We start from the raw sequence: 72,089 nt of genomic DNA on the forward strand, positions 1-72,089 counted from the left end.
ACAAGCTCAAGATGATCTTCCACCACAAGACCACAAGGAAAAAGGCAAGGACAAGCTTCAAGACGAAATCGATGCATTTGAAGAAGCTCCTAAGGCCTTGGTCAAGTGGGTTCCCAAGACTACATCAAGTTCCACTTAATCAAGTAAAACTACAACTCCGAGGATTCCCATCAAGATGGTGTGGATCCCGAAGAAGAAGAACTAGAGAGTTCTTGAGGGTGACTCCGCCAACATACTTCACTCTTATCATTTTGGCAAGAACAAGTGCAATCAACTTCCACATCTTGCACTAGTTCAAGGAGTCACAAACCCTCTTGTTGGTAAGACAAGGGACAAGGTAACCTAATGCTCTCATAGACATCATCTTGTGTGTGCATCACTCTATGTCTATGCATATCCTTGTTTGTTCCTTGTGGGACTAACCCGTGTAGGTATTGAAAGTGCAACTCACTCCAAAGGATAGCTCCGAATGATCTACATCAACTTAGAGCATCCACATCTTCAACACCTACATGAAGTCATCATGACAAAACCCAAGGTTAGTTCATCCCTCTTAGGGGGATCTCACATCTAGGGGGAGCTTTACTCTAAGAATTGAGCTAAAGTAACTCTAATGGTGTAAACACAACAACACTTTATGTAAAAGTGGTAACCCCACTTGTGCTTAAACGATGAGTATGACCTATGATCAAATGTTCTCATTTGACTCCTAAGTCAATATACTCATATATAGATGACCTAGTCATCGCCAATTGCTTGATAGATGCTAGAATTGTTTGTGCATGCTTTGCCGCATATTTCATTTGTTATTTTATTGTGTGAGCATGTTGGTTGCATAATTTACTCATTCGAGGACATCCACTTGTTGTTTTGATTGATTGGTTTCTTTTTCTCTTGCCAAGTGGATGGACAAGAATGCCTAAGAACCTTCTCTAGCTATCTATGCTTTTCTTGTCTCAAACTCTATTCATGCTACATCACAAAGTTTGATCAAGTCAGATTCGAACCACTCTGTGTGAGGAGCACTCGGAGTCCCCGATTCGTCATAGACTTAAACTTCCAAAACTTCTTTGTGCGTCTTGGCCTGACCGACTCATCCATTTCGGTCATACCGAGAGCACTAAGTCGATCTAGGTTTTTAATCTCGGTGCAACCGATTTGAACTTTTTGGTCACACCGAGTTGCAGTAACTGCTTGCAGTTATGCATCTCGGTGCCACCGAGTTGTTCCACTCGGTCACACCAACAGGGTCAGGCTATATATACCCACGGGCCAAAATTTGGAAAACTTTCTGAACCTCTTCGCCCGCGCTCAGCCTGCTCTGCCTCCCTGGGTCTCCGGATCGTCCTCCTCGTCGCCAGCCGCCTCCAGTCGCTGGTCTCTACCGCCGTCAATGGGATCGTCTCCGCCATTGCCGCCATAGCAAGTCCATTGCCGAACTAGGGTATGGACTTGATCTTTGTGCTGTTCTCACTCCGATTCCCCAGCGCATTGTTTTGCCATGTATCTTGCCACGATTGAGATCACTCTATCCAATAAAAACACTCCGCATTTTAGTTGTGGATTGAAAATTTAGGTTTAGGTTTCCGCCGAAACCATCTCAGACCGACCGAGTTGTTGAAATCGGTTCCACCGATTTGGCTCAGGCCATTGCACATGTGATTCTCGGTCTGACCGAGAATTGCAAATCGGTGTGACCGAGTTCGAGTCTTTGTGAAACCCTAGCAGTCTCGGTGCCACCGAACTGTGACTCGGTCTGACCGAGTTCACTAGTTTAGTTTCCAATAGCTGCTTCGGTATCACCAAGATTTCAAATCGGTAGATCCGAAATGCTTTCTGTGGAAACCTAAAACTAAGTCTTTGATTCATTCTTTTGCAAAAACCTCTGCACTTTGTGATGCTCATCCACTCTACCTCATCTATAATCTATTCACAGGGTCTGCTGTCAGTGTTTGCATCATGTCAGATCAGAGTGACAGTCGGAACAAATCTAAGGAGCAGGTTCAGATGAGTGAGGGCACTAGTCCCTCTAGTAGCTCATATGATGGAAGTAGGAGCACACCCAACAACTTGCCTAAGGTAGCCACCCGGACCAGAAAGAAGAAAACGTCAGATTTTGAGGATGAGGACTATGTGGCTATTGAGGAAGAGGCCACCTCAAAGAGGAAAGCCCTGAAAAAGGAATATGGTACAGCTGCTGCCACTAAGCCAGGGATGAAGCAAAAGGTTCCTGCCAAGAGAGCTCCCATGTCAAAAGCCAAAACATCCACTCAAGAGACTTTGGGATCTGCACCCAAAGAGCAAGTTGTGGCAGTAAAGAAAAGAAAGGAAAGGGTCAAGAAGACCACTGCCAGAGTGCTTGGGAGATCTTCAATAATGAAAGACTCTGAAGAAGAGGAAGAGGAAGAGGATGCAGCACCAGCACCCAAAGCTCAAAAGCTTATGGGAGATGCTATAAGGGCAGGGGCTGTTCCATCTAAGCCTAAGACTGCTCCTAAGACTGCTGCTCCAGCTCCAAAGCCAAAACCAAAGAGGAGCACTAGGAACATCCCTGCTGAGGAGAAGAACAAGGCCCCAGTGCCTCAAGATGCTGAAGGAGAAGATGATTCTATTGTGTTAAGGAAGTTGAAGCCCAAAATTCCAGATCACAATGATGCACATCGAGTTGCAGAGAACATGAAAATCAGGAAGGATTTTGGTTTAAGGCTATGGAGAGAGTCTGATCCATATGCCACCAGGAGAAGGACTGCTGTGGATTACAGGTTCCATACAAAGGAACAGCATGACTTCTATGAGACTATCTTACTTGACAAGAAGCCCATAGTGTGTGACATGAGATGGGTTGATTGGAAATTCATTGAGGAAAATGGGGATCACTTCCCTGGTGTATATGATAGCTTCAAGGCGTGTGGAGTCGATGAGTTTGGGGCTCAGAAGCTCACAAAGTGGAATGATGAGCTCATTATGCAGTTCTACTCCACGGCTCATTTCTTTCCAGATGGAAGGATTGTCTGGATGTCTGAAGGTACTAGGTACCAATCAACGGTTGCTGAATGGGAAAAATTGATGAATGCTCCTGAGGAGAGTGAAGATGACTTGGATGTCTATGCCAAGAATAAGAAGGATCACAACACCATGGCACATATGTACAAAGATATCGCAGATGCTGCTCTTGAGACACACAAGTTTGTATCAGTACATTACCTTCTGTCAAGCTTGCCAACACTCAACTGGATCCACAAGCACACTCTCTTGCCCAAGTCAAGTGATCATAGAATGATCAGAGGTCACTCCATTAACTTGCTTCACATTTTTGATGTTCCACAGAAGTTCAAGGTCATGAGCCTAATTGTGGAAACCATAAAGAGGACAGCTGCAGATCAGAAGAGGAGTTGTGGGTATGCCTCACAGATCCAGGAGCTGATCAACTCCAAGATGGGCACTGGTACATATCTGCTGGACAAGGAGCACCTGCCCATCTACCCAGACTTTGAGGACAACACTGTGGTGATGGATGAAAATGAACCATCTTCTGTGCACGCACAAGCCAAAAAGGAGAAGGCTAGGGCCGAAAAGGCTGCAAAGATGCCAACCATGGATGAGGCATCTCAGTATCTTGTGAAGAGCAAGCAAGATCAGCTTGGCTATTGATTGCTTCCACTCTAAGGATTGAGAAAGGACTGGCCACCCTGACTCAAAACCAGGAGAGCTTGGAGAGGATCATGGAGCAGAAGTTCTATAACTTAGATGTGAAGATCACTGAAATACAGTCTGTTGTTGAGCAACTTCAGGAGGAAGTGCAGGAGAAGAAGGGCAAGACAACCACTGATGCTTTTGCTAGAGTGCCTAGAGGTCAGAGGTCTGCTGCTATGCCTGTCACAGACACCAGAGAAACTTCATCTACACCAGCTCCAGCACCTACTCCACCAGCTCCATCTACATCGACTGACGCCTTCGTCCTTGGAGTTCTGTCTACACCACCACCTGAAGACCAAGCCTGAGTGACGATTTAGCACTATGCATTTTTATGAACTTTTTGGTAACTTGTTGCTAAAGGGGGAGAAAATGTATAGATCATAAGCTTCGAGAGAGAGAGAGAGAGAGAGTGTTGCTTTTGTTCTCTCTTGCATTTCTCCTTGGTGGTTGAACTTTTTTTATCTGCTCATTTGAGATACTTTATGCTTGTGTGTGATACTTAGATGATCATGTGTTTGATCATATACTACCATTATGCTTGTTGGATGACATTATCCTTTTATATTCCATATGATCACTCACTTTGCTTGGTGATGAGTGCATGTATTTTAATTATTATCATTTTGAGCGCTCCACCAAGATGTATGTGACATGGAAGAGAAACCCATGATCCTAACTCTTTGTGCATTTGTAGTCCAAAGCAAATCTTAAACTATGCACAAATTTAGGGGGAGCTCTTGCTTTTCACATACTTCTCAAAGTGACAATGTTTTTCACTCTTATTATCATTTGTCGAAGCTTTGATCTATATGTTGTCATCAATTACCAAAAAGGGGGAGATTGAAAGTACAACTATCCCTAGGTGTTTTTGGTAATTCCTAACAACATATAGTTCATTGAGCTAATGCTATTTCAAGACTAATATTTCAGGAAAGCTCAATGATTGGCATGGCATGGATGAGAAAAGTGGACCCCTCAAAACACTAAGAACAAAAGGATTCGCTCAAGCTCAAAAGTTCAAGACTCTACATTTTCTATTTTAGTGATCCAAGGTCACATTGAGTCTATAGGAAAAGCCAATACTATCAAGGAGGGATGAGGTGTTGCTTAATGAGGATCTTGCTCAAAGTGCTTAGTGATATGCTCCAAAGCCCTCAACTACTTTCTCACATCCACATATGACCTAAACCAAAAGTCAAACTGGGCCCTATCGATTCTTTCTATCTGGCGCCACCGAGTTCAGATGTCATAGCCACTGCCATAAACCCTAGGAAAATCGGTCTCACCGATAGGGATCTCGGTCTCACCGAGATGGGGTTGCAATCTCTCTGTTTCCCTTCATAACGTTTCGGTCCCACCGAGATGAGCGATCGGTCCCACCGAGATTGCAATGTAAACTCTCTGTTTCCCTTTTGTAACATTTCGGTCTCACCGAAATGAGCGAATCAGTCCCACCGAGTTTACCGGACCAACTCTCTGGTTAGCTTATTACCAAAATCGGTCCCACTGAGTTTGTGTAATCGGTCTCATCGAGATTACGTTATGCCCTAACCCTAACCATATCGATCCTACCGAGTTGCATGTCGGTCCCACCAAAAACCCTAACGGTCACTAGCTTTGCTGAATCGGTCCGACCGAGTTTAACTATTCGGTCCCACCGAGATTGGCAAGTTGTGTGTAACGGTTAGATTTTGTGTGGAGGCTATATATACCCCTCCACCTCCTCTTCATTCGTGGAGAGAGCCATCAGAATGAAACTATAGTTCCAACCTATATTTTCAGAGAGAGAACCACCTACACTTGTGTTGAGACCAAGATATTCCATTCTTACCATATGAATCTTGATCTCTAGCCTTCCCCAAGTTGCTTTCCACTCAAATCTTCTTTCCACCAAATCCAAATCCTGTGAGAGAGAGTCGAGTGTTGGGGAGACTATCATTTGAAGCACAAGAGCAAGGAGTTCATCATCAACACACCATTTGTTACTTCTTGGAGAGTGGTGTCTCCTAGATTGGATAGGTGTCACTTGGGAGCCTCCAACAAGATTGTGGAGTTGAACCAAGGAGTTTGTAAGGGCAAGGAGATCGCCTACTTCGTGAAGATCTACCGCTAGTGAGGCAAGTCCTTCGTGGGCGATGGCCATGGTGGGATAGACAAGGTTGCTTCTTCGTGGACCCTTCGTGGGTGGAGCCCTTCGTGGACTCGCGCAACCGTTACCCTTCGTGGGTTGAAGTCTCCATCAACGTGGATGTACGGTAGCACCACCTATCGGAACCACGATGATAAGAACATTTCTTATATACAATTTGGGCACACAAATTCACCATTTATTGAAATATATCCATCCATTCTTTCTACAATTTGTTGAATATTCGAATGATAATCATAAAAGAGAATGTTGGCTAGTGAATTGTTTATTTTGCAGAAAAGTGCGCAAAGGCACTATAACCGTCAAGACTTCTACTATGTGGCTAACGAGAAGAGAGAAGTGTATGAAAGAAATACGTCAAGGCCTGAGCTCGATGGAAAAAAGTAATGTAGGGGAGCAAACTAAAAGAAGAAGATGATCTTCTTGGGAAGAAATGAAGAGAAGAGGAGGGCCAATGTGCAAATATGGCAGATCAGAGAGAGGAATGAAATCCCTAGCCGCACCTCATTGCAAATCAATCCTGGCTACACATCTCTCTCCCTCACCCCTCCTTCTCCACCTCCGACCGCCGCCACGGCCAGGCTGGCTGTGGGGACCCTGACTCATAAGTCGAGATCACCGAATGCACGTTTAAAGTGATCCCAGAGATCAATGCTCACTGAACACACAGAAGCTGAATAACAAGAGTCTTACATCCATACATACCGTTTTACACAAGTAGGACCTTTATGGTCAAGTCTTGAGTGTATCATCGCAGCGGAACTCTTCAATAACAACTTGGACCCATGCCATCTGCCTTAACCCTACAGGCATTCTGACTGGGAAGCGTCCTAGCTTGCATGTTCGTCACCAAGGTACTCTTCATTATATCTTGTTCTTTCATGCCTGGCCAATAAAATAACCAGTGGCAAGCCAATGAGTACTTTGAATGTACTCGCAAGCAACCCATGTTTTGGCTCAAGATACAACAATGCATGACATAGGTAAATTTTTGCAGAAAGCTAATTTTGTTGTGTTATGACATGTTCAATAACTGGTATATCATGCATCAGGAGAATTCAAGTAACCATGAGGACACATTACAGATACCAACATAAATAGAGTGGGCATCAACCCAACTCAATCATGTCAAGTCCTTTGACTTGACCCAAGTAGTTCTTCCCACTTATCCACACACATACACTGGTTTGTAAACATGTGGACGTAGCCCAAGAGCGGTTACCCAACTGTCCTTGACCGTGGACACGGCTATTCGAATAGTTTTACACTCTGCAGAGGTTGCATACTTTACCCACAAGATCCGGGGAACTTCCGTGTCATCCACGACCCGCGGTACCTCAAGTACCCGGGGTAAGCACCCGATCACTATCTTTCCCTAGACGACACTAACATGGAGTCCACTCGATTGGTAGTAACCCCCGTGCCCAGCATTTTACAACTTAAAAATTGTGGAGCCTTGCTCCCATATTCATCACATACCACTGGCACGGGGTACCAATGGTGTGTCCGGTGCCCCATAAAAATGTTCTTGGCCGCCCTACCTAGCACGACCCCGTCCCGAGAGAGCGCACCAACAACTCTCCCGTCACTAGTAATGCGGGCTCCAAGCTAGTATCGACCTAGGTAATCAATAATGCCCTTTCCCATACAAGGGTAGAGTGGTTGCGCATGTAAGGTTGGAATAACGGTCGCAACTTAAACCAATCCGTTTTGAAAAACAACACACACACTTGCCTCGATACACCATTTCGTCATCAAGTGGTTACCCAAATCATCATCTCCCCCGGGCATAAGTGGCACCCGATGGGGGTTTTCGAAAAGTCTTTTGAAAATACTTTGTCTCCATCACCATGCACATTCCCGTCCCTTTTTGCGTAGCAACTACTTTAGCATCCTATTTACTCCCAACGGCATAACCCTCATAAGGAGGTAGGGTCATGCACAATGCAAGTATCAACGAGGAAGTAACAGAGGCATCCCATCAAAGTGGTTACCTCCTCATCATGATTCCGTTGCAACAACAATATGGTGCTATATGACATGCATAAAAAGGGTTTCATAGACATGGTCAAAGGGCTGCTTGCCTGTTTTAACAAAGTCTTTGAGGTCTTTAAATATCTCTGGTCCAACTCCTAGCATTTCGTCTACTTCGTCAACTATCGTCGAAAGCAACCACAATAAGCAACACAACAAGGTAGAAAATAAAAGTGCTCTAAAAATGTGACTTGGACTTTTCTAGGATACCTCTGGTCATATGAGGAATGACCAAAGTGATTTCAATGGAATTGGATAAGTGAATATTTCTAAACGTTTTGATATGATGGAATCAAGGGGTTTATGGATTTGCAAGAAGTGTACAGAAACATATTTTTGAAAAATGAGAGGCACCCATTTAACAAATCATGATTTTAGAAGCATCTGGGAGTTGGTTTCACTGGATTTGGAGTTCAAATGAATTCCCTATGAATTTGCAAAGTTTACAAATATGAAGAAATGGCTCATTATTTTATGTGGGATAGAAAGTATTAATAAAAATGTTCATAAGCTAAGTTATGAACTTAGAAGCATCTAGGTATTTGAATCATGGCATTTGGATCAAATTTGAGCCCTCTGTGATTTTCTAAAGTTTATGATAGAAATGGAAAAAATGAGATTTGATAATTATTTGTGAAATAGATACTTGTGGAAAAATGTGCAAATAGCACCATGAGATAGGGCATGATTTTAGAAACTACTAGAAATTTGAATCATCAAATTTGGAGGTAATATGAATATTTGGGATATTTTACAAGTTTCTGGAAAAAGAAAAAGACAAAGGAAGTGGGGGTTATACCTATACCACGCACTGGGCGCAGCATAGAACCGCAGCGCACTGGGCTGGCCCAGCTGCACAGCCACACGGCTAAGGAGGGCCACGCCGATGGCGTATTTGGGGAGTACGCTTCCATGCCGGGAAGGCGGTTCCCGCGGATCCCGCCTCCACTTAACCCGAGTGGGTCCGGCTGGACACGTCGGCAGAGGCTGACCGGTGGGGTCGCCGGTCCACCGGCCGGCCTTCTTCTTCCTCGCACGGCCTCCCGTGCCGCAGGAACAGAGGGGGCGAGGCCGAGCTCGTCCCCGGCGACCAGGGGCGCTGCTGCGGGTGGCCGGCGCACCGGCGAGCTCGGGGGACTGCGCCGCGCTCGCTCCCCCTGTCAGCACGTCCAACGGAGGACGAAGGCGAGTGGGGCCACGGCCATGGCGGACGGTGCTCGGGCAAGACTCGGGCAGGGCAGTGCAAGCACGGGGAGGAGGGCCTGGTGCGCGGGGGGAGGATCCTTGGTGCCCTGGGTGTCCTCTCGAGCGTTCAGTGGGAGCGGGGAAGCAATGGGGGCCTGGGTTGGTCCGGGGGCACGTCGGTGGCGACCCGGCCTTGGAGGGGGCAGGAGAGCACGTAGGGGAGAGAGGGGGTGTCCGAGAGGTGCACGGGAGAGAGGAGGTTCGAACCCAGGCGAGAGAGAGAGAGGGTCGGGGTGGCTTAAAATGGGTGAGGCCGCGGTGCACCATGGGCAGCGTCCATGGACGTGCACGGGTGAGCTCGTGGAGGGATAAGGAGGGCGAGGGAGGAAGGGCCCGACAGTGTTGCGTGTCGTGGACGCCGAGGCGGCCTCGGGGGACACGATTCCGGCGCCCAAGGTCGACGGGAGGCCTTGGAATGGGCGTGCTACAGTGCCGGAGAGCACTGTAGCATGCTCCAGAGCACGAGCTCTGCACGCCATGGCATTGTTTATGTGCCAGGGGCGTGTCCACTAGTGTATGGGGCTTTGTGGGGTGAGTAAACAAAGGGGAGGTGGCCTTGGATGCCCTGGTGAACCACTAGGAGAGGAGTGGGGTTGAGAGAGAGAGATGGAAATGGGCTGCCCAGAGGGGTAAATGGGGTGGTTTCACCCCTCAATCATTGACCTGAGATGCAGCCATAGTTACTGGAAGTAGAAGAGGGCCAGGAGCAGCTGTGGTACAAAGTTGAGCCCATGGAGATTAGTGGAAGAGGTCAAAATGGAATTTTGGTAAAGTGGCAGAAGGTGTTTGATGCTTGTTTGGGTAAGCAAATGAACTCCATTTGGAATGAGACTCCACAGGGTGAAATGACACATATAATTAGGGCCTTCCACCAATTTGGGGCTTATTTGGGCAAAGTTGCCAATGCAACTTTTGTAAACCCTAGAAATTAGCAGAAATGGACTTGTATAGATCTAGTTGAGCAAATCACTTCTCCTTGATGCACCACTTGGTGTAGTTGCCTCATTTGGTCATGTGAACATGCTCACAAAAGTTGGGGTCAAGGAGAGAAAGTTGGTAGTACAAACTTGTTCAGATTTGATTCTGGTTAGAGAGGGTTTTGGGGCACTTTGAGTAAGATAACATTCTCTCCAACTTGTGCCATTTGGTCTAGGGTATATTATTACACCATTTGAGCATGTGCACCAAGTTTGAGAGCATTTGGACATGTTTGACAGTGCAAAAATGTTCAAACTTGAAAAAGGACAAAAGTGGTTTTGAGAGGGTTTCATGCGGTTATACTATTCTCCATGACATGGTACTTGGCAAGATCATCAAAAATGTGATATGTGACATGTTAGAATTTTCTTGGATTTTTATGAAAATATTTTCAGTAGAAATATTTCAAATCCTTGAAATGAGCAGAAATGGTTTTGGGAGGTTTTGTCCAATATTTTGATCATGACCATATGTTGAAACTCATATATATGGAAAATATATGTCCATTGAGTCTCCCTAATTTTTCTCAATTATTTTTAAAGCTTAAAAATAATTTTAACCTATTAAAGACCATTTCCGGACTTAAGAAAAATCCTTTAAATAAAATAGGAAAATAACTTCTAAAATTATATTTTTGTGGTTTCTGGGTATCCTATATCTAGTAGGAGTCAAACATATTTTTGGAAAGATTTTTACTGCCCTTAATTAAGTACTTTCAGTGCAAACCTCAATTCAGGGGTTTTTGAAAAACTAATTTTTGAAAATACTATTTGGCCAAATTATTTTTGTAAGAAATTATTTTTATGGCCTATACACATGGCATGATCATTGGTTCAAGAGTTTGGAGCAAGGAGATGAAGTATAGGAGTTGGAGGATTTATTTGATTTTTAGAGCACTTACAAACAAAAGACAAAAATCCAAATCAAGGCAAGGTCCAAAACACTCAAAAGTTTTTGTCAAACCACATTTTATCATGATTGTTAGCTTAAGTGTAGTGGCCTGAAAATCAGGGTGTGACACTGGCGTGGTGGTGCGCCTCCGCGACCTCCACCACTCCACCCAGCACCACCATTACCTCCATCCACCTGCGCCACCCAGCCATCTATTCACTCATCTTCACCAGCGCCACCATCTCCACCACAGCGCCATCACTCCACCGCCGCACCTCGCGGGCCTGACCAGACGGGTGTCTGGGTACCGCGCGACCCTGCTGAGGGAGTCCTGGATTAGAGGGTCTCCGGACAGCCGGACTATATCCTTTGGCCGAACTGTTGGACTATGAAGATACAAGATTGAATACTTCGTCTCCTGTCCGGATGGGACTCTACTTGGCGTGGAAGGCAAGCTAGGCAAGACGGATATGTATATCTCCTCCTTTGTAACCGACCTTGTGTAACCCTAGCCCTTTCCGGTGTCTATATAAACCGGAGGGTTTTAGTCCGTAGGACAACATACAATCATACCATAGGCTAGCTTCTAGGGTTTAGCCTCTCTGATCTCGTGGTAGATCTACTCTTGTAATACCCATATCATCAATATTAATCAAGTAGGACGTAGGGTTTTACCTCCATCAAGAGGGCCCGAACCTGGGTAAAACATCGTGTCCCCTGCCTCCTGTTACCATCTGGCTTAGACGCATAGTTCGGGACCCCCTACCCAAGATCCGCCAGTTTTGACACCAACATTGGTGCTTTCATTGAGAGTTCCTCTGTGTTGTCGCTGTTAGGCTTGATGGCTCCTACGATCATCGACAGCGATGCAGTCCCGGGTGAGACTTTTCTCCCCGGACAGATTTTTGTATTCGGCGGCTTTGCACTATGGGCCAATTCGCTTGGCCATCTGGAGCAGATTGAAAGCTACGCCCCTGGCCATCAGGTCAGGTTTGGAAGCTTAAACTACACAACCGATATCCGCGGAGACTTGATCTTCGACGGATTCGAGCCTCTGCCTTGTGCGTCACGCGGTCACGATGAGTACGATTTAGCTCTACCATCAGACAGTGTTCAGGAGATCGCACCGGCAGCCGCTCTGACCCTCAATTCAGAGCCAGATGCACCGTCCATGGATGAGTGGATGGACCCCACCACGGAGGCCTTAGCCTCAACGGTGATCGAGCCGAACATCGACCTTACCTTGCACGAGATCCGTGTTGTCAGACTGCGGGATCTTTCTCCGGCCACGGACTCCGAAACGCCTGCGCCCGTTCCTAGCAAATCCGATTGGGCGCCGATCATGGAATTTACCTCCGCGGATATTTTTTAGCACTTGCCCTTTCGCGACATACTGAACTCATTAAGGTCTCTCTCCTTGTCAGGAGGATCCTGGCCGAACTATGTCCGGCAGGATTGGGATGCGGACGACGAAGAAATTCGCGGTCCACCCACCACCCACTTAGTAGGCACTGTCGATGACTTAACCGACATGCTCGACTTCGACTCCGAAGACATCGACAGTATGGATGACAATGCGGGAGATGAAGAGGAACCACCGCCCACAGGGCACTGGACAGCCACCTCATCATACGATATATACATGGTGGACACACCCAAAGAAGGCAATGGCGACGAGACAGCGGAGGATGACCCCTCCAAGAAGCAACCCAAGCGCTGACGTCAGCGGTGCCGCTCTAAGTCCCGCCAAAGCAAAAGTGGTGATACCGGCACAGGAAATAATAACACTCCGGATAGTGCCGAAGACAACAACAATCCCCTCCAGCAAGATTTAGAGCAGGAGGATGGAGGAGCCAGCCCTCCTGAGAGAGCGGCATATGGAGAGGCGGAGGATGATAATTACATGCCCCCCTCCGAAGACAAGGCAAGCCTCGGTGATGACGAATTCGCCGTGCCAGAGGATCCCGTCGAACAAGAGCGCTTCAAGCACCAGCTTATGGCCACGGCAAATGGCCTTAAGAAAAAGCAGCAGCAGCTTCAAGCTGATCAAGATCTGCTAGCCGACAGATGGACTGAAGTCCTCGCGGCGGAGGAATATAAACTCGAGCGCCCCTCCAAGAGTTACCCAAAATGCAGGTTGCTACCCCGACTGGAGGAAGAAGCGTATGACGCGGCTGATCGGCCACCTCGTGGCCGCGATAGAGAGGATTCCAGCCAAAAACTCAGCCTGCACCCTAACGCCATTCAAATAAAAAGGCATGGGGAAATACGCCAGACCTGCGAGACATATTGGAGGACAAAGCAAAACATGCAAGATCGATCTACGGATCACGAGGGCGCGCCACTATGCAAGATGATAAACGTCATGCCGGATACAGTAAAAGTAAATCCGGCTGGGCCAAACACAGCGGGCAAGACCCATTCGAGCTGCGTCGCGATATAGCCCAATACAGAGGCGCCGCACACCCCTTATGCTTCACAGACGAAGTCATGGATCATCAAATCCCAGAGGGTTTCAAACCCGTAAATATAGAATCATACGACGGCACAACAGATCCTGCGGTATGGATCGAGGATTTCCTCCTCCACATCCACATGGCCCGCGGTGATGACTTACACGCCATCAAATACCTCCCACTAAAGCTCAAAGGACCAGCGCGGCATTGGCTTAACAGCTTGCCAGCAGAGTCCATTAGCTGTTGGGAAGATCTGGAAGCCGCATTCCTTGACAACTTTCAGGGCACTTACGTGCGACCACCAGACGCCGATGACCTAAGCCATATAATTCAGCAGCCAGAGGAATCGGCCAGGCAATTCTGGACACGGTTCCTAACAAAGAAAAATCAAATCGTCGACTGTCCGGATGCAGAGGCCTTAGCAGCTTTTAAACACAACATCCACGATGAGTGGCTAGCCCGGCACCTTGGTCGGGAAAAGCGAAATCTATGGCAGCCCTCACGACACTCATGACCCGCTTTTGTGCGGGAGAAGACAGCTGGCTGGCTCGCAATAATAACATATCAAAGAACCGTGGTACTTCGGATACCAAGGACGGCAATGGCAGGTCACGCCGAAATAAACATAAGCGCCGCATTAACAGCGACAATACCGAGGATACGGCAGTCAATGCCGGATTCAAAGGCTCTAAACCCGGTCAGCGGAAAAAGCCATTTAAAAGAAGCACTCCGGGCCCGTCCAGTTTGGACCGCATACTCGATCGCTCGTGCCAAATACATGGCACCCCCGACAAGCCAGCCAACCACACCAATAGGGATTGTTGGGTATTCAGGCTGGCCGGCAAGTTAATTGCCGAAAACAAAGATAAGGGGCCACATAGCGATGGCGAGGAAGAGCGCCGGCAGCTGAACACCGGAGGACAGAAGAGGTTCCCCCACAAGTGCGGACGGTGAACATGATATACGCAACCCACATCCCCAAGAGGGAATGGAAGCATGCGCTCAGGGACGTATATGCGTTGGAGCCAGTCGCCTGAAAGTTCAACCCATGGTCCTCCTGTCCGATCACCTTCGATTGCAGGGACCACCCCACTAGTATCCGTCATGGCGGATTCGCCACACTGGTCCTAGACCCAATCATTGACGGATTTCACCTCACTCGAGTCCTTATGGATGGCGGCAGCAGCCTGAACCTGCTTTATCAGGACACGGTGCGCAAAATGGGTATAGACCCCTCAACGATCAAACCCACGAAAACAACCTTTAAAGGCGTCATTCCAGGTGTAGAGGCCCATTACACATGCTCAATTACACTGGAAGTGGTCTTCGGATCCCCGGATAACTTCCAAAGCGAAGAATTAATCTTCGATATAGTCCCGTTCCGCAGTGGCTATCATGCACTACTCGGGTGAACCACATTTGCGAGATCAATGCGGTACCGCATTATGCCTACCTCAAGCTCAAGATGCCAGGACCTCGGGGGGTCATCACAGTTAATGGAAACACAGAGCGCTCTCTCCACATGGAGGAGCACACTGTGGCCCTCGCAGCAGAAGCGCAAAGCAGCCTCTCAAGGCAATCCACCACTTCGGTGTCTCAAGACCTAGACACCTTCAAGCGTGCTCGGAGTAATCGGCAACTAGACCACCTGGCACAATCTGAGCTCACGTAGCGATGCGGCCCCACCCCAGTCCCAGCCAAACGGCGAAATCCGTGCCACGCGTACATAATTACGCATTAAAAATACCATGGGCATAGGCGGGGAGGGGGGCACAACTACGGCACGCCCCAATACGCGGCTTAAACCGCACTAGGGGCTTCCCGCTTTGTTATTTTTCTTTTTCAGGACTTTAATCTCTGGAAACCCTGTCCGGCAACATGATCGCCGGACACATGATGCAGAAACCAAGGAGGCAGAAAGCTACGTCACACCACGGAACTCCCAGGTGGATTACGATAACGAGTGAAATATTTGCTTTAATACTATTCCCCAGCCTGCCCTTGGAAGGGACATAGTCCTACTTTTTGCTTATCGCACTATCTTTATCATTCTGCTTTAATGCACCCTTTTTTAATAAACAATGCATAACATTATGACTATCATTGCATTCTTGTTTTATATATATGTGTTCATTAATGATGCCTTGCAACCGAACACTTTGGTACGGCCAATACACCAGGGGCTTAAGTACCCCACAATATGGTGTGAGAAGTCCGAACACTTTCACATGTGCGGCACCCCAAACTTATAGCATTATATGCATCAGCTCCGAATCATGTCTTTGGTCAAATGTTGGGTTTGCCCGGCTCCTATGTTTTGGTACCTTACGTTCCACTCTATCGGCTAAGGTAGCGCTAGGAGAACTACTGCGATTGTGCCCCGGTTCTACTGGGCTAAGCACCTCAGTAGAGAAAGCTAAAACTGACTGTCATGATAAGGCGAGAGACTGGTCGCTGTTCGGCGAGGTTTCGATTCCCTAAAGACTTATGCCGCTTAGAGCGAGGAGCCGGTCCTGTCCATCTTAAAGGCGTGTATCGCGCCCTGAATTTGGCCTTCCGAATGCCAGGGGCTTTGCCAAAAATTTAAAATTATAGAATTCTATGGCTAAGTGAGAGTGATAAAGCATTATTAGTCCGGTTGCCTTGTTCGCTGTGCTGAGCACCTCCCTCGAAGGACCCAAAAATGGGAACAAGAGTGCTCAGGTTTATCCCGAACACCCCAGCACTCGCGGCATGGGGGCAGAAGCTGACGACTAGCCATCTCTCAGACTGGATAAATAGCCAAATAGAAGGTAATATTTTAAATTCAAACAAGCGTTGCATAGCGCATATGAAACAAGTTTTCATCATACAGGATCACACGAGCAAGTTTACTCAAAATATTACATCCTTTGAGCATTCGTCCGCTACAAGACGGGCACCCTTCAGGACACCCTCATAATAAATTTCGGGGGTGCGATGCTCCTTGCCCTGCGGCGGTCCTTCCTTGATCAGCTTCACAGCATCTAGCTTGGCCCATTGCACCTTCACACGGGCGAAAGCCCGGCGTGCACCTTCAATGCAGACGGACCGCTTGACGACCTCCAGCCGTGGGCAGACATCCACAAGCCGCCTCACCAGGCCGAAGTAGCTGTCCGGAAGGGCGTCACCAGGCCACAGCCGGACTATAAAGCCCTTCATGGCCTGTTCGGCCGCCTTGTGTAGCTCGGCCAGCTGCTTCAGCTGGTCGCTCATAGGCACCAGGTGGTCGGTCCCAGTATACTGAGACCAGAACAGCTTCTCCGTTGAGCTTCCCTCCTCGGCCTGGTAAAACTGTGTGGCATCCGACACGCTGCGGGGCAAATCTGCGAATGCTCCTGGAGAGCTCCGGATCCGGGTAAGTAATAGGTAATTTACTTTCACATGCTTGCTTTGCATATAGAATGCCTTACCCGCCGCTATTTCTTCATCGCGTCAATCTCCTGGAGGGCCTTTTGGGCTTCGGCCTTGGCACTCTTTCCGCTCTCGAGGGCCGCGGCAAGCTCAGACTCTCGCGTCTTCGAGTCAAGCTCCAACGCCTCGTGCTTCGTCACGAGAGCCTGGAGCTCTTGCTGCACCTCTCCCACCCGAGCCTCTTGCCTTTCCCGCTCGGTGCGCTCCTTGGCCGCTTTATCTTCGGCCTCGAATAGTGCTTGCTTCAAGGACGCCACCTCAGTCGTGGCCCCTGGCAAATATACGATGATCCTGTCATTTTGCAATCGTGTCTTCTTTTATATATACATATCTATAGACAGGGTATTACTTACCCTTGTTCTCCTCGAGCTGCCTCTTGGCAAGGCTGAGCTCTTTCTTGGACCCCTCGAGGTCCTGCTTCAGTGCGGCGACCTCCGCAGTCAGTGCGGCAGATGCCAGTAGCGAAGCCTGCATACGCATATTGACATACTTATATTAGACTCTTGCGATATTGTTTGATCCTCTGTTCGGCTTTTCTTTGTGAACACCAAACAGAGCATCAGGGGCTACTATCTATGCGGTAATATTTTTCCTATATTTTAAACACTTACCGCAAAGCCTATTAGAAGGCTGGCACAGGCTTCAGTCAGTCCGCTTTTGGCGGACTGAACCTTCTAGACCACCGCACTCATAATAGTACGGTGCTCCTCGTCGATGGAAGCGCTGCGAAGATCTCCCAGCAGATTGTCCAGCGCCTCCTGATGGACAGAGGTCACCGGCACAGGCGTCTTTCCCCTCTTGGAAGGAGGCCGCCTGCCCGAGTCCGGAACCACTGGAGGTTCCGGCGTGGTGTTCGGCTGAGGGCCGAACTTTGAGCCCTCAGGGGCCTTATTCCCTCTTCTCCCGGAGTCCGGAAGGTCGCCTTGAGGCGCCTCCGGGACTATCTCCCCTCGACTCGGTGCCTCTTGAGACAATACCTCGGCGTCGTCCGCAGGGCAAGGGGAGGTGGCGGTCGGAAGTGGATCGCTATCCATATCCGACGAGCCCAGGGAGCCGTCCGATGATACATCGATACGGGCTCGTGGCGGCCTGCATAATCATATTCGGCGTTGGGGGAAGCAGTGCGACAAAAGGATACTATGAGTTACTCTGGTATCCGAATACTTGCGACCTCCCCAGGGGCTTGGCCCTGGGCAACCACTCGTCTTCGCCTTTGGCGGCGGTGGTGGAACTGTCCGGAAGGAGAGTCCTTCCCTTCTTGGACCCTTCGGCCTCCCCAGTTGGGGCGGCCTTCCTTTTCTTATCTTCCCCAACTGAAGGGGGAGCATCTTCTTCTTCCTCCTCGTCTTCGGAGGAGGAGTGTGTCGCAGAGTTACCGGACGATGAGTCCGATGACGTCTGGCGTCGGGAACTCTTTCGGGTTCCCTTGGCCTTCTTGGTCTTCTACGGCACCTTGTAAGGAGCCGGAGTCAGCATCTTCATCAGGAGAGCGTCTGCTGGGCCTTCGGGCAAAGGAGCCGGACAGTCGATCTGTCCGGCCATCTCCTGCCAGTCCTGTCAAAGGTACGGGAGCTTAGATCCCGCATAGAGTCAAACTATGAAAAACAAGTATCCTGTGAGAGGTAAAACAGCTTACCGTGCTGGCTTGGCGCTTCGCGCAGAATCCGCGATCCTTGGTAGTGGGAGGGGGAACCTCGGCACCCTTGAATAGCACCTTCCAGGCATCCTCGTGAGTTTTGTCAAAGAGCCTATTCAGAGTTCGGTGCTGGGCCGGGTCGAACTCCCACAAGTTGAAAGCCCGTTGTTGGCACGGGAGGATCCGGCAGATGAGCATGACCTGGACTACGTTGACGAGTTTGAGCTTCTTGTTCACCATGTTTTGAAAACATGCTTGGAGTCCGGTCAGCTCTCCCAAACTACCCCACGACAGGCCCTTCTCTTGCCAAGAGGTGAGCCGCGTGGGGATGCCAGATCAGAACTCGGGGGCCGCTGCCCATTTAGGGTCACGCGGCTCGGTGATGTAGAACCACCCCGATCGTCACCCCTTTATGGTCTCCACGAAGGAGCCCTCGAGCCATGTGATGTTGGGTATCTTGCCCACCATAGCGCCTCCGCACTCCGCCTGGCGGCCGCTCACTACCTTCGGCTTGACATTCAAGGTCTTCAGCCATAAGCCGAAGTGGGGCTTGATGCGGAGGAAGGCCTCGCACACGACGATAAACGCCGAGATGTTGAGGATGAAGTTCGTGGCTAGATCGTGGAAATCCAGACTATAGTAGAACATGAGCCCCCGGACGAATGGGTGGAGAGGGAATCCCAGTCCACGGAGGAAATGGGTAAGGAACACTACCAGCTCATGGGGCCTGGGGTGGGGATGAGCTGCCCCTCATTTAGGAGTCGGTGCGCGATGTCGTCGGGCAGGTATCCGGCTCTCCTCAGCTTCTTGATGTGTCCCTCCGTGATGGAGGAGACCATCCACCTGCCTCCCGCTCTGGACATGGTTGGAGAAGGTCGAGGTGGGAAATGCGGACTTGGGCGCTGGAGCTCGAGTGTGCGAAAATGGATGAGCAAAGGAGGAAGAAGGTGTGGATGAAAAGGTGAATCCTTATCCCTTTATATCGGCGGATGAAACTATGGGTCCCCACTAGCCTGGTAAAACTCGCTTATCCCCCAAGCGTCGTAATCGATGGCGTGGTTGGGTTACCCATGCCCGTATTGATGAGAATCCCGTAATAAGGGGAACACGATCTCTGCTTTGACAAGACGTGTCAAAAACTGCCTCGCGTTATGTGCGGGGCTAGTTAAAGGAAACGGTTCGAATAATTACCGGGCCATGGCATAATGTCGTGTTGCCAACACGTGTCAGCAGATTAGATTTGTGGAAATATTATTCTCTCTACGGTGGTATGTGGAACTTATTTTGCAGGGTCGGACACTATTCTTGTATTCAAATTCTTCTGTGATGTATTCGGAGGAAGAACCCACCTTGCAATGCCGAAGACAACACTGCGTGCCGGACTCATCATCTTGAAGCCTGGTTCAGGGGCTACTGCGGGAGTCCTGGATTAGGGGTCTCCGGACAGCCGGACTATATCCTTTGGCTGGACTGTTGGACTATGAAGATACAAGATTGAAGACTTCATCTCCTGTCCGGATGGGACTCTACTTGGCGTGGAAGGCAAGCTAGGCAATACGGATATGTATATCTCCTCCTTTGTAACCGACCTTGTGTAACTCTAGCCCTTTCCGGTGTCTATATAAACCGGAGGGTTTTAGTCCGTAGGACAACATACAATCATACCATAGGCTAGCTTCTAGGGTTTAGCCTCTCTGATCTCGTGGTAGATCTACTCTTGTACTACCCATATCATCAATATTAATCAAGCAGGACGTAGGGTTTTACCTCCATCAAGAGGGCCCGAACCTGGGTAAAACATCATGTCCCCTGCCTCTTGTTACCATCCGCCTTAGACGCACAGTTCGGGACCCCCTACCCGAGATCCGCCGGTTTTGACACTGACACCTGCCTTCTGCCGCTGCTCCTCTTCCTTCTCCTTCTCCCGCGCCCTTTTGCTTGATTCTTCTCCTGAGTCTTCACTACTGCTCCTTTCGCCTATCCCTTGGCTGCTCGCTACATCCTTCTTCTCTGAACATCCTTTGCTGCTGCTCCTTCTCTAAATCTACAGCTGCTACTACTCTCTACTTCTACTGTTCTTCTTCTTGCGCCCCTATTGCTGCTCTCTTCATCCCCACGCTGCTACTGCTTCTCTTCTTCTTCTATCCCCAACCCCTGCTGCTGTTCCTTTCTCTTGTTGCGCCCCTGCTCTTCTTCTTCCACAAACTTTGCTGCTGTTAAACTCTCTCTCTCTCTCTCTGTGTGTGCGTGATTTCTATGTATCAAAGACGTGTTAGACCTGGTGTTATTCAGACTTATGCTTGTTAGGTTGTACTCTGTTGATCTGCAAGAAGTATAACACTTTATTTTCACTTTTGTTGATGTGTAAGAACTAGCTATATATCTCATATATATTCTGTGCTAGCTAATGATTATTGTCTCATTTATTGTTCATGTACTAGCTTGGTACTTGTGATATATATATACGTGTGTGTGTGTATGTGTTGTCATCAGTGTGTTCCCTTTTCTGCAGAAATATATTCAGTTTTCAGTCCCTGTTTTAGCTCAAGTATGCTTGCTATACAAACATATGTGTGTGTTTGTAATGTGAGTTATATCAATTCTGTCCTATATTCATGTTTCTTCTTTTACATTAGATAAACATATGTGTTCTAGTATTGTTGTTTCCCTTCTGTAATTTTGGTATGCTTGTGTCAGTGCTTCCATTCTCTAGTAAATCGATAAATACCATAAAAACAGAGAGTAAAATCTGAATGTACCTTTGCTTGATTTCATTTTCCTTGTTGACGGTTTTCCGGAACTGTCTTAGATAGTTTATGTCATTAGTTTCTTGTAATCTTCTCTTATAACTATGTTACCTAGCTCTAGCCGAGCCTAGCCGCTGATTTGTCTAGTCCCTGTGGAGAACATGACATCCGTAGTTTGGGCGTAAAAACCCCACTGTACCTTCAATTGATCATTTTGGCGCCGTTGCCGGGGACTAGCATCGAGCGATTGTGCGAAGCTATAGACTAGGCTTTGTATAATTTTTGTTTAAATTTCCAATCAAATTTATTTCTGTGTTTCTTTTACCTTTTTACTTTTTTTTCTTCGGCTTATTAGGGTACTAACCCTCTCACTAGTGTTTGATGTTTGTGAGTGTGTGTAGGATATCTTACTAGTTGTAGGCTGATTGACAGTTGCACTTGAACATATGGCTTTAGTACGTGATCTTTGGTTGCCAAGTTGTTTGGCCACGATGATAGGGCCAATTTGGCCATCTATTGAGGCCGAAAATTTTGAGTTGAGGCCTGGACTTATTGCTCTCGTCTTGCAAAATCAGTTTAGAGGATTACCCAATGAAGACCCTCATGAGCACATTTGTAATGTCCTGGAGTATGCCAATATTGTTCAGTACCATGGCGTTTCCCAAGATGCTATTAAGTGTATGTTGTTCACATTCTCTCTCAGAGATGCTGCTAAGGACTGGTACTATTCTTTGCCATCAATATCATATACTTGGGGTGATATTTCACAAGCTTTCTTGCACAGATATTTTCCACTTTACAAGCAAGCTGCAATTCGTGACCAGATCCTTAACTTTGCACAAGATGGAAGTGAGAGCTTGTATGCAGCTTGGGAGAGATATAAGTATTTTCTTAGAAAATGTCCTAATCATGGGCAAAAGGATTGGTTAGTGTTACATATATTCTATAGAGGGCTGACACATGCTTCAAGTGATCTTATTGATATGTCAGTTGGTGGAACAATCATGAACAAGACCGTTGAGGGTGCAATTATTCTCATTGAGAGCATTGCCTTCCACCAAATGCAATGGAGTTATGAAGGGCCTAGTTCAAATCTGAAGGTTGCAAGCTGTGTGCAATCAGAAGCTGTGTGTTCCATAAGTGAACAGAAATCATCCATTGTGCCTAATATTCAAAACCAACATGTTTCATTCCAGGAACAACAACATTTCAGAACTAAATTAGAGCCTCCATATAGAAACATTGATCTTACTTCAATTATCCTTGATGATTACGATATTTTCCAAGATGATGCACCAACTGTTGATCAGATGGATACCATAGTAGCAGATCCAATACCTCATGGCAATGAAACTGTTCAGAATGAGTCAAAGTTGCAAGAAGAGGTTTATGAGGAACCTACTCTGATTGACGCTAAGTTGAGACAACAAGATATGGAGAAATTCACTTGTGTTAGTCAGCTATGTGACTGGTGGAATTTAGACGTGTCACCAATTGCCCACACTTATGTTACAAGTTTATCTGGACTATTTGTCAAGAAGAAATCATTAGCTCCACCAGTGGTTACCTCTATCACAGTTAAAGAGAGTATCTCAGAGAAGAATAGTGAAGATGAGATTCCAACTCCTGCATATACAACTAAGCAAGTCAGAGACATTCCAAGGAGAGAGATACAAGAGGTAGAGTCAAATTTAGAAGAGTTGATACTTCAATATCCTGAGAAGGTCCCACGTGTTGCTGAGCTGCATGACTGGTGGAAGTCAACGGTATCACTGTTGAAACTTAGCAGTGATGGTGATGAGGAGAACATTGCTCAGAAAGACAGCAAGGTAGTGATCTCACCACCCCTACTAGATCATGTTAGTAAATATTCACAGATGGGGACACTTTAGACTCGATTAGGTGTTGCTGGTAGTAGCATCATAGAAGATCCAGAGGAAGAGATACCTCAACTTTAAGAAGATTTAAAGAAGACAAGGAACAAGATGATCCAGAGATTGAATACCCAAATGAACAAGTTGAAGATCCAATGTTTATCTCTTTCGAAGAAGTAAAAGAGGCTGTTGTAGATGAAGATGAAGAACCCGAGATTCATTTGCCTATTGTCATACAAGAGCGTGATGTGTCAGGTTCATCCAATCCTCGTAATGACATGTCCCATTATGTTTTGTTTGATTCTACCTTGCTTTACATGATGCCATCACATAAGGTAGATTTGAAAAACTATTTGCTTGGACATGATCATACACACCTTGTTAGTTGCACTGCTGATATCTTTGTTCATGATACTTATGTTCCTGATGCTATACCCATGCTTAATGAAACGTGTGATTCTAATACTAGCATTGAGCTTACTGATTTCTACTATCCTAAACATGTGCTTTATAGCTATGCTTATGTATTGGATACTCGATTGATGACTTGGAGGGTATTATCCCTACCGCTTGAATTGTCTCTTTTGTGGAGTGTTCTTTCAGGTTTTTGCTACTGCACCATTTACTACATGCTGACTAGGTTCGAGGTGACATCCCTTGGGACCCCGGTGGATTCAAGGCATGGTGACGAGGAGAAGCAAGGGGGCACACACGAAGAAGAGTGAAGCTGGAGCATCCATGAGGAAGCAAAGGAGAAGAGCTGCAGTTTGTGAGAGTGATCGAGCGAGTGTTACTTCATTAAGCCCGGTGAGCTGTTTCATGACCCATTCTGAATATCATAAATACATGCTGAATTCTATTGCTAGTTGGGTTGCTTGAGCCAGTTATTACTTATTGTCAAGCTGAAATTCACCTTTGGCATCATTCATAATGTGAATTTGTGAACTTAATTTCTGAATGCCTTGTAAACTAGTGATCTACACCATGCATGCTTGGCTGAAATTAGTGAGAACTATTAGTTTTGAGTGCTCAAATCCCTAGTACACTAGAAAACTTCGTCATTTTCTGCATTTACTATGATACACCTAGATCACCATGTTTAGATGCTGAATTTGTGCTAAGTGTGTTCCCATTGAGAGAAATCACCTAACCACTATGGATTAGCATGCTATGTTCCCTGGATTGGTAGTATGTGAACCAGACATGGTTGAGTGATGATTCTTGTTTTTGTTCAAAAAAATATTATATCTTATAATGAATGATAAGTCTGACTACCTACAGTAGCATGTCATGTTCCCTGGATCGGTGGCATGTGAAATCGGGTTAGCTTGGGCAGTAACTAATAATAAAAAATGTAATTGTTGAACCAGGTGTATACCATGTTCTCTGGATCGGTGGTGTTCCTTTAGGGAGACAAACAAAAAAACTAACTAATTATTGGTCGAGCCAGGTGTATACCATGTTCTTGGGATCGGTGGTATGTTCCTTCGGTGCGACTGATAAAATATTATCATTACTTCCTTCAAATTTAATAAATGGTTCAAACACAATGTTATATTTCTACAAATAAGTGAATTAATTCAAGTTCCTTTGGTTCTCAGGATCATGCTCTCTTTAGGAACCATTTGGCACAGTCATCACTTAAACTTGTTGATCTTCTTTTATCATTGTAAAAGTTTAAAATGGTCAAGTCTACTAGTATCCTACTGCTTTGTAGCACTCTAACCATTAATTTTCACTAACTAAGCCTGAAGCATGCACTGTTTAGAGATCTACTTCAGTGGGACATTCTCCAGTCAGCTCACTGTTCATTATCTAGCTCTTGTCATATTCCTTTGCTGGAGGATAAGCAAAATTTTAAGTGTGGGGGAACTTGATAAGCACATTTCTTATATACAATTTGGGCACACAAATTCACCATCTATTGAAATATATCCATCCATTCTTTCTACGATTTGTTGAATATTTGAATGATAATCATAAAAGAGAATGTTGACTAATGAATTGTTTATTTTGCAGAAAAGTGCGCAAAGGCACTATAATCGTCAAGACTTCTACTATGTGGCTAACGAGAAGAGAGAAGTGTATGAAAGAAATACGTCAAGGCCTGAGCGTGAAGGAAAGAAGTAATGTAGGGGAGCAAACTAAAAGAAGAAGAGGATCTTCTTGGGAAGAAATGAAGAGAAGAGGAGGGCCAATGTGCAAATGTGGCAGATCAAAGAGGGGAATGAAATCCCTAGCCGCACCTCATTGCAAATCGATCCTGGCTACACATCTCTCTCCCTCACCCCTCCTTCTCCACCTCCGGACGCCGCCACGGCCAGGCTGGCGTGGTGGTGTGCCTCCGCGACCTCCACCACTCCACCCAGCACCACCATTACCTCCATCCACCTGCGCCACCCAGCCATCTATTCACTCATCTTCACCAGCGCCACCATCTCCACCACAGCGCCATCACTCCACCGCCGCACCTCGCGCGCCTGACCAGACGGGTGTTTGGGTACCCGCGTGACCCTGCCTTCTGCCGCTGCTCCTCTTCCTTCTCCTTCTCCCGCGCCCTTCTGCTTGCTTCTTCTCCTGAGTCTTCATTGCTGCTCCTTTCGCCTATCCCTCTTCTGCTCGCTGCATCCTTCTTCTCTGAACCTCCTTTGTTGCTGCTCCTTCTCTGAATCTACAGCTGCTACTACTCTCTACTGTTGTTGTTCTTCTTCTTGCGCCCCTGTTGCTGCTCTCTTCATCCCCACGCTGCTGTTGCTTCTCTTCTTCTTCTATCCCCAACCCCTGCTGTTGTTCCTTTCTCTTGCTGCGCCCCTGCTCTTCTTCTTCCACAAACCTTGCTGCTTTTAAACTCTCTCTCTCTCTCTCTGTGTGTGTGTGTGAGTGTGTGTGTGTGTGATTTCTATGTATCAAAGACGTGTTAGACCTGGTGTTATTCAGACTTATGCTTGTTAGGTTGTACTCTGTTGATCTGCAAGAAGTAGAACAATTTATTTTCACTTTTGTTGATGTGTAAGAACTAGCTATATATGTCATATATATTCTGTGCTAGCTGATGATTATTGTCTCGTTTATTGTTCATGTACTAGCTTGGTACTTGTGATATATATATGTGTGTGTGTGTGTGTGTGTGTGTGTGTGTTGTCATCAGTGTGTTCCCTTTTCTGCAGAAATATATTCAGTTTTCAGTCCCTGTTTTAGCTCAAGTATCCTTGCTATACAAACATATGTGTGTGTTTGTAATGTGAGTTATATCAATTCTTTCCTATATTCATGTTTCTTCTTTTACATGTTAGATAAACATATGTGTTCTAGTATTGTTGTTTCCATTCGGTAATTTTGGTATGCTTGTGTTAGTGTTTCCATTCTCTAGTAAATCGATAAATACCATAAAAACAGAGAGTAAAATCTGAATGTACCTTTGCTTGATTTCATTTTCCTTGTTGACGGTTTTCTGGAACTGTCTTAGATAGTTTATGTCATTAGTTTCTTGTAATCTTCTCTTATAACTGTGTTACCTAGCTCTAGCCGAGCTTAGCCACTGATTTGTCTAGTCCCTGTGGAGAACACGACATCCATAGTTTGGGCACAAAAACCCCACTGTACCTTCAATTGATCACACGACAAAAACATCCGTGTCTCCAATTGCGTTTGAATCCTCCAAAACCTTCCCTTTACATTCTTGCAAGATGCATGCTTTACTTTCCGCTACTCATATACTCTTTGCATGCTTGCTTGAATTGTGTTAAGATTGTTTGACTTGTCCAAAGTTGATAAGATCTGCCAAGAACTAAAATTGGGAAAAGGCTAGATTTTTATTTGGTCAAGTAGTCTAATCACCCCCCCTCTAGACATACTTTCGATCCTACAAGTGGTATCAGAGCTTTGGTCTCGATTTGCTTTGATTTCCATAGCTTTTGGTGGTCATAGCCTTGGTTTCACAACCTAGGAGAGTATGGCGTCTAGCGAGGGAAATTACCACGGTAGAGGTCCTTACTTTGATGGCACAAATTTTGCTAGTTGGAAGCTTAAGATGAAAATGCATATTCTTGGACATAACCCCACCGTTTGGGCTATTGTGTGTATTGGCTTGCAAGGTGAATTCTTTGATGGGAGAGAACCGAACCGTGAAGCTACCGCGGAAGAGTTGAAGATGCTACAATACAATGCTCAAGCTTGTGATATCCTCTTCAACGGATTGTGCCCCGAAGAATTCAACAAATTCAGCCGTCTTGAGAATGCAAAGAAAATTTGGGATACTTTGATTGATATGCACGAAGGTACCGACTCCGTCAAGGAATCCATGTTGGATGTGCTTCAAAGTCAACTTGACAAGTTCAAAATGAAGGATGGTGAAGGTGTCGTTGAAATGTACTCTAGGCTTGCTCTTATCACAAATGAGATTACCGGCTTAAGAAGTGAAGAGATGACCGACAAATTCATCATCAAGAAGATCCTAAGAGCCTAGTATGGAAAATATGATATCGTATGCACATTGATCCAAATGATGCCAAATTACAAAGATCTCAAGCCAACGGAAGTCATTGGAAGAATCGTTGCTCATGAGATGTCACTCAAGGATAAGGAGGAGCTCCATAACAAGTCAAGTGGTGCTTACAAAGCCTCATGTGAAGCTCCCACATCATCAAGTGAGAAACAAACCATCAATGAAGAATTGAGCATAATGGTGAAGAACTTCAACAAGTTCTACAAGAGTAGAAGCAAAGAGAGAAGTTCCAAGTCAAGGTCCTACAATGACAAAAGATCTTCTAGTCGAGAGTGAACCTGCTACAATTGTGGAAGACCCGGACACTACTCCAATGAGTGTACGGCCCCCTACAAGAGAAGAGAAGATTCTCCCAAAAGAAGAAGTAGAAGAGAAGAATCACCATCAAGGGAGAGAAGGAGTAGGGATGATCGTTATGAACGAAGACCCTCTCGGAGAAGCAAGGATTCGGAAAGGAAGGCCAAGTCATCAAGTAGCTACACAAAACAAAGAAATCGAGCTCATGTTGGTGAATGGGTATCCGGATCCGACTCCGACAATCACTCCGAGAGAAGCTACCACTCCGACTCCGAATATACTCAAGATGAAGGTGTTGCCGGTCTAGCACTTGTGTCAACCAACTCCTACGACATATTTGATTCACCAAATGAAGGAATTGGAAGATGCTTCATGGCCAAAGGTCCAAAGGTATCACACCCTGAGTATGTTGATTTCAATAGTGATGAAGATAACTTGTTAGGTGATGATGATTTACTTGTTGACAACTCTAGTGATGAATGCTATGATGAAACGTCAATTAATCATGCTAATCAAGATGAAACGAATGACAATGATAAGGAAAAGATTGAGTCTCTAACTAAAGAACTAAACACTCTTAAGTTAGCTCATGAAATTATCTTAGGAGATCATCGAGAAATTTTAAGGACTCATGAGAAATTACGTTTTGAGAGGCTCAATCTTGAGCAAGAGCATGAGTTCTTAAAGGCAATCAATGATGATCTTCGCAAGAAAAGTTCTTCTTACATTGCCAAGCGTTTACTCTTATCCACTTACATGCCTCAAGTCAAGTCTAGTAACAAGAACAAGAAGGATTCTTCCTCTAGTAGTAACAATATTCATGCTAAATCCAATATTGTTGCTTCTAGTAGTTCTCTTGATTCCACTAATGATTCTATTAGCCAAGTTACACTTGAGAAAGAAAATAGCTTATTGAAGGGAATCATAGAGAAAGGTGTTTACAAGAGCCTTGCCCAGAGTAAGCAATTTGAGGAAATTGTACGCAAGCAAGGAAGGCACCGGAAGAACCAAGGTATAGGTTTTAAACAAAAGTTCAATGACAATGGAGTTGAGTGGGAAGAAGATCAATACCCCAAGATGAAGTTTGTTCCTTGACAAGAGAAGTATGATCCTACTTCTTTCAAAGGGACACAAGCTCAAGATGATCTTCCACCACAAGACCACAAGGAAAAAGGCAAGGACAAGCTTCAAGAGGAAATTGATGCATTTGAAGAAGCTCCTAAGGCCTTGGTCAAGTGGGTTCCCAAGTCTACGTCAAGTTCCACTTCATCAAGTACAACTACAACTCTGAGGATTCCCATCAAGATGGTGTGGATCCCGAAGAAGAAGAACTATAGAGTTCTTAAGGGTGACTCCGCCAACATTCTTCACTCTTATCATTTTGGCAAGAACAAGTGCAATCAACTTCCACATCTTGCACTAGTTCAAGGAGTCACAAACCCTCTTATTGGTAAGACAAGGGACAAGGTAACCTAATGCTCTCATAGACATCATCTTGTGTGTTCATCACTCTATGTCTATGGATATCCTTGTTTGGTCCTTGTGGGACTAGCTCGTGTAGGTATTGAAAGTGCAACTCACTCCAAAGGATAGCTCCGAATGATCTACATCAACTTAGAGCATCCACATCTTCAAAACCTACATGAAGTCATCATCGACAAAACCCAAGGTTAGTTCATCCCTCTTAGGGGGGATCTCACATCTAGGGGGAGCTTTACTCTAAGAATTGAGCTAAGGCAACTCTAATGGTGTGAACACAACAACGCTTTATGTAAAAGTGGTAACCCCACTTGTGCTTAAACGATGAGTATGACCTATGATCAAATGTTCTCATTTGACTCCTAAGTCAATATACTCATATATAGATGACCTAGTCATCGCCAATTGCTTGATAGATGCTAGAATTGTTTGTGCATGCTTTGCCACATATTTCATTTGTTATTTTATTGTGTGAGCATGTTGGTTGCATAATTTACTAATTCGAGGACATCCACTTGTTGTTTTGATTGATTGGTTTCTTTTTCTCTTGCCAAGTGGATGGACAAGAATGCCTAAGAACCTTCTCTATCTATCTATGCTTTTCTTGTCTCAAACTCTATTCATGCTACATCACAAAGTTTGATCAAGTCAGATTCGAACCACTCTGTGTGAGGAGCACTCGGAGTCCCCGATTCGTCATAGACTTAAACTTCCAAAACTTCATTGTGCGTTTTGGCCTGACCAACTCATCCATTTCGGTCATCCCGAGAGCACTAAGTCGATCTAGGTTTTTAATCTCGGTGCAACCAATTTGAACTTTTCGGTCACACCGAGTTGCAGGAACTGCTTGCAGTTATGCATCTTGGTGCCACCGAGTTGTTCCACTCGGTCACACCAACAGGGTCAGGCTATATATACAAATGGTATCTTGCCACGATTGAGATCACTCTATCCAATAAAAACACTCCGTAGTTTAGTTGTGGATTGAAATTTTAGGGTTAGGTTTCCGTCGAAACCATCTCGGACCGACCGAGTTGTTGAAATCGGTTCCACCGATTTGGATCAGGCCATTGCACATGTGATTCTCGGTCTGACCAAGAATTGCAAATCACTGTGACTGTCGGGGATATACCCCGCGGCGTGAACCGGCCGGAAGTATAACCCGGCCGGACTAGGCGTTTCATTGGTAAACCGCCAGAGGATTGGCGACTTACATGTCTGGCGGACCACTGGTATGACGATTCACGAGTCAGAAGACTCATTGGTGACCGGTGCGTGTTCCAGATGGATGACAAGGCCCAAGGCCCAGCAGGGCGGTTTATGCTAATGGTGGTCCGGTTTAAGAGAAAAGGTGTATTTCCCTTATAAGGAGTCAAGACCCAGACTTGTATCCGGTTTGTATTAGAGATAGACTAGTCCTAATCCGAATAGGACTCTACATGTAACCCGCCCCTCCAACATATATAAGGAGGGGCAGGGCTCCCCAAAAGGGGAAGATTGACAAGTTCCACGAGTTAGACAAGTTAGGTTTAGACAATAGCTCTCAAGATAGAGCACTCTTGTAACCGTGATCATCATCATCATCAATATCAATGAAGCAGGACGTTGGCTTTTACCTCCACCGTGAGGGGCCGAACCTGGGTAAAACCTCGCGTCTCTCATCCCGCTCAACCCCTCTCAAGCTACCACATAGATGTGTTGGCCTCGCGACTAAGTCCTGACACTAAGGACATCTGCCGTGATAATTCCACGACAGTTGGCGCCCACCGTGGGGCCCGCGCACGATGGTGTTGAGTTCTTGAAGGGATCTCTTCAGGGATCGAGAAGCTCACGATTGATCAGATGAAAAAAGATGGTTTGATGATCAGAATCATGACTAACTTTGAAGTTTATAGCACAAGATTTGAGATCAAGTTAGGGTTCCATCGTCCACGCCAACGGACGTAACGAAGCAGTCCGTCGAAACCGTTTTATATGCCAAGACCGAGGTTGACAAGGAGTTGATCCACTGTGCATATGCATTGAAATCGTTCTAAGGTTACGACTAGATCTGTCAAGCTCCGAGAAAGCCAGACGTGACGAAGCAATCAGCGATAGTACAAATTTACCCGTGTACAACCGGGGCCAACCATCGGATCTTCGCGGTCAACCTCGATCGGTTGTTGATAAAAAAAATAAGAAAATGGCCACGACCCGGAAACGGAGCCAGCCACGATCTGGATTCCCCTTGCGACGCTTCTGCTATGTTCCGCGCGTGTGAGCTCAGGCGCTGGTTTTCTGCGCCCTTCGCCAACTTGCGTGCGCTGAGTCCGGTTCCGCCTCCTCCTCACTGCAGCTGCCGCGCCAAAGTCTCCGCCGTCCATGAGCCGCCTCCTCCACTGCAGATCCCCGCGCTGCTCCTCTCGTGTGCCCGTGCCCTTGCATCTGAGATCGAGCCGCCTCTGCTCCCGCCGTCCCGCGGTGTCGGCCACTTGCAACTACGGCTGAGCTGCCATGCTTCGCCTTGCCCTCGCGACTCTCCGCACGCACTGGCTGCCGCCGCGGTGGGTGGCTGCCGGCTGCGCCGCGTCGCCTCCCCGCATCGGCTGCTCCTCCCATGCATGTTCGCTCGCTGAAGCTGGTTTCTGAACCCACAAGTTCTGCTGCTGGATGGAGAGAACGACGCAGCAAAAGCAAAGTTGCAGTTGTTTGAAAAAAAAGGGGACGATGCAACGGCGTCTGGGACTCTTGGCTGCTGATTTTTCTGACGCCGACTCAGGAGTTTCTCTCTTAAAAGCAAACCCCTCTTCTGCCCGTTAAATTAAAGAAAAAGAAGGAACAGAGTGAATTCAGTGCCTCACTGAATCGTCAAGCAAAATCCATCGGATGCTCTCTGTACTAGTGCTGTGGCCGCTAGGATTGTTACTCCCGTGGAGATTATCTGCGTAAGGATAACAGTTTTTGGGAGGATAACATTTTTTGCAAAATTATCTACGGATGCCACGTACTGATCGTCCATCATCTAGACGAATCAGGTGAAATCCATCCGATCAATTTTTATGATATTTTTTCATTCTTTCGAGAACAATTACTCTCGTTTGTGATCTTTGTGCAGGAAAATTAATCATTATAAGAGTGACTATCATGCCACAGATACGAAGAGCACATTGCTGGCGTCTGTCTACACCGACGATCGACCGTGCCGGTTTACAATGCCCGCGGCCAACTCTCCGTCTGCGCCAGTTTACAACGCCCGTGGCCGACTCAACCGTCTGCGCCGGTTTACAACGCTCGTGGCCGACTCAACCGTCCACGCCGGTCTACAATGCCCGCGGCCAACTCTCCGTCTGCGCCGGTTTACAACGCCCACGGTCGACTCTTGCAGATATATCAACAAATCAGAGCCATACCTGCTCATACAAATTGTCCAATGGACGTGTGCAAGTCGCTGACCTGCGGTCCAGTTTATTCTAACAAACCTGGAGCGGATCGTAATATATTATCAGCCTCCATCAGATGGCTCAATGGTGTTATCACAAATTCATGAACTCCGGGTCATTGGAGGCAAAAATAACCCGCCCCTGGAGGCTACTGCCCTATTGGAGAAAATTTGAAGGCCGGCCGAAAAATTTCCAGTTTAAAAAAGTGATTGACACTCATAAAGTTCTGGTTCAATAGAAGAATTCCGGGTTATCAAGAAAGATTCCGGTTCAAAATCCGGTTCAAGGGAAATCTGTTCTCCCACGAAGCTCTGAAGCTCTCAAATCCGGTTCAAAATCCGGCCCAAGGCCGTCAGAAAATTTCTGGCTGAAAATGACGATTCCGGTTTAAAATCCGGTTCAAGGGAAAGATGTCTCCCACGAAGCTTTGAAGCTTTCAATATCCGGTTTAACATCCGGTTCAAGAAGGATTCATCTCTTGCAAAAAAGTTAAAGGGTGCCAAAGAGGACCTGCTGCCATGATGCGCGGTTCAAACATGGGTATCATGCCTTATTGGCTTATCATATTCTTGATCACTTGGGGGCTTTGGTCGTATCCGAACCATAGTCACACCTCTTGATCGGCGCAATGCCACAATATCACTTGGGGCTTGGTCGTATCCGAACCAATGCGACACCTTTTGATAGGCGAAAGCCACCAGATCATTTGGGGAAATGGTCAAGTCTGAACTAGTCACGCCTCTTGATCGGCCTAGTGCCACAGCATCACTTGGGGGCTTTGGTCGAACCCGAACCATCGCTACACCTCTTGATCGGCGTAATGCCAATGCATCACTTGGGGACTTGTGGTCACATCTGAACCATAGTCACGCCTCTTGATCGGCCTAAGGCCACAGAATCACTTGGGGGCTTGGTCGAACCCTAACCATTGCCACGCCTTTTGATCGGCATAATGCCATTGTTTCATTTGGGGACCTGGCTGACTTGAACCATAGCTACGCCTATTGGGGGCTTGGTCGTGTCCGACCATGGTAACGCCATTTGATCGGCTCAATAGCCTATTTTTGCAAATGGTTTTATCATTCCCTTTGCTTGAAATTTGCTTTGATAAATATTTCCTTTTACTTCTGTTGCGTTTTTAAACCGACATTGTTAATCCGATTCGACTGTCAATTACAAATTGGCGGAACACGGTCAAATCTTAATCCGGAGACTATCTGCCCGGTTTGATTTTATGTTACCATCTTATTATGGAGTAAACCGGTGTTCGTTAACCCGGCTTGACCTTCAACTACAAGTTGTCAGTACATGACCAATTATAATCCGGCGATTATTAACCCGGTCCGGTTCAACTACAAGTCGCCAGTATTATATATGGATAATCCGGTGTCTATCATAACCCGGTATGGTTTTATCATAAACCGTCACAATATGGAAAGAGTTATCAGTACTCGAGATTGGAATTATCACCCTTACTACAAAAAGTTGGTAAAACCAATGATGTGATTCAATGTCACAGGTATGCTATATTTTATATTTGATTATTCTTAAGTGCAGCCTTGGTTATAAACCCAGGTTATATGTTGGGCATTATGACCCGTCCGACGATAAACCGCCAGGACACTTTTTGTATGCAGAAACAGGTTGAATAAAGCATGATTATAAATTATCCGGTGTTTATTAAACCGGCTTGGCTTTAAGACAATAAGTCGCCAGTATATGATGAGAAATTATCCGGTGTTTGTTAAACTGGCCTGGCTTTTGACTATAAGTCGCCAGTATATATTTGGATTGCGCCATTGGAATCATGCGCTCATAAATTATTGGATTATATTATTCAAATCTTCAAATACCCAACATGGCTGGATTTTATTATGGTTATCAATAACCAGTGTTATGATTAAGGTTTTCAAAGTTGCTTTAGCACAATGGCTATTATATTATCAAAGGATATGATTTGTTTTACAATTGAAGGAATAGTCCCAAGTCGCTGCAGGCTTACGACCCGGCACTTGGGGGCTACATTATTCAACTTAAGATTATGTCAAATATGCAAGTCTCATGTCGCTGCAAGCATGCACCATAACACTTGGGGGCTAATGCAAAGTCATTTTTTGCTCATCTTATTGAAGACTCGACTCATCATATTATAATGAGCCGGCCCTTGGGGGCTACCAATTGCTCCTGTCAACAATTCAAGGTACACAAGTTTTCGTCCATAATATTGAAGGATCCATTACTCAATTGGTAAAGTACAAAGCTCTTAACCTTGTGGACGTGGGTTCAAGCCCTACGATGGAAGCTACATTATAAGATGTTATTTTCATTGAAGTATATATCAAGTCCCGGTTCAGTATTATCTTACTAAGCCGGCCCTTGGGGGCTACACATCACTACTAAAATCTACATGCTTATATTTACAAAGTCCCTACTCATTATTGCATAAATGACCAGGCCCTTGGGGGTTACACTGATTGAAGTTTTTATAAGCAATTATAAGTCCCAGGTTGCTGCAAGCATGACAACCCGGCACTTGGGGGCTACATATATGGAGTATTCAGTTTATATGATTGAGAGGAACAAACCGGATTTCTTCAAGGCTGAAACACTTATTGGAGCAAGTCTTAAGTTATCACTATGTTCTCCTCTTAAGACTTGGGGGCTACAGGTATTATGCATATAAAGGAGGAACATCTTCATTTTATCAGTTTTGAGCAAATTAGGAAGATCAATTACATGACCCGGTGTCATCAACAATTATGACTCGGTGCCATCAATATTTATAAACCGGCCATTTTGGTAATATTAAACCGGCAAGTTTTACATCTTCAAACCGGCTGAATATCAGATAAGTATTTCAAAGACCCATGTTTCTTAAACCGGCGCTTTGGGAGCTAAGTCAAATGAGTTATTCTTCACAATATTTCTCGGTGACAAACCAATGTCGGCAAATTGATTATGAAGCTGGTCTGTTGACCCGGACTTCCCAGAAGGAGGAAATAACAAGGACTTAAGGGTGATCAGGTACCGGTTTACAAGAATTCTTAACCCGGAGCACAACCTGTCAAATTTGTTCTTGTGTTTATTTTGCAGCATAAGTTTACCATGGATAAATCCAAGCTAAACTTGGGGGCTAATGTCGGGGATATACCCCGCGGCGTGAACCAGCTGGAAGTATAACCCGGCCGGACTAGGCGTTTCATTGGTAAACCGCCAGAGGATTGGCGACTTACATGTCTGGCGGATCACTGGTATGACGATTCACGAGCCAGAAGACTCATTGGTGACCCAGTGCGTGTTCCATATGGATGACAAGGCCCAAGGCCCAGCAGGCTGGTTTATGCTAATGGTGGGCCGATTTAAGAGAAAAGGTGTATTTCCCTTACAAGGAGTCAAGACCCGGACTTGTATTCGGTTTGTATTAGAGATAGACTAGTCCTAATCCTAATAGGACTCTACATGTAACCCGCCCCTCCAACATATATAAGGAGGGGCAGGGCTCCCCAAAAGGGGAAGATTGACAAGTTCCACGAGTTAGACAAGTTAGGTTTAGACAATAGCTCTCAAGATAGAGCACTCTTGTAACCGTGATCATCATCATCATCAATATCAATGAAGCAGGACGTAGGATTTTACCTCCACTGTGAGGGGCCGAACCTGGGTAAAACCTCGCATCTCTCGTCCCGCTCAACCCCTCTCAAGCTATCACATAGATGCGTCGGCCTCGCGACTAAGTCCTGACACTACGGACATCTGCCGTGATAATTCCACGACAGTGACTGAGTTCGAGTCTTTGTGAAACCCTAGCAGTCTCGGTGCCACCGAACTGTGACTCGGTCTGACCGAGTTCACTAGTTTAGTTTCCAACCGCTGCTTCGGTATCACCGAGATTTCAAATCGGTAGATCCGAAATGCTTTCTATGGAAAACTAAAACTAAGTCTTTGATTCATTCTTTTGCAAAAACCTCTGCACTTTGTGATGCTCATCCACTCTACCTCATTTGTAATATATTCACAGGGTCTGCAGTCAGTGTTTGCATTATGTCAGATCAGAGTGACAGTAGGAACAAATATAAGGAGCAGGTTCAGATGAGTGAGGGCACTAGTCCCTCCAGTAGATCAGATGATGGAAGCAGGGGCACACCCAGCAACTTGCCTAAGGCAGCCACCAAGACCAGAAAGAAGAAAACCTCAGATTCTGAGGATGAGGACTATGTGGCTATTGAGGAAGAGGCCACCTCAAAGAGGAAAGTCCTGAAAAAGGAATATGGCACAGCTGCTGCCACAAAGCCAGGGATGAAGCAAAAGGTTCCTGCCAAGAGAGCTCCCATCTCAAAAGCCAGAACATCCACTCAAGAGACTTTGGGATCTGCACTCAAAGAGCAAGTTGTGGCAGAAAAGAAAAGAAAGGAAAGGGTCAAGAAGACCACTGCCAGAGTGCTTGGGAGATCTTCAATAATGAAAGGCTCTAAAGAAGAGGAAGAGGAAGAGGATGCAGCACCAGCACCCAAAGCTCAAAAGCTTACGGGAGATGCTATAAGGGCAGGGGCTATTCCATCGAAGCCTAAGACTGCTCCTAAGACTAATGCTCTAGCTCCAAAGGAAAACCAAAGAGGAGAACTAGGAACATCCCTGCTGAGGAGAAGAACAAGGCCCCAGTGCCTCAAGATGCTGAAGGAGAAGATGATTCTGTTGTGTTAAGGAAGTTGAAGCCCAAAATTCCAGATCACAATGATGCTCATCCAGTTGCAGAGAACATGAAAATCAGGAAGGATTTTGGTTTAAGGCTATGGAGAGAGTCTGATCCATATGCCACCAGGAGAAGGACTGTTGTGGACTACATGTTCCATACAAAGGAACAACAGGACTTCTATGAGACTATCTTACTTGACAAGAAGCCCATAGTGTGTGACATGAGATGGTTTGATTGGAAATTCACTGAGGAAAATGAGGATCACTTCCCTGGTGTATATGACAGCTTCAAGGCGTGTGGAGTCGATGAGTTTGTGGCTCAGAAGCTCACAAACTGGAATGATGAGCTCATTATGCAGTTCTACTCCATGTCTCATTTCTACCCAGATGGAAGGATTGTCTGGATGTCTGAAGATAGTAGGTACTAGTCAACGGTTGCTGAATGGGCAAAATTGATCAATGCTCCTAAGGAGAGTGAAGATGACTTGGATGTCTATGCCAAGAATAAGAAGGATCACAACACCATGGCACATATGTACAAAGAGATCCCAGATGCTGCTCTTGAGAACACATAAGTTTGGATCAGTACATTACCTTCTGTCAGGCTTGCCAACAATCAACTGGATCCTCAGGCACACTCTCTTGACCAAGTCAGGTGATCATAGAATGATCAGAGGTCACTCCATTAACTTTCTTCACATTTTTGATGTTCCACAGAAGTTCAAGGTCATGAGCCTAATTGTGGAAACCATAAAGAGGACAGCTGCAGATCAGAAGAGGAGTTGTGGGTATGCCCCACAGATCCAGGAGCTGATCAACTCCAAGATGGGCACTGGTACATATCTGCTGGACAAGGAGCACCTGCCCATCTACCTAGACTTTGAGGACAACACTGTGGTGATGGATGAAAATGAACCATCTTCTGTGCACGCACAAGCCAAAAGGAGAAGGCTAGGGCTGAAAAGGCTGCAAAGATGCCAACCATGGATGAGGCATCTCAGTATCTTCTGAAGAGCAAGCAAGATCAGCTTGGCTACTTGATTGCCTCCACTCTGAGGATTGAGAAAGGACTGGCCACCCTGACTCAAAACCAGGAGAGCTTGGAGAGGATCATGGAGCAGAAGTTCTATGACTTAGATGTGAAGATCACTGAAATACAGTCTATTGTTGAGCAACTTCAGGAGGAAGTGCAGGAGAAGAAGGGCAAGACAACCACTAATGCTTTTGCTAGAGTGCCCAGAGGTCAGAGGTCTGCTGCTATGCCTGTCACAGACACCAGAGCAACTTCATCTGCACCAGCTCCAACACCTACTCCACCAGCCCCATCTACATCGACTGACGCCTTCGTCCTTGGAGTTCTGTCTACACCACCACCTGAAGACCAAGCCTGAGTGATGATTTAGCACTATGCATTTTTATGAACTTTTTGGTAACTTGTTGCCAAAGAGGGAGAAAATGTATAGATCATAGGCTTCGAGAGAGAGTGTTGCTTTTCTCTCTTGCGTTTCTCCTTGGTGGTTGAACTTTTTTTTATCTGCTCGTTTGAGATACTTTATGCTTGTGTGTGATACTTGGATGATCATGTGTTTGATCATATACTACCTTTATGCTTGTTGGATGACATTATCCTTTTATATTCCATATGATCACTCACTTTGCTTGGTGATGAGTGCATGTATTTTAATTGTTATCATTTTGAGCGCTCCACCAAGATGTATGTGACATGGAAGAGAAACCCATGATCCTAACTCTTTGTGCATTTGCAGTCCAAAGCAAATCTTTAACTATGCACAAATTTAGGGGGAGCTCTTGCTTTTCACATACTTCTCAAAGCGACAATGTTTTTCACTCTTATTATCATTTGTCGAAGCTTTTATCTATATGTTGTCATCAATTACCAAAAAGGGGGAGATTGAAAGTGCAACTATCCCTAGGTGGTTTTGGTAATTCCTAACAACATATAGTTCATTGAGATAATGCTATTTCAGGACTAATATTTCAGGAAAGCTCAATGATTGGCATGGCATGGATGAGAAAAGTGGACCCCCTCAAAACACTAAGGACAAAAGGATTGGCTCAAGCTCAAAAGTTCAAGACTCTACATTTTCTATTTTAGTGATCCAAGGTCACATTGAGTCTATAGGAAAAGCCAATACTATCAAGGAGGGATGAGGTGTTGCTTAATGAGTATCTTGCTCAAAGTGCTTAGTGATATGCTCCAAAGCCCTCAACTACTTTATCACATCCATATATGACCTAAACCAAAAGTCAAACTCGGCCCTACTGATTCTTTCTATCTGGCGCCACCGAGTTCAGATGTCATAGCCACTGCCACAAACCCTAGGAAAATCGGTCTCACCGATAGGGATCTCGGTCTCACCGAGATGGGGTTGCAATCCCTCTGTTTCCCTTCATAACGTTTCGGTCCCACCGAGATGAGCAATCGGTCCCACCGAGATTGCAATGTAAACTCTCTGTTTCCCTTTTGTAACATTTCGGTCTCACCGAAATGAGCGAATCAGTCACACCGAGTTTACCGGACTAACTCTCTGGTTAGCTTATTACCAAAATGGGTCCCACCGAGTTTGTGTAATCGGTCTCACCGATTACGTTGTGCCCTAACCCTAACCATATCGGTCCTACCGAGTTGCATGTCGGTCCCACCGAAAACCCTAACGGTCACTAGCTTTGCTGAATCGGTCCGACCGAGTTTAACTATCCGGTCCCACCGAGATTGGCAAGTTGTGTGTAACGGTTAGATTTTGTGTGGAGGCTATATATACCCCTCCACCTCCTCTTCATTCGTGGAGAGAGCCATCAGAACGAAACTACACTTCCAACCTATATTTTCTGAGAGAGAACCACCTACACTTGTGTTGAGACCAAGATATTCCATTCTTACCATATGAATCTTGATCTCTAGCCTTCCCCAAGTTGCTTTCCACTCAAATCTTCTTTCCACCAAATCCAAATCCTGTGAGAGAGAGTTGAGTGTTGGGGAGACTATCATTTGAAGCACAAGAGCAAGGAGTTCATCATCAACACACCATTTGTTACTTCTTGGAGAGTGGTGTCTCCTAGATTGGCTAGGTGTCACTTGGGAGCCTCCGACAAGATTGTGGAGTTGAACCAAGGAGTTTGTAAGGGCAAGGAGATCGCCTACTTCGTGAAGATCTACCGTTAGTGAGGCAAGTCCTTCGTGGGCGATGGCCATGGTGGGATAGACATGGTTGCTTCTTCGTGGACCCTTCGTGGGTGGAGCCCTCGGTGGACTCGCGCAACCGTTACCCTTCGTGGGTTGAAGTCTCCATCAACGTGGATGTACGATAGCACCACCTATCGGAGCCACGACAAAAACATCCGTGTCTCCAATTGCATTTGAATCCTCCAAACCCTTCCCTTTACATTCTTGCAAGATGCATGCTTTACTTTCCGCTGCTCATATATTCTTTGCATGCTTGCTTGAATTGTGTTAAGATTGCTTGACTTGTCCAAAGTTGCTAAAATCTGCCAAGAACTAAAATTGGGAAAAGGCTAGATTTTTATTTGGTCAAGTAGTCTAATCACCCCCCCTCTAGACATACTTTCGATCCTACATGCACCTTTTTGACGGTTTTTTACACCCCGTTTGCGATTATGGCATCGCACAGAGTTTCGTCAAAGGGTCTCTAATGGTAGTGTCGCGTTTGGACCATCCTGCAGTAGTGCGGTTTCATTTGAAGGGAGGGAGGATGATACAGGCATGGCACCATCAATTGTTCATGCTATCGAAGCTAGTCCAGTTAAGGAGAGAAGCCATGAAAAGGTTACGAATAATAAATTCAAGCATGCGGTCAAATTGCATCAAGGAAACGATGGTCATGTATGTCAGTTGTGTGGACCGAGAATTAATTCTGTAGCTAGCAGACCAAAGATCAATTAAGTGTTGCGTGCATTAGATTCAAGAGATGTGCATGGTTCTGTACGCATGGTAAGAGCAGATTTGGACTACAAGAAAAACAGGACGTGGAGAGGATCATCATGGGACAGTACGGCAAGAGATCAGGCATGTTCCGATTTTAAACAACACTTAAAATCATGTTAGCTAATAGATATGCATCAAAGGAGGAACTTTGAGATAAAAGAAGATCATGTATGCGACAAGGTGCTGCCAAATTTTAGTTAGTAGTTTTTTATTCCTTTTATTTGCGTCCACTAGTTTGTTACCCATGTGAGTATTCCTTCTGTTAGGATTTAGTGTTTTGTTAGTTTATTTTTTAGACTTTAGATATTTCTTTGTTTTAGGCGTACGAGAGTTGAGCCATATAAAAGGCTGGCTTCGGCCGTGTAGGGAGATCAGTTTTGTGTTTTCTTCGTGAGTTATGAACAAGGTTCAGAAAAACGTCCGAGTTACGGGCGACCATATCTTGTGCATTATCTGTGATTTTCCCATCGTGGAAATCTACTAGCGACGGAGGGTTGATCATCACATCGACGCCTATGTGCTGATCCAAGGGGGTCATTATTTTTATTCGTGTATTTTCGTACGCAAGTGAAAATTATCTTAAGGTTGCAAGGAGGAACAGTGAGACGAACTGTTGATCAAGCATCATCGTGAAAGATCGGTCCATCTACATGCGCGAATTAGCATCTCGCTAGTTTGTGCTTCATCAGCTACAATAGAGAATGATAAGGTTTTTGCATTGGTTTATACTAACTTATCTCATGAGTTCTTGTTGAGTTTTGTGTGGATGAAGCTTTTGAGATTTAGGAAAATCGTGATATGAGGAGAACTAAGGAGACACAAAAGCTCAAGCTTGGGGATGCCCAAGGCACCCCAAGATAATATTTCAAGAAGTCTCAAGCATCTAAGCTTGGGGATGCCCCGATAAGCATCCCACATTTCCCCTTCAACAATTATCGGGTTAGTATCGGTTTAGCCTAAGTTTTTGCTTCTTCACATGAGTTGTGCTATTCTTAGAATGTCATTTTATTTTCATTTTGCTTGTTTTTTAATAAAATAATTAGATCTGAAAGTTTTTGAATAAAATAGAGTCCTCAAAGAGTTGCCAGGGAGGCTAAGTAAGCGGCACTCACATCCCATGAACGAAGCACTTTTCTATGGAATTGCTCTAGTGCTTCACTTATATCTTTTGAATAAATTCTCTCTTGCTTCACTTTAATTAGTTTGAGAGAAAGAAATATTATGCTCATGATCTTCATTTATATCTTTTTGGAGTAGCTTGTCACTTACTCTCGTGCTTCACTTATATCCTATGAGTAAATTGTTGAATAAATTGAATGTCATGAAGTTGAAATCATATCATGCCTTGTGATAGCTTCAGTTTGGGTTTAGAATGTGAAATCTTTTGAGGCTTGATAGTCAAAATATTGGTCATATACAAGCAATTCACGAATAATTAGTATAAGGAAGAGAACTTTCACATGCAAATACACTATCTTGGAAATCTTTTGTGATTGTGAGCCCCCATCAAAATATTATATGCCAAAATTGTTGACGTTGGACAAGGAAGACGACGTAATGATTTATGTTTGTTCATATTCACATAGAAGTTATATTGTCATAGATCCTTTAACATGTGGTGCTTGCCCCCATCTTTGCTAGCCAAAAATTCTGCACCAAGTAGAGATACTACTTGTGCACCCAAAAACCCTTAAACCCAAATCTTATTTTCAAGATTCCACCATATCAACCTAACGATTGAATAAGATCCTTCAAGTAAGTTGTCATGGGTGCAATAAGGCAATAAAAATTGCTTCTAAAAGTGTCAGATCATTTAGTGTAAGAGAAAATTGAGCGTTGTACGAACTTGTGATGGCAAAGAATAAAAGTGATAGACTTCATAATAAAGGTTGCTATCATGAGGGGCAATATAATGTGATGTTCTTTTGCACGAAGGGGTTGAGCATATAAACAAATAAGCGCATGGCAACCTCTGCTTCCCTCTGCGAAGGGCCTATCTTTTACTTTTATGTATTTCCTTTTATGCAAGAGTCAAAGTTTCTCTCTATTCCTTTTTATTTTTCTCCTTTGGCAAGCATCATGTGGTGAGGAAAGATCTAGGCACATATATCCAATTGGATACGGGTTGCATGAGTTATTATTGTTGACATCACCCTGGAGGTGAATACGCTGGGAGGCAAAACAATAAGCCCCTATCTTTCTATGTGTCCGGTTGAAACGTTTTGCTCATGTGTATGCGGTGAGTGTTAGCAATAATAGAAGACTTTATGATGGTTGAGTATGTGGAGCTCTTACTTAAACTCTATTGAATAAGTTGAATTACAATTGCTTCGCCACTGAGAACATAAGTTGTTGAGTTTCAAGAGAGTTCATTGTTTGAACCTTAACATGTGAATTGGTTGCTACTATAACATGAGAAGTTTTATAAGAAAAAAAATTGTTGTTAGGATGCTAGGAAAAGTGATTGAAATTATGATTGATCAAACTTATGCACTTTGCTAGCATTCACACTTCATAAATTATTTCTTTTATCATTTACCTACTCGAGGACGAGTAGGAATTAAGCTTGGGGATGCTTATACATCTCCAATGTATCTATAATTTATGAAGTATTCATGTTGTTATATTATCATTCTGGGATGTTTTACAATCATTTTATAGAAACTTTATATCTTTTTTTGGGACTAACCTATTGACCCGGTGCCCAGTGTCAGTTGTTGTTTTTGCTTCTTTTTTACATCGCATGAAATCAATATCAAACGGAGTCCAAACACCGCGAAACTTTTTGGAGATTTTTTATGGACCAGAACACCCAGGATGGGCTAGAGCAGCACCTGGCGGTGCCCCGAGGGGGCACAACCCACCAGGGCGCGCCTAGGTCGGTTGTGCCCACCTCGGTGGCCTCCTACACCCCCTCTTTACCCTATAAATTCACAAATATTCCAAAAACCCTCGGGGTAAACCTAGATGAGAAGTTCTGCCAGCGCAAGGCACTGTAACCATCAAAAAGCAATCTAGACCCTGTTCCGGCACCCTGTCGGAGGGGGGAATCATCTCTGGTGGCCATCTTCTTCATCCCGGCGGCCACCACGACGGGGAGGGAGTAGTCCACCCTCGGGGCTGAGGTTTTGTACCAGTAGCTATGTGTTTAATCTCTCTCTCTCTCTCTCTTGTGTTCTTGAGATGTCACGATCTTGATGTATCGTGGGCTTTGTTAATATAGTCGGATCATATGGTGTTTTCCCCTCTCTATCTTCTTGTGAATTGAGTTTTTCCCTTTGAGATTTCGTTTTTATCGGATTGAATACTTTTATAGATTTGAGAGCACTTGATACATCTCTTGCATATCAATACAAATGGTGACAATGGGGTATCATATTGATTCACTTGATATGTGTTTTGGCATTCAACTCGCGGATTCCCGCGGTGACATTGGGGCAATCTATGCGTAGGGGTTGATGCACGTTCTCGTCTTTTGTTTCTCCTGTAGAAACACTCTTTGAGGTTCCTTGTGTTGGATTGAGTATTATGAATATGAAATTATTTGGTGTTATTTTAGTACGAACAATTTGATAGATTGATCGGAAAGAATAGCTTCGAGGTGGTTTCGTACCCTACAAATAATTTCTTCTTATGTTCTCCGCTAGATAGGAACTTTGGAGTGTTTCTTCATCGCACTTCGAGGGGTGGTTATATGATCCATTTATATTAGCGTTGTTGAGAGATTGCACTAGTGAAATTACAGACCCTAGGCCTCATTTTCAAGCATTGCAATACTGTTTTTGTGCCCGTTTACTATTTGCTACCTTGCTGTTTTTATTTAGATTATAAAAATATATTTCTACCATCAATATTACATTTTTGTCACCATCTCTTCACCGAACTAGTGCACCTATACAATTTGCCATTGTATTGGGTGTGTTCGGGACATAAGAGATTTCTTGTATTTGGTTGCAGGGTTGTTTGAGAGAGACCATCTTCATCCTACACCTCCCACGGATTGATAAACCTTAGGTCATCCACTTGAGGGAAAATTGCTACTGTCCTACAAAACTCTGCGCTTGGAGGCCCAACACGAGTCTACAAGAATAAATTTGCATAGTAGACATCACCGGGCTATCTTGCCAGCTCCGTGCATGTTCTCTTGACACGCCGCAGGACGGGTTTCTTATGCAGGAAATGGCCGCCATTTAGTGAATGGCCGCCACTTAATCACTATGCGGCTTGACACCGCATTGATCGATGACATGGGTTGTGGTGGAGTGGTTGGTGAGGTGGTTCTGCCTTCGTGATCCCCGGCAGGCCCTGCCAGGGCGCCTTGGTTGTCTGCTTCTGGGGGTGGCCTCGCCCCTTGCCAGGCTCGCCTGCCCAGCAAGGGAGGCTTTTCCCTTAACGATATCTCGTTTCCTTGGCTCTTTTTTGGCCCTTCTGATCTGCATGTTGGTCCATCGAATCTCTTGGTTTCTTGTATTCTGACTTGGGCTGGTGCTTCAACCTCGTCATCGCGCCCATGCATAGTCTAGGCAATAGACCCAGGGTTTGTTGCACCGACATAAGCCCCCGGGCCTGCCCCGAACATGCTGCCGAGCGACGTCGGGGTAGGGCCTAATAACTGCACAGGCGAGGGTTGGTGAAGAGGCTCGTCTCTTGAAGTCTTCTTTGCTTCTTCATTAGCCCTGACTTTGGGCCAATTTCTGGTTTCTTCGTGCGTCGTGTAAAGCCAATAGAGGTGGGGTCGCTCCAGTAACAGCCCGTGAATGACTTTAATGCACGGGGTAGAAACTGCCAATTCACTCTTCCCACCATGCCCTTATCCTTGGCCACGTATGTTGCATGCATCGCGTGGGGTAGGTAACGGAGGTGTGTGGTGCGGGAAAGCATCATGGTGAGGGCCCGGTCATCTCGAATTGGCGGAGGAGGGCGGTGGTCACCTGTTGATGGAGCAGCCCCCCTCCTCGCCCTGCCTATAAAAGGGAGGGGCAGAGGAGAGCGGAGTCATTCGTCTTTGCCTTCCTCTTCTTCTTATCTTCTGCTTCCTCTGATCATGACGCGGGAGAGGGTTTGGGGCTAGCCCCGGGCTCCACCTCGAAGTGTTCCCTGGATCTGAAAGGGGGACTCAGGCGGCACGGTGATAACGCCGGGGGTGGCAACCCCGGCGTGCTTGACGCCGGGCCACCCATGGCCTTGACTTCAGTGGGAAGGGACGCGAAGGACACCATGTCGTGGCTCGAAGCGGGCATGGTGTGTGGTAGTCGATCCCTCCCCATGCTTCTTCCTCTTGCAGTGTTGGGGAGGAACCATTGAAGAGATTCGCCGTTAGTGGGGGCAAATCTGGTTCTTCCTGGGCGTCGTCCTTCCTCTGTACAAGAGGGCTCTTCGCTCCCTCATATGTCTCCGGGGCACATGGTGACTTCCGATATCAGGGCCGCTGCGAACGACCATGCTCTTTGTGGGGAGTCCTTCGGATAGCATGGTGCCCGGCATGGCTGCCACAATGGGATCATCGAACGGCGGCGATATGGGAGGTAGTAGCAACCCACGACGCACTAAGGACGGGGTGGCCGTTCTGATGGCTCGCATTTGCCGGTGACACCATTACCCTCGTCTGGGCCACCTCCAGTGCCACCGTCCCTCCTGTCCTCCGATTTCTCCCTCCCATCCAGGGGAGGGCATCGTCTTGATCCTAGGGAGGCGCCGAATTCAAGCCGAGTCTGCCTCTTGCTTCTTTAGTCCCTCCCTGTAATACCCTGAGGGAGATGGACAAGGGAAAAGGCTTAACGGGGCACTAATCTTTTTTCAATCTTAAATCTGTTGGCAATTGCCAAATTTTAATTCAAATAATGTAATCTCTCTAGTCCGTGTCTGTGTTATGTAATGCTTGTACTTGTAGTAGCATATTAATGAAAAAGATGAGCCTTGCCGAGAACATGTGCATGTGTATGTCCATGCAGAGGTGAAATGCCTCTTTAATATGAATAAACGAGTTTTCCCTAGCAGGCTATCCTGCCGGTACCCTTCTTGTCTGTCAGAGAGCGCGTCTGTCAGGGAACAGATAGAGCGAGCAGCCCCCCGCCAACTCCTTTTTATCAAAGGCCATGGCGACCATCCTGACCGAAGCAACGTTCGAGTCATGGATGGGAGCATCTAAGTCTCAAAAGAGAGGCGAGGCTTTCTTATGCAAAGTTATAGCCTTACATAACACTAAAGGACAAGAGGTGGAACTTATCTGCTTGGCTCGCCGGGGACCGCTGTGCCGGGCAATCTTCTCAAGTCTTTGTCTAAGCCAAGTCCACGGTAGGAACCTGCAACTTCATGTCGATGAGAATGAATGCAGGATGCGGTCCTATCTATATGCATATGCAAATACTTATGAAATTCTTATGCAGTGCTCTTAGAATGCTCATGCATGCATGCAATCTCGGTCGGGAGCCCTGACATTGACATGTACCTAGGGTAGGGTCATAGGGCTGACCTAGACGCCTTGCCCAAGGACACTGCCATAGAATCAAAGACATTCAAGATACAACAGAGGAAACCGACTAAGTTCACCAAGGAGTGCAATCCACTTGACCTCTAACCTCACTCGGAAACTCGAATTCCATTCGACCAAGGTGAAGTCACTCGACCATACAAGAAACCACTCGGAATGCAGAAGACCTAAAGCTACTCCAGATGGCAATGTTCAGGCGTTCAGTCTGTAGTCTTAAAGATTATTTATAGCTCTTTATAACTGGCGTTACCACTAACGCCCTGTCTTAATGTACATTGAACCCTGTGTAACGCGGGATGGCTAGGGTCCTGGCGCACTCTATATAAGCCACCCCCTCATCTGGCACAGGGGTTGGCACCCCCTGTAACTCTCACGCATAATCCAGTCGACCAGCCTCCGGGCACTGAGACGTAGGGCTGTTACATCCTTCGAGAAGGGCCTGAACTCGTAAACCTTGCGTGCACAATCTTTCCAGAGCTAGGACCTTGCCTCCTCTTACATACGCCCTATTCTATTGTCATACTTACTCCCACGACAGTTGGCGATTTTTTTCGATCTTCATCATCATGGTTTCCGGTGGTAGTCTAGCTTTGGGCCGCGAGATCCATCTCGGCGCGCTTGTCTTCATCGCCGACGACTCCTCCTGGCTCTAGGAGCACCCCCTCGACGTTGAAGCCCTTCCCGTTTGCGGGGCTGCTCACTTCCACACAGTGCTTGTGGCATCCTCCTGCGACAGCCGTCGACCCAATATCGGTCGGCACCCACAGCATCTTCACTCCCTGCCGCTCACCGTTGCAAGCGGTCCGGTCGATCGCGGCTTCAGCGGTGGGTGAAGCATGCAGTGGCCCGTCAATCGGCCACTCCTCAAGTCGCGGCAATCGAGCCCGACGAATCTCTCTATGGACTATTTGATCTATCAACTGGTTCCGCTGAGACTCTGCCCGAGTGCGATAGCAGTGACCCAGCGGCAGAAGTCCTGATGGTCGACACGCCGCGCAGCCCTCCTAGTTTCCATCGTGATGGTGGTGGCGATGGTGATGGTGGCTCGTCGCGTGGTCATGAAGAATATCGTCTCGAAGCTCTCACTTCGCAGCAGAGAGATGAGCTACACCGTCGCAATGGGTCATCGGCAAGACCTCCGAGGCTCGGGCCTTGGAGGCTGCGCGCCTGGCCACTTTGGCTGAGTGTGCGCGTCTGGAGAACCTTCAACATTCACTCAACGAGCGTGCTCGATGACAGATCCCCAAATCTAGTCAACGGCAACGACAGTTGTTCCCGCCTGAACCTCAGGTATACTGCACTCTGATCCAGAATCTTACCGCTACAACCCGTATAGCAGAGTCAATTCAGCTGTCCCAATCAGAGGCTGGAAGAGGTTTGATGTAGATCTGAGTGCTGCTTCGGGCAGCACGGGAACAAAAAATAGTTGTTTCCCAGTCGCGTAACAGTATCCACAGCAGGTCCGTGGTGGCGGACATAGTACAGTCGGCACACAGCCCAAGATCGCCTTCGTGGTGTGAGGGTTGTGGGCACCACCAGGAGCAGTACCTGGGTCGGAACCACGAGCAGTATGATCATCAGCTCGGCCGCGATGACCGCCGTCAAGTGCCTACGCCCCCTCCGAGGGGTGGATCGTATGTGCCCCAGCAGCATGATGATAAGCGCCTGTACAGTGACGAGTGAGGGGTATCAGTCGACCCACGAGAGCCTGGGTTTGATGCAAGGTCAATTCTTGTTCAAGGTCTGGTCGACAGAAACCGAGCACACAGAGAACGGCTGGACAGGGATCGTTCGACTGGTAGCAGAGTACATGTTTCAGGACCTGAGTGTTTCAGCAGAGCTGCAGAGATTCCCCCAAACTTCAGGTTGGCAACTGGAGTTAGCAAGTTCACCGGTGAGTCGAAGCCTGACACTTGGCTAGAGGATTACCGAGTGGCTGTGCAGATCGGCGGCGGTAATGATGATGTAGCCATGAAGCACCTTCCCCTGATGCTAGAAGGACCAGCCAGGGCTTGGTTGAATCAGTTGGCTCCTGGAAATATCTTTAGTTGGGAAGAGTTGGCCCGAGTGTTTGTCAGGACATTTGAGGGCACTTGCAAACGGCCTGCAGGACTGACTGAATTACAGCATAGTGTTCAGAAACCAAATCAAACTTTGAGGGATTACATTCAGAGATGGACCACTCTCCACCATACAGTGGAAAATGTATCGCAACACCAAGTAGTTTGCGCTTTCAAGGAGGGTGTTCAGTACAGAGAGCTTAACCTGAAATTCGGTCGGACAGGAGATATGACCTTTGCCCGAATGATGGAAATAGCCACTCGGTACGCTAACGGCGAAGAAGAAAACCGACTCCGCAGTGGCAAAAACAAACCAGTCGCCCTGGAAACCGGAGGAGGGAATTCCAGTCGGAAGCAGAAACACAAAGCCGAACCCGTAGGTCCTGGTGAGGCCGTAATTGTGACCCAAGGGAAGTTTAAAGGAAAACCCAAGGGGTCGTGGATACCCAAGAAAGTGAAGGATCAAGCGGGAAATGATGTGCTAGATTTGCCGGGTCATATACACACTAAGAAGGATGAAAAGGGAAACCTAATTTATCCTAAGCATACCACTCGACAGTGCAAACTCCTAATTCAGAGCTTCCGAGAGGGTCAGCCCAGCAAGAAAGAAAAGGAATCTGATGAGGATGAAGACAAAGAGAAGGATGATGGTTACCCTAATATCAATGCCACTTTAGTGATCTTTGCTGACCTCAAGAGCAAAAGTCGACCGAAAGTTATCAATAGAGAAGTGAACATGGTTGCTTCGGCGACAACGATATATCTGAAGTGGTCAAAGACTCCTATCACATTCGACCAGTCCGATCACCCAACGCACGTTGCTACCCCCGGGCGGCAAGCATTGGTAGTCGACCCAGTTGTTGGGGGCACCTGATTGACCAAGGTTCTGATGGATGGTGGCAGTGGTCTGAACATTTTGTATGCTAAGACCCTCCTAGGGATGGGCATTCCGATGTCCAAACTCACCGAGAGCAACATGCGTTTCCACAGAGTCATTCCGGGGAAGAAGTCTGATTTGCTCGGCCAGATCACCCTTGATGTGGTTTTCGATGATTCCAAGAATTACTGCAAGGAAAAGTTGAGATTTGAGGTCGTGGACTTTCACAGTGCCTACCATGCTACTATGGGTAGGCCTGCATATGCTTGTTTCATGGCTCGACCATGTTACATATACCTCAAATTGAAGATGCCTGGTCCTAGAGGTGTGATTACAGTCACTAGTAATTGGCAGAGAGCAGAAGAGTGCCTCCAGGAAGGCTCAAAAATTGTCGATGAGCAGATGGCAGCAGTAGAAATGGAAGAGTACAAGAAGACTGCTGACCCGACTGATTTGTTGCGCGCTAAGAAACCTGCATCAGAGTCTGCATTTTAGTTGTCCGGTGAAACAAAGCCCATGCACATTCATCCGACCGATCCCAATGTTGCTCTGACTCATATATCAACAACACTCGACAGCAAATAGGAAGAAGCACTCATCCAGTTCCTCCATGAGAACTGGGACATCTTTGCATGGAAATCGTCTGACATGCTGGGTGTGCCTAGGGAACTGGCTGAGCACCATTTGCGAGTCGACCCAAAAGTAAAACATGTCAAGGAGTATCTCCGTCGGTCCGCCGTGGAGAAAAGGAAGGCCATTAGCGAGGAAGTGGCTCGACTTCTGGCAGCTGAGTTCATCCAAGAGATATACCACTCCGAGTGGCTTGCCAATATCGTCATGGTCCCCAAAAAAGATGTTTCACTTCACATGTGCATCGATTTCAAACACATCAATCGGGCCTGCCCGAAAGATCATTTCCCTCTTCCCCGAATCGACCATATTGTCGACTCAACTACGGAGTGTGAGCATTTATCCTTTTTGGATGCGTATTCCGGGTACCATCAGATCCGACTGTATGGACCTGACGAAATAAAAACTGCCTTCATCACCCCATTCGGGTGTTTTTGCTATGTTGCCATGCCTTGTGGTCTCAAAAATGTTGGCGCCACATTCATGCGCATGATTCAGACGTGTTTGCTCACTCAAATCAGTCGTAATGTGGAAGCATACATGGATGACATCATGGTCAAGTCACGTAAAGGTTCCGACCTACTGACTGACCTTGCTGAAACATTTGCCAACTTGAGAAGATATGATATCAAGCTTAATCCATCTAAGTGCACATTCGGAGTCCCAGATGGAAAGTTACTCGGTTTCCTCGTTTCTGAACGAGGGATCGATGCAAACCTAGAGAAGGTTGGAGCAATCCTCCGAATGAAACGCCCCATGCGTGTGCACGATGTTCAGAAGCTCACTAGTTGTTTGGCCGCGTTGAGCCGATTCATTTCTCGTCTCGCTGAAAAGGCTTTGCCTCTTTACCGATTTATGAAAAAGTCTGACAAGTTCGAGTGGACCCCTGAAGCCAAAGCAGCGTTTGTAGAGCTCAAAGCCCTTCTTTCCACCCAGCCAGTGCTTGCTACTACGGTTAGCAAAGAACCTCTATTACAGTACATTGCAGCCACTGGACAAGTCATCAGTACAGTGCTCATGGTCGAGCGGGAAGAAGATGGCAAAGCTTTCGAAGTTCAGCACCCAGTATATTATATTTTTGAAGTCTTGACTCCGTCCAAGCAGAGATATCCGCATTATCAGAAGCTTGTCTATTCAATTTACTTGACTGCGAAGAAAGTTGCACACTACTTTTCATATCACTCAGTTTCAGTCATCAGCAACGCTCCATTGTCAGAGATTCTGAACAATAGAGATGAAACTGGTCAAGTGGCAAAATGGGCGATTGAACTCCTTCCATTGGATATAAAGTTTGAGGCAAAGAAAGCAATCAAGTACTAAGAAATAGCAGATTTCCTCGCTGAGTGGATTGAACAGCAGCAACCGACTCAGATTCACTCGTAGCATTGGACTATGTTCTTTGATGGGTCCAAGATGCTGAATGGCTCTGGTGCTGGTGTAGTTCTGGTATTTCCCAGAGGTGACAAGCTCAGTTATGTCCTTCAAATTCACTTTTATTCCTCAAACAATGAAGCTGAATATGAAGCACTGTTGTATGGGTTGCGTATGGCTATCTCACTCTGCGTCTGTCGTCTGATGGTCTACGCGACTCAGACTTAGTGGTCAATCAAGTAATGAAGGAATGGGATATCAGGAGTCCAGCCATGACTGGTTATTACAATGCAGTAAGGAAACTTTAAAAGAAGTTTGAGGGGTTAGAACTCCACCACATACCTCGAATCAAGAATCAAGCCACTGACGATCTGGCAAAGTTGGGTTCCACTCGGAAACCTATACCCAACAATGTGTTCTTGGAGAATCTCCATACCCCGTCAGTCCAAGAAGATCCTTTCACAAAGGAGCCCCCGCAGCCGAAAAGTTCTATCGATCCAACTGAGATCGAAGTCCCAGCCATGGTCGACCTAATCATGGAAGTTTTGGTAATCACCCCCGACTGGACAGCGCCATATATTGCGTATCTGCTTAGAGCTTCCAGAAGACGAAGATGAGGCCCGTCAGATTGTCCATCGATCCAAATCATCACAGTGATAGGTGGTCAGCTTTACATAGAATGTGTCACCGGGGTCGCTCAACGATGTATTACACCAGAGGAAGGTCGAATGATTTTAAATGATATCCACTCGAGGACCTATGGTCACCATATGTCCTCTCGGACCATCGTGGCCAAAGCATATCGAGCGGGATTCTATTGGCCGCGTGCAAATGAGATGGCAAAAGATATAGTCGACAAGTGTGAAGGCTGTCAGTTCTACTCAAACATGTCTCACAAGCCTGCATCTGCCATGAAGACTATTCCACTCATCTGGCCATTTGCTGTCTGGGGTTTGGATATGGTTGGACCTTTCAAGACCGGCAGAAGTGGTTTCACTTAGTTGCTTGTGGCAGTCAACAAATTCACCAAGTGGATCGAAGCCAAGCTTATCAAGAATCTCGATTCAAGCACTACCATCAGTTTCATCACAGAGTTGATATTCAAATATGGAGTCCCTCATAGTATTATCACAGATAATGGGTACAACTTTGATTCTGATGAGTTTAGGGCATTCTATGCTTCCCAAGGCACTCGGGTTGACTACGCGTCTGTTGCGCACCCGCAGTCGAATGGGAAAGCAGAAAGGGAGAATGGTTTGATTCTTCAAGGACTGAAACCCCAAGTGATGTGTGATCTCAAGCATGCTGCTGGAGCTTGGGTGACTGAATTACCATCTGTTCTATGGGGATTAAGAACAACTCCAAACCGGTCGATAGACCGAACCCCTTTCTTCATGGTGTATGGCGCTGAAGTTGTACTTCCGAGTGATTTGCTGCACAACGCTCCCCGAGTGGAACTTTTCTCAGAAGCCGAAGCTGAATAGGGATGCCAAGATGCAGTCGATCTCTTGGAGGAAGAACGTGAAATGGCTCTGATCCGGTCGACCATCTATCAACAAGACTTGCGTCGATTCCATGCCCGTAATGTCAGATGTCAAGCATTCCGGGAAGGAGACCTTGTGCTTTGAGTGCATCAGAAACGGCCTCATAAGCTCGCTCTAGCCTGGAAGGCCCCTTCATCGTCACCAAGGTTCTCCACAATGGGGCATATCACCTCTACAACGTAGCCATGAAGAAAGATGAACCACACTCATGGAGTGTGGAGTTTCTCCGCCGTTTCTACACCTAAAACACTCGGATCAACGAGTTGTAATAAGAATCCTTCAGTTTGCTTATCAAAGACAAGATTTTTTCAATACCTTAATGATGGTTATCCCATGAACACATGTGTTCAAATCCCCTATTGGGTGGCTTAGCCGCGAACCCGATTCGCCTAAGTTTCAAAAAACACTCGGAGTGGAGAGCAATCCTCCCACTTGGGGGCTTAGCCACGAACCCGATTCGCCTAAGTTTCATAAACACTCCAAGTGGAGAGCAATCCTCCCACTCGGGGGCTTAGCCGCGAATCCAATTCGCCTAAGTTTCAAAAACACTCCGAGTGGAGAGCAATTCTCCTACTCGCGGGCTTAGCCGCAACCCCGTAATCGCCTAAGTTAAAAACCACTCTGAGTGGAGAGCAATCCTCCCACTCAGGGGCTTAGCCGTGACCCCATAATCGCCTAAGTTAAAACCACTCGGAGTGGAGAGCAATCCTCCCACTCGGGGGCTTAGCCGTGACCCTATAATCGCCTAAGTTAAAAATCACTCCGAGTGGAGAGCAATCCTCCCACTCGGGGGCTTAGCCGCGGCCCCGTAATCTCCTAAGTTAAAAACCACTCCGAGTGGAGAGCAATCCTCCCACTCGGGGGCTTAGCGGCGACCCCATAATCGCCTAATTTAAAACCACTCTGAGTGGAGAGCAATCCTCCCACTCGGAGGCCTAGCCGCGACCCCGTAATTGCCTAAGTTAAAAACCACTCCGAGTGGAGAGCAATCCTCCCACTCGGGGGCTTAGTCGCGACCCCGTAATCGCCTAATTTAAAAACCACTCCGAGTGGAGAGCAATCCTCCCACTCGGGGACTTAGCTGTGACCCCATAATCGCCTAAGTTAAAAAAACCACCCCGAAGTGGAAAGCAATCCTCCCACTCGTTGGAACTTCGCCACAAATACAACGTCCGCTCCATCCCGATCCGTCAGGACGGCGAGGTGCAGGTCGTGTGTGGCACCCAGTGCTCACGTCCACGAACCTCTCGTCGGAGCTTCGCCACAAATACAATGTCCGCTCCATCCTGATTTGTCAGGGCGACGAGGTGTAGGTCATGCATACCACTTAGCGCCCATGTCCGTGGCCCTCTTGTCAGAGCTGCAAGTACAATGGCCTTGGGGTCGATTTGGCAAATGGTAAAAACAAAGTCAACCATATTCAAGAGAAAATCAAGTTTAGATAAATCCAACAAGGTTCAGAACCGTGAACGGAAGTACTCGGGCATCAGGCCCGAAGGAGTTTAACGGTTAGAAAATCACTCGGCATTCCGAGGCAAATAAAGGTGTGGCATCAGGTTTGTTCACTCCTCAGCAGGAGGGGGTTGGCTGGCTCGACGAATTCATCTAGGTCAATCCCATTGGCTATGCGGGTGGAAGCCTCAATGAAGGTCTCCATAAAATACTGGATTGAAGCCACTTGGTATTGGCGGCCTTGATAGCTGCCAGCTTCTCTTCCTTAGCTTCTTTGCAATGGACGCGGACCAGAGACAGAGCCACGTCAGCACCACACTGGGCAGAGGACTTCTTCCATGCTTGCACTCGACCAGGAATTTCATTAAGTCGAGTCATCAAAGACTCGAGGTCGTTTTGGAACGACACTTTTGGCCAGAGTTCGGTGTCGATCCGCGCCATCGCCACTTTTAGTCGGGCAAGATACTCCACAACGATAGCGAGGCACGATTCCAGTCTCAGCACATTCATAGCAGCTTCATCTTTGATGGGGGAGTTGATGGGGTCCATGCTTGTTTCAATCCGCCCCGTCTCTTCTTCAAAGTTCTGACAGAATTCTTCACACACACAAGAAAATAATGAGTCTACCGATCACATGATGAGTCGGTAGTTACAAATCAGTCGAGCAAGGGAAGGTACCTTCGAGCATAAGGAACATCTTCTTGGTGAGCCCTCCCTGATAAGCCTCTAGGTCATTTCTCTTCTGAGTGAGATCTCCAACCTTGCCGGTCTGAGTCACCTTTTCCTTCTTTAGTTCCACGACTTCTTTGTTGGCTTCATTGATGGCAGTCTTCAGTTTGGCATTTTCCTCTTCCAACTTGCCGACTGAAGCCAACTTCTTTTCGGCAATTTCAGTTTTCTCTAGCGTCGTCTTCTGCGCCGCTGCAAGGTTGAGGTCCTTCTGCTCCAAAGCCTGCTTCATTTTCTCTAAAGAAATAACATTCTTTAGACGAGCTTGGAGTTGTCTGTTTTCACTATGCACATCTGTTCGAGTAGAGTCACTTAGTTCAAAGAATGAAAGGAAAAGAAGACGAGGCAAACAGTCGACAGGTTATTACCTCCCATGGCAGCAGCCTCATCCTTAGCCTTCTACAAGTTCTCTCAAGAGCATAAGTATTCTACGGTGGGTGAACAAATTACTATTGAGCAATTGACAGAATTGAGCATAGTTATGAGAATATCTAGGCATGATCATGTATATAGGCATCACGTCTGTGACAAGTAGACCAAAATGATTCTGCATCTACTACTATTACTCCACTCATCGACCACTATCCAGCATGCATCTAGAGTATTAAGTTAAAAACAGAGTAACGCCTTAAGCAAGATGACATGATGTAGAGAGATAAATTCATGCAATATGAAATAAACCCCATCTTGTTATCCTCGATGGCAACGATAAAATACGTGCCTTGCTGCCCCTTCTGTCACTGGGAAAGGACACCGCAAGATCGAACCCAAAGCTAAGCACTTCTCCCATGGCAAGAACTACCAATCTAGTTGGCCAAACCAAACGGATAATTTGAAGAGACTTGCAAAGATAACCAATCATACATAAAAGAATTCAGAGAAGATTCAAATATTATTCATAGATAGACTTGATCATAAACCCACAATTCATCGGTCTCAACAAACACACTGCAAAAAGAAGATTACATCGAATAGATCTCCACAAGAGAGGGGGAGAACTTTGTATTGAGATCCAAAAAGAGAGAAGAAGCCATCTAGCTACTAACTATGGACCCGAAGGTATGAGGTAAATTACTCACACTTCATCGGAGGGGCTATGATGATGTAGAAGCCCTCCGTGATGACGGCCCTCTCCGTCGGAGCTCCGGAACAGGCCCCAAGATGGGATCTCGTGGATACAGAAAGTTGCGGCGGTGGAATTAGGTTTTTGGCTCCTGTTCTGATCATTTGGGGGTACGTAGGTATATATAGGAGGAAGGAGTACGTCGGTGGAGCACCGAGGGGCCCACGAGGCAGGGGGGCACGCCCCCCACCCTCGTGACCGCCTCTCTAATGCCTTGGTGTAGAGTCCAAGTCTCCTGGATCACGTTCGGTGAGAAAATCACGTTCCCGAAGGTTTCATTCCGTTTGGACTCCGTTTGATATTCCATTTCTTCGAAACACTGAAATAGGCAAAAAAAACAGCAATTTTGGGCTGGGCCTCCGGTTAATAGGTTAGTCCCAAAAATAATATAAAAGTGGAAAATAAAGCCCAATATAGTCCAAAACAGTAGATAATATAGCATGGAGCAATCAAAAATTATAGATACATTGGAGACGTATCAATGCCCTCCTGCTTAAGGTCCTGCCCTTTCTTCCCGTGGTCTGCTGAGGCACGTCTTCATCATCATCTGGAAGATCAATGACATTCGGTGGTGCTGCAAAGGACTCGACCATCAGAGTTCAGTCGATTGGCAGTACAAGTTGACAAAATGAGAGAAAAGTGATGGAGTTGTACCTGCTTTTGAAGTGGCCGCATCCATAGTCTCCTCATCGTCTTGGTCCTTGTCGATGTCCATGGAGGTCGTGGAAGTAGCAGCGCTGAAAGCATCAGAACTCACTCGGTTAAGCATCAGAATGAGTCGAGAAACATGCAACAATTCCCAAACAACACGAGAGAGAGGGAGAGAGAAAGAAGGTAAAATACTTACGCAGAGGTGACGGGAACATCCACTTTGATCTTGGGTAAGTCATTCCAAGGCTTCGAAGGAGCAGTCTTGAGCTACTTGGCGGCCTCTTCAGTCGGCACCGGAGACAAAGTCCGGGTGCGTTTGTGCTCTTGGGCTCTGGGAGACACTGCCTTGCCACGCTCGCCCGCGGGGTCCTGAGATTGCTTGGATCGACACTCCGAGCGAGGTGGTGATTGAACCTCCTCACTACCGCCTGAGTCATCATAGTCGTCTTAATGGTCATCAGGGGACTGCCACTCACCACTCTCGTCCATACTCTCCGTTCCCTCCTGGGTTTGCTCCCCGTTTGGCATCGACTACAACTCAGTATAAATCTTCAGGGCAAAGAGTCAAACAGGCATCCATCAGACTCAAAGACTGTCACAAATCAGAATAAAAATACACTCGGAAATAGAGGTCAGACATTTTCCGGCTTGTTTTCAGCGTCGAAGGGGGCGACTCTCCTGGACCCCTTGGGTTGTCTTTGTTACCTATGATGCTCCGCATCCACTGCTCCACCGTCTCCTCAGAGACTTCCTCTGGGTCGACCCGAGCGGTGTCATTAGGGCCCGAATACATCCACATCGGGTGATCACAGGCTTGAAGGGGCTGGATGCGTCTGCTGAGAAACACTTCCAACAAATCCATGCCAGTCACGCCGTCACGCACCAGTTGGACTACTCGGTCGACTAGCATTGACACCTCTTCCTTCTCTGCTGGAGTCACGATAAGCGAAGAGGGTTGGCTGACTCGGTCCATGGTGAAGGGGGGAAGGCCGGTCGACTGATCAGGAGTCGGAACGTCTCGGCAGTAGAACCAGGTCGACTGCCACCCTCTAACTGGGTCGGGAAGGGTCATGGCTGGAAAAGTACTTGTACCCCTAGTCTGAGTCCCTAAACCCCCGCACATTTGGATCACGTGCGTCTTCTCGTCACTCGGATATGCCTTCTTCACAGACTGAGAGCGGTAAGTACAGATTTGCTTGAACAAACCCCAATGCGGTTGACAGCCCAAGAAGTTTTCGCACAGGGAGATGTAGGCGGTGAGGTATGTGATTGTGTTGCGGGAGAAATGACGAAGTTGGGCACCAAATAAGTTCTAGAACCCTCGGAAAAAAGGATGCGGAGGCAGACTGAAACCACGGTCGACGTGAGTAGCAAGGAGAACGCACTCACCCTCCTGTGGTTGAGGCTCAGTCTCGTTCTTCGGCAGCCTCCAAGATCCATGGGCAATCTAGCCTCCGCTGGCCATGTCCTCCAAATCCTCCTTCTGGATTGCAGAGCGGATCCAGTCCCCCTGGATCCAACCAGGCGGCAAACCGGACCTCGATGACGATCCCCGACTTGTCTTCTTGCCCTTCACCGCCGCCGCCTTCTTGTGCTCTAGGGCCGCTGTCTTGTCCTTGCCGATGGCGATGGGATGCTCGCAGGCAAATGGAGACTGCAAAGAGGGCAGAGAGCGCGGTGGAGAAGGAGGAGAAGAGGACGATTTGGGGCACACTGTGCATTGCCTCGGCCCAGACGCTATTTATGAGGCCACTTCCGAGTGGCTGACGGGTGGGCCCGAGTGCTCTAATCATATCCGCGGCAGGCGCTTGCCCGATATGTGGCGGAAAAAGCGGCACGAAGATTGAGGCGTCCTCATTTATCCACTCCGTTTACTGCGGCGCACTCTGGCCCGTGCACTTCCCTGAAATTTCGAATCCCGTGAGATCCAGAAACCACATAGTAACCAATCGCGCCAAAGATTCCGTTCCATATCAACACTCGAAGAATATCAGTTGAGTTCACTCGACAACCTCTGAATCGATCGAGGCGACTGAAACAAGATCAAAGCTTCAACACAATTCACGAGCTCACATGAGATACCTCCGCAGTAGAGAATCGGGTCAGAATCAACTTCAGCTCTTTCTTCACTCAGACCTCCATCCATTCGGGGGCTAACGACGTTGACATGTACCTAGGGTAGGGTCATACGCCTGACCTAGACGCCTTGCCCAAGGACACTGCCCTAGAATCAAAGACATTCAAGATACAACAGAGGAAACTGACTGAGTTCACCAAGGAGTGCAATCCACTCGACCTCTAACCTCACTCGGAAACCCCAATTCCATTCGACCAAGGTGAAGTCACTCGGCGATACAAGAAACCACTCGGAATGCAGAAGACCTAAAGCTACTACGGATGGCAATGATCAGGCGTTCAGTCTGTAGCCTTAAAGATCATTTATAGCTCTTTATAACTGGAGTTACCAGTAACGCCCTGTCTTAATGTACATTCAACCCTGTGTAACGCGGGATGGCTGGGGTCCTAGCACACTCTATATAAGCCACCCCCTCCTCTGGCATAGGGGTTGGCACCCCCTGTAACTCTCATGCATAATCCAGTCGACCAGCCTCCGGGCACCGAGACGTAGGGCTGTTACTTCCTCCGAGAAGGGCCTGAACTCGTAAACCTTGCATGTACAATCTCACCGTAGCTAGGACATTGCCTCCTCTTACATACCCCCTATTCTATTGTCAGACTTACTCCCACGATAGGCCCCCCACAGCACTTCTTTATTTTCTCTTGCATGGGGTCATCGCCCTGGCTTTGTACAAGGGGTTACATGCAGCTGAGGCAAGGCATGTACAAAAGGGTGGCTGCCAGGTAGGGCCCGGCAGCTGCGCCTTATGGGTAGAACTTGCGGAGATGCTCAATATTCCACGAGTTTTGCAACTGAGTGCCATCTCTGGTCTCTAGATGGAATGTGTCGGGTCTGGTGACTCGTACTACCCGGTAAGGGCCTTCCCACTTCAGTGACAACTTGTGTGTACCCTTGGCGGACTGAACGTGCCTAAGGACAAGGTGACCTTCCGCAAAACACCGGGCATGAACCCTGTGGCTATGATAGCGATGCAGGGCTTGGAGACAGTTCTCCTCGAGTAGCACAGCGTCATCAAGCCGATGTTGATCTTGCGCTACTTCGTCGTAGGCAAGCACTCGAGGCGACCCGTAAATGAGTTCTGTGGGGATAACTCCTTCTGCCCCTTAGACTAGGGAGAAGGGAGTCTGCCCGGTAGCTCGGTTTGGTGTTGTTCTGAGGGACCAGAGAACTACCGGCAGCTCCTCGATCCACCACCTATCGTGCTTCTGCTGCGTATCAAAAGTTCTTGTCTTGAGTCCACGTAGCACTTCAGTGTTCGCCCTCTTAGCTTGTCCATTGCTCCGAGGGTGTGCCACAGAGGCAAATGAGATCTTGCATCCGAGGGCATGAACATATTGCATGAAGGCGTGGCTCGTGAACTAGGTATTGTTGTCGGTGATGATCCTTGACGGAACTCCAAAATGACACACCAATTCTTTCATGAACTTGATAGCTGACTGAGCAGTCACCTTTCTCATGGCAGTCACTTCCGGCCACTTTGTAAACTTGCCGATGGCAACGAACAAGAATTCAAAGCCCCCGGTTGCTCGGGGGAAGGGGCCGAGGATATCGAGCCCCCAGGCCGAAAATGGCCATGATAGAGGGATTGTTTGAAGAGCTTGGGCAGGCAGGTGTGTTTTCTTGGAATGGAACTGACAGGATTCACATGTTGTGACTATCTCGATCGCATCTTGGAGGGCTGTGGGCCAATAGATTCCTTGTCGGAATGCTTTCCCAACTAATGCCCTTGATCCAATGTGGGAGCCGCACATTCCTCTGTGAATCTCAGCCAACAGTTCCTTTCCTTCTTCCTGGCAAACACACTTCAATTTCACATTGTTGGGCCTCCTTCTGTACATAGTGTCATTGACAAACTGATACATACTAGCCCTCCAGGCTACTCTCTCAACTTCATCTTGGTCGCCGGGAAGCTCTCCGATTTGGAGAAAGTGGACAATGTGACTTGCCCAAGTGGGAGCCTGGGGCTTGGCAGCAAGGACTAGCGGCACCTCCTCTACTGCGAGAGCACCAGCCTCATTCGCGGGGTCCATAAGCCCGGCTGGAGGGGGTGGTCCGGCAGGCTGTGAGGAGTGTTTTCTGGCAGGGAATCTGCCGAGAGCAAACGGCTCTACAGGAGAAGCTTTCCAGTGTCCAACTTTCTCCCCTTCCGGGCCATTGTTGCTGGGGATACGGAGGGCTGAGTGAGATGGAGAACAAAAGTTCCTGGTTCCACAGGAAGCTTCTGCGCATCACACTTTGACAGATGATCAGCTATGTTGTTTTCCGCACGGGGTACGTGCTCTGTTTGCAATCTGTCAAAGCACTCCTCTAATATCCTCACTTCCTCGACGTATGCCTCCATCAATGGACTTTGATAATCCTTGTTGACTTGTCTCACCACAAGTTGTGAATCTCCTCGAATGATCAACTTCTTAATCCCCAATTCGGCCGCAATCCTGAGCCCGGCAAGCAGCCCTTCATACTCAGATGTATTGTTGGTTGCTTATTCCCGGGCAAAATGCATTTGCATGACGTATTTCAAGTGCTCCCCAGAGGGGGCGACAAGGAGCACGCCAGCTCCTGCACCTTGTAGGGAAAAAGCACCATCAAAATACATAATCCATTCTTGGGGCAATTCCTTGCCGGGGATAACCGTCTCTGTCACCTCCTCATCAGGGATTGGCATCCGTTCTGCAATAAACTCTTCCAAGCCCTGCTCTGGGTAGTTGATGTGCTCTCAAACTTCAAACCGAAGTTGGATAACTCCAAATCCCACTCCACTATTCTGCCAGTAGCCTCAGGGTTTCGGAGTATCCTTTGCAACGGAAAGCGAGTAACAATTGTGATCTCATGGGCTTGGAAGTAGTGCTGAAGTTTCCTTGAGGCCATGATGAGACCGAAGATCAACTTCTGCACGCCAGAGTACCTCGATCTAGCCCCATGTAACAAGGAGCTGACAAAGTACAATGGGCGCTGCACCACTTTATTCCTTGTTGCATCCTTAGGGTTGCTCTCGCTGTCATGCTGATTGTTGCCCTGATCCTTCTCTGTCCCCACCGGTCTCTTCTCACTTTCTTCCTTACTCATCTACTTCCCGCTGCGCTACCAGGGCTGCACTGACCACTTGGTTGGTTGCCGCCAAGTATGGTAACAATGGCTCCTGGGGTTTGGGAGCAACCAAGGTAGGTACTAAGGACAAATAAGCTTTCAACTCTTGCAAAGCTACATCTGCTTCTCGGGTCCACTTCATAGGGCCGGCCTTCTTCAAAATCTTGAAGAATGGCAGGGCGCGCTCGGCAGACTTGGAAATGAACCTGCTTAGTGCGGCAACACATCCCGTCAGGCGCCTCACATTCTTAACCGTCCTTGGCGCTTGGATCTTCTCAATGGCCTTGATCTTGTCGGGGTTGGCTTCGATCCCGCGGTGGTATACAAAGAAACCAAGCAACTTGCCAGAGGGAACACCAAACACACACTTCTCCGGATTGAGCTTCAAATTGATCTTGTGTAGATTATCAAATGTCTCTTCCAAATCTTGAATAAGGGTGGCCTTATCCTTGGTCTTGACCATAATATCACCCATATAGGCTTCTATGTTTCTGTGCAACTGTGGCTCAAAACCAATCTGGATTGCCCTTGCAAAAGTAGACCCGACACTCTTTAATCTGAACGGCATGCGGACAAAGCAGTACGTACCACAAGGGGTGATAAACAATGTCTTCTCTTCATCTTCTTTGGACATGAAGATTTGGTGATACCCAGAGCATGCGTCCAAAAAGGAGAGAAAATCACAACCTGAAGTGGAATCCACAATCTGGTCGATGCGCGTCAAGGGAAATGGGTCTTTTGAGCAAGCTTTGTTGAGATCTGTGAAATCTATGCAAAGCCTCCACTTCCCGTTAGCCTTCCGGACTACCACTGGATTTGCCAACCACGTGGGGTGCAGTACTCCTCTGACCAAACCAGCTGCCTCAAGTTTCTTGATCTCTTCTACAATGAACTGTTGCCTCTCCAAGGCCTGCTTCCGAACTTTCTGCTTGACACGTCGGGCGTGTGGGCAGACAACAAGGTGGTGCTCGATTACCTCCCTGGGAACACCGGGGATATCAGATGGTTGCCAGGCAAACACATCGATATTTGCCCGCAGGAAGGCAACGAGTGCGCTTTCCTATTTTTTCATCGAGGGTGGCGTTGATAGTAAAAGTACCATCAACGCCAGCCAGCCCTACCGGGACCTTCTTCACTTGGGGTGTAGCAACCTTGGATCTCTTGCTATTAGAACACTCCGGCACATCATCAATGGGTGTCGTGCACTCGGTGGGGGCACACTTCCCGGACTCTTTGTCGGAGTCCCTACAATCTCTCTTCTTTCCTTTACTTTCCTTGGTGGGAGCCGCCGCTGCCTCTGCCGCGACCGCATCCCGGTACATCTTATCCACACAAATGATTGCATCCTTCTCGTCTGATGGGATAGTGATGACTCCCAGCGGCCCAGGCATCTTCAAGGTGTTGTAGGCATAGTGGGATGCCACCATGAACTTAGCCAGAGCCGGACGTCCAAGAATCCCATTGTATGGCAGGGGAGATCGACCACATCAAACACAATCCTCTTAGTCCGGTAGTTCATTTCTCCCCCAAATGTTACCGACAACGTGGTATTTCCCTTAGGACAGCTCCTGCCAGGATTAACCCTTGAAACGTGCCAGTAACCTATAGCTCTTCTTCTCCTATCTGAAGTCTACTGATGACTACCGAGGAAATCAGATTCAGTCCGGCCCCACCATCCACCAGCATCTTCGTGACCTTGAGGTTGCGGATTGTTGGAGAGACCAACAACAGCAAACATCCTACCGCAGTGGTACGGCCAAGATGGTCCTCTTCGTAGAATATGATTGGCGTACGGGACCATTTGAGCGGTTTCCGGGCCTCTGGTGCTGGCTCTGCGGCATTGACTTCTCGCGCCCACCGCTTGAGCTAGCGGTGAGAAGTGTGCAGAGATGCACCTCCATCAACGCACGGGGCGTCTGTGGCCTTCTGAAGCTCCTGCTATCTAGACTCCTCTTTATCCTCATCATCATAGGTTTCCTTCTCTCGACCCCTGGCGGGCTTTCCTTGGTTCCGAAAGGGTTTGCTGGGGCGGTTTGCTTTACCACCTCGGCCCTTACCACCAGTAACATTCTGACATTTTTCCTTATCACGCTTCTCATACTCTGCTTTCTGTTTCTTGACGAGTTGCTCAACCTGATAACACTCTTGAAGGTCGTGGCCCTTGGTTTGATGAATCTTGCAGTACGGCCCATCACCCTTCCCGACTTTCTCGGCGGCAGCGGCTTCCCGGCAGTCAGTGTACGGGGCAGCTTCCTTGCCGGGGCCTCGATTTGGCCTTCTTGACGGTACTAGGCATACCAGAACCTTCAACAGTCATCACTGCTTTATCTTCCCGCTTCTTATTGCGCTTCTTGCTCTTTTTCTGACTAGTTGATTCATCCTCATCCTCTGAATCAACATTGGTGCAATCTTCCTCTCCGGGCAACTTCCTTCCCTCTTCCATCCGGGCACACTTATCCACCAGTGTGTAAAGCTCCTTCACAGTCTTGGGAAACCATACGTTCATTTGGGAACGAATACGACGGTTGCACACATTGGACTGGAAGGTAGCTATTACAGCTGCCGGATCGATATTTGGGATATTCCTATGAACTTTGTTGAATCTCTACAAATACTTATAGAGGGTTTCTCCTTTCCGCTGGAGGATCTGCAAATCGCTAGGCCTGCCGGGTTCTTGATGACCATCAGTGAAAGCACCAATGAACTCATGGCACAAGTCAACCCATAACGAAATGGAGTTCTCCAGCAAGTGCATCAGCAAAGACCTCACATTGGACTTGAGGGCCAAAGGGAAGTAGTTGGCGAACACCTTCTCATCTCTTCCCCTGGTAGCCTGAACAGCAATGGTGTAGATGCTCAGGAACTCTGCCAGGTTCAGTCTCCCATCGTACTTCTCAGGTATCTCTGGCTTGAACGTGCGAACTGACGGCCAACGGACATACCGCAACTCTCGTGTAAAGGCAGGGCAGCCAACCTCGAAAGGCAGGCACCCGCTAACACCGAGTGCAGGCTCGTCAATGTTGAGGCTGTCGTACCCGTCGGTCCGGCGGAGGTCATCGCGGCGTTGCTCGACGACGCGCGCGTCTCCTCTCTGCCTATCCTCCAGGGCTCGACGTTGGCCCGGACGTGCTCAAGGATCAGAAGAAGCCATCGATATGTCGTCGGGGTCTTGATTTGGTTGTGCTCGTGCGGGCTGCCGTGGTGGGGACTGCACTGTGGGGATGGCTCCTTCCGTGCGGTCAGCAACAGGAGCTGTTGCTGTCGCCTGGGGAGGTCGTGGCGGACCAGCTCACCGTGAGCCCCAAGCTTCGGCGAAACCGAGCAGGCTTTGGATGGTGGCACACCACTCGTCCATCCTCTGGCCGCTGGCAGAAACCTCAGCAGCAGCTGAGCTCGTGCCATGGCCTCCGAAGCCGTACTTGGCATGGATGTCGACGAAGTCGATCGTACCGTCGTCCGTCTCCTGACGGTGCCAGCGGCGGTAACACTGTGCCCCCACTGTTGCTGCGGGGCGACCATCTAGATGTGGTGCAATGGAGGTGCTCGAGGGCCAGTGGCTCCGTTGGGCGCAGCGGCTTGGTCGGCCGTCCCGGGGGAGGCGCACACGCTACGGACGCACTCGTGGTAGGGGCGGCCGGAGGGTCCGAGCGTCGTTGCTGTGGCTATGCCCGTTGGCGGGGGAGAGGGCGCAGATGGAGTGGCTCCCTCACCCGTTCATTGAGGAGCGTGGGCATCGAGGTGTTGCTGATGTGGATCTCCTCTGGTGCCCCTACTCCTATGTTGACTGCGGGAGAAGTGGCGACGGTGTCGCCTACTCCGACCACTTCCCTAGCAGCGTCCGCGTCCTCGCGTGGTTCCGCGCCCCCTGCAGCGTTGGATACCGTGAGAGGCGGAGCCTTCAAGGTGGATGAGTGAGCTGAAGGACCGGGCTTCTTCTTGGGCACCATGGTCGATGGCGTCACCAAAGACGAAGATGGCGATGAAGATGGCGCGCTGCACACGCCTTCAGATTTGCGCAAGCGAGCCCCCTACTTGGCGCGCCAAAGATTTCACGGGAAACCACGACCACCTATGGGACCAGGAGGTCCCTTGCTGGTTTGGCAGGGGGGCGACACGTTGCACAAAGAGCAGACCAGCATGGAGCAACACGGTAGAGATCACGTGGGCAATTTACCCAGGTTCGGGCCATCATGAGGCGTAAAACCCTACTCCTTCTTTGGTGGATTGATGGTGGAAAAGGTGGTGGTGGTGCGTAGTACACTTGCCCGGCAGTGGTTTCCTCAGGCAGTAGCGACTACGCGCGTTATGGGGGTGTGAGTTATCCAACCTTCTAACCCTTTCTACGGTTTCCATGGGCCTCCTTTTATAGATCAGGGGTAACCACAGTGGCAAAGTAATAATTGCGTACTGATAAGATAGTAAATAGTGCTATCATACCTAACTCTATGGGCTGACAGGGCACATTAAATGCACCGCTTCACGTCACATCGTTGGTTGCCCGGCAAGGCTTGTCGGGCTATCTTGCCAGCTCCGCGCCTGTTCTCTTGACACGTCGCCAGCACAGGTGTCATCTGTGGGTTTCTTCTGTAGGAAATGGTCGCCATGTGGCGAATGGCTTCCACTTAATCACTCTGCGGCTTGACACCGCATTGATCGACAATGTGGGTCGTGGTGGAGTGGTTGGTGAGACTGTTCTGCCGTCCTGAGCCTCGGCAGGCCCTGCCGGGGCGCCTTGGTTGTCTGCTTCTAGGGGTGGTCTCGCCCCTTGCCGGGCTCGCCTGCCCGGCAAGGGAGGCTTTTCTCTTGACGATATCTTGTTTCCTTGGCTCGTTTTTGGCCCTTCTGATATGCATGTTGGTCCTTTGAATCTCTTGGTTTCTTGTATTCTGACTTGGGCTGGTGCTTCAACCTCATCCCCGCGCTTGTGCATGGTCTGGGCAACAGACCCAGGGTTTGTTGCACCGACACACTTCGAAAAAGATTTTCGGAAAGATTTTCCTTTTCTCTCACCATTCTCTTATTTTCCTAAAGTCCGTCTTTCTGTCGCTATGGCCGACCTAAAAAGGGGTAACGGTTTTCTCCTGAGTTTTAATGCTTTAGATAGCCCCGCTGTCCTTTCTAAGCTCATAAATAATGATGCTACGGAAGGACCTTATGATGTTGTTAAGGAAAGTCCAAACAATTTTGATGAATATGATCCTGGAATCTTTCGTTATTTGCTCGATGAATCTTTAAAATATGATTGGGATAGACTATTGAGGATTCAATCTAGCCATGTGCCTCAACATCATATTAAGATATACTTGAGAAGCTTTTATGTTAGTTTGCCTCTTTCTTTTAAACAAGTTTTGGACTCTGTATTTGAAAATGGTTTTATTGGAGTAGATGCCTTTGATACTTATGAAAATATGAAACCATATTTGGGCACTCCAAAGGTGAAAGTGTTGAATCAACTGCTCTTATGTGCTTTTATCAAAAATGAAATAATCAAAGAGATGAAGGCTAGTTTAGATGCAAATTTTCGAAGTGTGCTTAATCTTTCTTCTACTATTAATGGCCATGTGCTTTTACAAGATAGAAATATAAATGCTCTGGACAAGAAATTCTCTCCTTACTTCCAAAAAAGGGGAAGATGACAATACCTAGATCTATTTGTGTTTTATGCCTAGCTAAGGGTGTTAAACAATAGCACTTGTTGGGAGGCAACCCAATTTTAATTTGTGTTCTTTGCTTTTTGGTTCTGTTTTTCAATAAATAATTCATCTAGCCTTTGGTTAGATGTGTTTTTGTATTTTAATTAGTGTTTGTGCCAAGTAAGACATTTGGGATGGCTTACGGTGATAGTTGATTTGATCTTGCTGAAGAACAAAAACTTTTGCGCTTAGGAAAACATTTCTCATTTGTAACATAAGTACAATAAAATACTGTTTATTTTTGCAGAAGATTAATAGACAAATTTCCCAGGTTTTCTTAAGTTTTCAGAATTTTTGGGGTTACAGAAGTATTCGAGAGTTACAAATCACTACAAACTGTTTTGTTTTTGATAGATTCTATTTTCTATGTGTTGTTTGCTTATTTTGATGAATCTATGGGTAGTATCGGGGGTATGAACCATGGAAAAGTTGGAATACATTCTATATTACAACAATATAAATAAAGAATGAGTTCACAACAGTACCAAAAGTGGTGATTTATTTTCCTATACTAAGGGAGCTTATGAGACTTTCTATTGAGTTTTGTGTTGTGAAGTTTTCAAGTTTTGGGTAAGGATTTGATGGACTATGGAATAAGGAGTGGCAAGTGCCTAAGATTGGGTATTCCCAAGGCACCCCAAGGTAATATTCAAGGACAACTAAGATCTTAAGATTGGGGATGCCCCAGAAGGCATCCCCTCTTTCGTCTTCGCCTATTGGTAACTTTACTTGAGGCTATATTTTTATTCACCACATGATATGTGTTTTTCTTGGAGCATCTTGTATGATATGAGTCTTTGCTTTTTATTTTGCCACAATCATCCTTGTTGTAGACACCTTTTGAGAGGAACACGCATGAATCGTGATTTATTAGAATACTCTATGTGCTTCACTTATATCTTTTGAGCTAGGCAATTTTGTTCTAGTGCTTCACCTATATCTTTTTAGAGCACGGCGATGGCTTTATTTTATAGAAATTGTTGAACTCTCATGCTTCACTTATATTATTTTGAGAGTCTTTAAATAGCATGGTAATTTGCTTTGGTTATAAATTTAGTCCTAATATGATAGACATCCAAGAGGGGTCTAATAAAAACTTTCATATAAAGTGCATTGAATACTATGAGAGGTTTGATTCCTTATGATTGTTTTGAGATATAAAGATGGTGATATTAGACTCATGCTAGTGAGTAATTATGGATTGTAGAAACACTTGTGTTAAAGTTTGTGATTCCCATAGCATGCACGTATGGTGAACCATTATGTGATGAAGTCGGAGCATGATTTATTTATTGATTGTCTTCCTTATGAGTGGCGGTCGGGGACGAGCGACGGTATTTTCCTACCAATCTATCCCCCTAGGAGCATGCATGTAGTAATTCGTTTCAATAACTAATAGATTTTTACAATAAGTATGTGAGTTCTTTATGACTAATGTTGAGTCCATGGATTATACGCACTCTCACCCTTCCACGATTGCTAGCCTCTCTAGTTCCGCGCAACTTTCGCCGGTACCATACACCCACCATATACCTTCCTCAAAACAACCACCATACCTACCTATTATGGCATTTCCATAGCCGTTCCGAGATATATTTCCATGCAACTTTCCACCGTTCCGTTTATTATGACATGCTCCATCATTGTCATATTTCTTTGCATGATCATGTAGTTGCCATCGTATTTGTGGCAAAGCCACCTTTCATAATTCTTTCACACATGTCACTCTTGATTCATTGCACATCCCAGTACACTACCGGAGGCATTCATATAGAGTCATATTTTGTTGTAGGTATCGAGTTGTAATTCTTAAATTGTAAGTAAATAAAAGTGTGATGATCTTCATTATTAGAGCATTGTCCCATGTGAGGAAAGGATGATGGAAGCTATGACTCCACCACAAGTCAGGATGAGTCTCCGAACTTTACAAAAAATAAAAGAGGCCAAAGAATCCCATTCAAAAAATGAGAGAAAAGAGAGAAGGGGCAATGTTACTATCCTTTTACCACACTTGTGCTTCAAAGCAGCACCATGATCTTCATGATAGAGAGTCCCCGATATTATCACTTTCATACACTAGTGGGAATTTTTCATTATAAGAACTTGGCTTGTATATTCCAATGATGGGCTTCCTCAAATTGCCCTAGGTCTTTGTGGGCAAGCGAGTTGGATGCACACCCACTTAGTTTCTTTTTGAGCTTTCATAAACTTATAGCTCTAGTGCATCCGTTCCATGGTAATCCCTACTCACTCACATTGATATCTATTGATGGGAATCTCCATAGCCCATTGATACGCCTAGTTGATGTGAGACTATCTCCTTCTTTTTGTCTTCTCCACAACCACCATATTCTATTCCACCTATAGTGCTATGTCCATGGCTCACGCTCATGTATTGCATGAAAGTTGAAAAGGTTTGAGAACATCAAAAGTATAAAACAATTGCTTGGCTTGTCATCGAAGTTGTGCATGATTTGAATATTTTGTATGATGAAGATGGAGCATAGCCACACTATATGATTTTGCAGGGATAAGCTTTCTTTGGCCATGTTATTTCGAGAAGACATAATTGCCTTGTTAGTATGCTTCAAGTATTATTGTTTTTATGTCAATATTAAACTTTTTTTTGAATCTTATGGATCTGAACATTCATGCCACAATAAAGAAGATTACATGGATAAATATGTTAGGTAGCATTCCACATCAAAAATTCTGTTTTTATCATTTACATACTCGAGGACGAGCAGGA

At 46.8% G+C, this 72,089-nt stretch overlaps 1 protein-coding gene and 1 non-coding gene across 2 annotated transcripts; one reads left to right on the forward strand and one right to left on the reverse strand.

Annotated features, from left to right (window-relative positions):
• Window positions 1-21,710: 21,710 nt before the first annotated feature.
• Window positions 21,711-23,863, forward strand: LOC147979808 (uncharacterized). The gene is made up of 3 exons (XM_087515355.1): window positions 21,711-23,093; window positions 23,183-23,393; window positions 23,742-23,863. Exons 1-3 carry the CDS (start codon window positions 21,711-21,713, stop codon window positions 23,861-23,863), a joined length of 1,716 nt encoding a protein of 571 aa, XP_087371481.1.
• Window positions 22,073-22,180, reverse strand: LOC147979809 (small nucleolar RNA R71). The gene has a single exon (XR_015600060.1). It is a non-coding gene; the product is annotated as a small nucleolar RNA R71 (small nucleolar RNA).
• Window positions 23,864-72,089: the final 48,226 nt, after the last annotated feature.

This window comes from Triticum urartu, chromosome 3A, assembly GCF_056163025.1.
Source record: "Triticum urartu cultivar PI428250 chromosome 3A, HENAU_Tu73, whole genome shotgun sequence".
NCBI lineage: Eukaryota > Viridiplantae > Streptophyta > Magnoliopsida > Poales > Poaceae > Triticum > Triticum urartu.

Coding starts and splice junctions, on each gene's coding strand:
- LOC147979808 (XM_087515355.1), top strand. CDS start 21,711: ATGGCTTTAGTACGTGATCTTTGGTTGCCAAGTTGTTTGGCCACGATG. Junction 23,094..23,182: donor TTGCTCAGAAAGACAGCAAG/GTAGTGATCTCA, acceptor TGCTGGTAGTAG/CATCATAGAAGATCCAGAGG. Junction 23,394..23,741: donor ACAAGAGCGTGATGTGTCAG/GTTCATCCAATC, acceptor GTGTTCTTTCAG/GTTTTTGCTACTGCACCATT.